This window comes from Schistocerca gregaria, chromosome 3 (assembly GCF_023897955.1).
Source record: "Schistocerca gregaria isolate iqSchGreg1 chromosome 3, iqSchGreg1.2, whole genome shotgun sequence".
Taxonomy (NCBI): domain Eukaryota; kingdom Metazoa; phylum Arthropoda; class Insecta; order Orthoptera; family Acrididae; genus Schistocerca; species Schistocerca gregaria.
Window position 1 is genome coordinate 640,281,505 of NC_064922.1, and position 72,089 is coordinate 640,353,593.

The 72,089-nt window shown below is 42.0% G+C and overlaps 1 protein-coding gene across 4 annotated transcripts; it reads left to right on the forward strand.

The window, feature by feature from the left end:
* Window positions 1-10,435: 10,435 nt before the first annotated feature.
* LOC126355745 (uncharacterized) lies at window positions 10,436-39,707 on the forward strand. Of its 4 annotated transcripts, none has more exons than XM_050006128.1 (7): window positions 10,436-10,539; window positions 21,697-21,854; window positions 26,510-26,881; window positions 31,145-31,286; window positions 34,367-34,646; window positions 36,440-36,636; window positions 39,424-39,707. In XM_050006128.1, exons 2-6 carry the CDS (start codon window positions 21,705-21,707, stop codon window positions 36,627-36,629), a joined length of 1,134 nt encoding a protein of 377 aa, XP_049862085.1. In that variant the 5' UTR covers window positions 10,436-10,539; window positions 21,697-21,704; the 3' UTR covers window positions 36,630-36,636; window positions 39,424-39,707. The 4 variants fall into 4 exon arrangements, with proteins under 4 accessions (XP_049862085.1, XP_049862087.1, XP_049862086.1 ...); XM_050006130.1 differs by having other exon boundaries at window positions 26,552-26,881; XM_050006129.1 differs by lacking the exon at window positions 10,436-10,539 and adding an exon at window positions 18,042-18,190 and having other exon boundaries at window positions 26,552-26,881.
* Window positions 39,708-72,089: the final 32,382 nt, after the last annotated feature.

The window sequence follows — 72,089 nt, forward strand, 5'->3', positions numbered from 1 at the left end:
TCTTTTCGGGAAGATTTCACACAGAGTTAGTATGAATTTAGTATACCAGATTATGGTAATTTCATGACGGACGGAATTGCGCTACGAATGTAACTTCTTTGGATGAAAATTGAATTGGTTGATTGTGGTTAATTTCCTATTGCATATGTTTCAACCTTCTTCGTGTGTTATTTTATGAATGCATTGTTGTATGCAGTCACCCAATCTTGGCTCCACATTTAATGTGTTCCGTAAGATTACAAACTCATTTTCACAACCCTAAATAAGGCATCAGTTTAGTTATGAATCAAGTTTAATATGCTGAAATTTTAACGCAACAATGATCAATGTTAAAATAAATGTCCAAATATAAACTTATTTATTTATATTTAAATTCTCTTTATATATATATATATATATATATATATATATATATATATATATATATATATATATATATATATATATCACTGGTTGTCGTAACATGACTATTAAAAGATTATAATTAATGTTACTCTGGTTGGGAATTTGGTAAGCTAGACTGGATACCTGGTGAAACAGTTGCTGAGTAATGCAAGGTTAACTTCCCCAGATAGCTCACAGCTTTTAATTCGCTTTTATTGTCTTGAATATCAGCACCGCTTTCAGAACAATTTAATGCACCATCATTGCACTTTATACCGAAGTATTATGTCTCATTGTCATAGGCAGCACAAAGAGTTTCTTTTCTCCCTGCAATACATCCCAGTACAGCTTCTGGTTGCTACTAACTTAGTGGAGTGTACATGTCACAAAGTACTTGTTACCGACCGTATGGAGCTCTGTAGGACAGATCTTAACTACAGTACTTTGCATAGGGACGAAATGACTTTTTCTGACCCCATGTAAGACTGCATACATTCACAGATCAGCGGCATTGCACGTCAGTTCCAGGCTTCAGCACTAAAAAATCACGATTCTTCTGCGCAGGTCAGGAGGTGTTACGATGGCAGTGTAATCGTAGCTGTCATATTAAGCGCAGACTTAAGTGTGGTTGATTCAAGAGAAAACATCGCATTTTAGCGATAATGCCTTATTCTTCACAACGGGGATTAACAAAAAATAAAAAAAATATTTCGTATGTAAAATAATAGTTTCTCTTGCAACATTTCTGCCTTCGTCAAAAATTCACTTACTGTAGCTAAAACAGGTCTCTGTCACAAAGCACATGAGTGAAGGGTAGGTCCACACATAACGCAGGCATTAATATGTCTTCAGGGAAGAAATAGCATCCACACTGCTCCCTGGAATGAGATTTCACATAGGTGAGCATTGTTAGGAGCTCTCACAGTCACACGGTATTCGGATGCTGCTTTCAGAAGATATGATAGAGATTTAATACCAGCTGCAAACTTTGCAGAGATTTTTGGATCTCCCTTCTGACAAATGTTCTCCACAAAATCTGTACCCCTCGCAAGGACCAGAAACAAGCACTCGGAAAAACAGAGCTAGTTCAAACCATGGGTTATCGTCCCATCCCAATATTTCAACCCTCCACCACAATGGAAACACACGGTTTTGTCACCGTCACTGATATAAAGGAATCCGGTTTCACTTGGTTTGTCAGGATGTTGCTTGATGTGGGAATATCTCCGTTATGGACAGGCTACAAGTATCATACAAAACAAACAATGAGAGATGGCCATAGTAATAAAATCAGCTGTGTTACCGAATTTATAAAGTAACACACAGTAGTATCCTGATATTTACAACTCGCCTGTGCTGATGTTTGACTAAGAGACTTGGTAGGTGACGAGGTAAAGGGAATATCAAAGCGAAGGGCTACCCTTGACGGAGGTTTAGCATGCTCTCAGCATTCTGTCATGAGCCAAAAATGAGTTAAATATTCTAGTCCTGTGATGCAAGTATTAAGCTGATGTGAACGGATCTTTTTATTGAATAAGAGAATATTTAGAGGAAATGTAGCCTATGCCATGCTGCTGTACAGGATTTTCACAAGTAACTGTACTAAAGCGATGTGAAAATGCGTGTATGCTGCAATTTCTTCAGTCTACGAAAATAATGTGTATGAAAGGGAGGTATCAGTGTGAGAAATTCGTGGTGAATGAACAACAAGATCCCTGTTCAGGATTTGGTAAAGTGGGTTTTTTAAACTGGGGAGTGTATGTCAGATTGGCAATTGGAACTTCATGCCCAAGCCATGGCTCATTGTTTCATAGTGTGCTAAGGGTTAGCGACATCCGTCAAGGCCAGCGGCAGGTGTGATCATGAGACTGTGGGCGACCAGAAGCTGCAGCTTTGCCTCTCGTAACTGGCAGGTATAAAGAATGGCTCTGAGCTTTCAGCTCTTCAGACACACAGTACACTCGGTAGATGGCGCTGGACTAGACTGGACGAGACCTGCCAGTTTTTCGTCCTGAGATGCTGTGTTCAAGTAAGATAGTGTGCACTATGCTCGTAATTTCCCACGTTTCCGTTGGGTGACTCGTAAATGGGTGTAAGTGTATTTCATTCCCCAATGCTATTGCTATAGGACTCATGTACGTAGGGGGCATGGATTGATAGCAGCATTGAGAAAAGGGTCGTTGTCCTAATATTATTACCCATCCTTATGTCCCTCTCAGCAGCTATTCATTTGTCGATCCACAGGTGGCTACAGTCATGCACTTAAGTGGTTGTATGCTATCCTGAGACTGGCTGGAGCTACTTGCTAGTGCTCAACCAATCGCAACTACTCCTCCCCATTGCCCATGCTTCACAGCCAGAGGAAAATCCCTGAATTTTCCCACTGATTGTTTAATTTCCCACCAATTTTTGAATTTCCCGCAGATGGGAGGAGAGGACTTAGACTGCTCCAGTTTTTTGGATCGGCCATCTTGGATTGTGACATAATCGATTGCACCAGTATTCGAAAGTTGTTGAAATAAAGAGAGTATCCTTCATCCTTCCACACTAGCATCATATACAAATTGAATTTTTATAAATAAAGAATATATTATTATTAATTGATATTATGTTCTCTGCAGTACAGTGCAATTAGCATTTTAATTTACCAAAAAATTCATATTTACCACGAAAATTTGAATTTCCTGTCGATTTTTAAATTTGCTGCTAATAACAGGTGGCGAGGGGAGGGGTGGGGACTTCGCAGAGTGCAGGAGGTAACTAATTCGTTTATTTAATAAATTAGGCAATTGATTTGCTATCAAAATTGGTGTGTGATAGGGAGTGGTGGGGAGGGGGGGGTTAGGGGTTTGCCAGAAGGGGATATAGAGGAAGCCGCTGATGGGCTTATTTGTCATCGACAACATTATGTTGTCGGAGCTCTAACGATATGCGAGAGGCGGATTGCCGACAGAATCTTAACCTCCAACGTTTGTTGACATTACTGCATCAGGTACAAGTACAGAGTGCTTTCGCTACTAAATAATGCTTTTTTGTAAATAAGACAATGCAGCAGCTCACAAACCTGTAATTTAATGCTCTGGTCACTGTTGGTTCACCAGCTGTAAAGAGAGAGAAAAAGAACGAAAATAAGCCACCATTCGTGCACCCAGGTTCGTCGTTGAGTACACCATCGCAGGCGCTCCTGTCTGTGATGCAGCGCCAAGGGAAACAGCAGCCATGGTCTCCGAGGTGATAGTCCATGCTGCTGCAAACGTCGTCGAACTGTTCGTGCAGATGGTTGTTGTCTTTCAAACATCCCCATCTGTTGACTGAGGGATCGAGACGTGGCTGCAGAATCCGTTACAGCCATGCGGATAAGATGCCTATCATCTCGACTGCTAGTAATACGAGGCCGTTGGGATCCAGCACGGCGTTCCGTATTACCCTCCTGAACCCACCGATTCCATATTCTGCTACCAGTCATTGGATCTCGACCAACGCGAGCAGCAATGTCGCGATACGATAAACCGCAATCACGTTAGGCTACAATCCGACCTTTATCAAAGTCGGAAACGTGATGGTACGCATTTCTCCTCCTTACAAGAGGCATCACAACAACGTTTCATCAGGCAACGCCGGTCAACTGGTGTTTGTATATGAGAAATCGGTTGGAAGCTTTCCGCATGTCAGCATGTTGTAGGTGTTTGCCACCGGCGCCAACCTTGTGTGAATGCTCTGAAAAGCTAATCATTTGCATATCACAGCATCTTCTTCCTGTCCGTTAAATTTCGCGTCTGTAGCACGTCATCTTCGTGGTGTAGCAATTTTAATGGCCAGTAGTGTATGTAAATTACAATTGCGTTCAATTAATGTGAACAGTCGAAGAATTGGATTGGCCTGCGCCTTCTGTGACGAGCAGGAGGATTTGAGTGCTTCGATGAGGTCGAGAGCTGTGCCGGCGGTAGCTAGCCGGAGTGGTCTCGACTGAGAAGCCAGAAGTGTGTCCCACACTAAGGGCATGGTGGACTCCGTAGGCTAGGACGTCAACCTCTCTAGGGAAGCTAACCCCGAAATGACAGGCCGGTCCTCCAGGTTGGGGTGTTGAGCGCAGGTTTGACTCCCTTCCCTCGTGAAAGATCTATTATTGCGAATAACTCTACAAGGAATGTCGGACCGGCCATAGCAAGACAACCTGTGCTAGGAAACAGGAATATGCATTTATCGGTGGTTAAATTTGGAACACGGAACGTGCGTACGCTGTTGCAAACAGGAGCGATGATTGAGTTGCAGAAGAGGTGCTAAGGTATGGAATGGGAGTTGCTGCACGGCAGGAAATCAAGTGGAAGGAAAGAGAAGAGATTTATAAGTAGAAATTCTCCCTGTAATATTCGGGAAAATACGAAAGATAAGGGGGTATAGAGTTGAGTTTATAGTCACCAAGGATATGCGTGGATCTGTTATTGCTTTCACTCTACATAATGACAGAATATGTACGCTGTTCTAAACAGTCATGGTGGTGTCTGTTTGCTCTATATCGTGTCTCCCTACCACTTTCGCGCAACGACGCTCTGAGCGTGTTTTTTAGGGAATTGACTAGTTTGAACCTGGGACCTGTTGCTGGTAAGAAGACGCCAGACCACACATGACATGTAGAATTCAGAAGAGTTCAGTGAGACTAGCGATGATATAACCAAATACTAAATGATCTCCGCCTACAAAAATTCTGTCTATCCAATGAAAAACGTTATACTTTTCGTGGTGGGGCAATGTTTTTAAAGTTTGCAACGTAAAAGAGACGCTAAAAAGTCTCACGCTAAAACCTGCAGCTGGTGTGGTCCTTTTAGCGTTATCGTAAGATCTATACTGTTCTTCTCGAGGGCTCTATCTTTTAACATGGGCTGGGGTATGGTCCTAATGTAACAGACACGCGAAAAGGCTCACGCTAAAACTTGCGGGTGGTAGTGGCCCTTTTTGTGTTATCGTAAGATCTATACTGTTTTTCTGGAGGGCTCTAGCTTTTAACATGGACTTGGGGGTGGTCCTTGACGTAACAGAGATGCGAAAAAGTCTCACACTAAAACGTGCGGGTGGTAATCTTAGAGGTAGGCTGCCGACGTGGGTGTCCAGTCTGTCCCTTATCGTAGGGCCTTCTAGCTTAACACGGTTCTGCTCTCGGCTTCGGTTCTCGTTTCTCCCCTCGGAACTGTGTCGGTCTCACGGTGGGAAGGTGCGACATGCATTTAGGCATTCTTGTGTTAGTCTGTGGTATTCCATTTGCTCACTCGTTACTCGTATTACTTCGGTTAATTTAATGTCACGATATATTCGGAGCTATGTGACATACCACTGGATTTGCTTATCATGCCAGGGTTTTCATGGAAGGTGTTGGATTTGCCTGACACCTTACACTGTGTATGAAAGACAAATTTCACAATGAGATCTTTTTAAATGTATGTGCACCAACGGAAGAATCAGATGAAGATACTGTGGACATCTTCTACGGTCAACTACAGGAGGTTTGTGATAGGATACCCAGACATGATTCCAATATAGCTCTTGGCGACAATAATGCAAAACTGGGAAAGGAAGAAGCGTTCAGAAGCGTGTCTGGTAGGGAAAGTCTGCATGATGAAACTAATAATAAGGGTATGAGGGTTGGCCAGATTGCTTCTGCAAACAAGTTGAAGACAGAACTACCTGATTTTCAAGGAAAAATATCTGTAAAGGGACGTGGAAAATACCAAGAACAAATGAAGCAAACCAAATAGACCATATATTGATATCAAAGAGGCGAGCATCCGATAAGGAAAATATGCCCACTTTCCGAGGAGCTCATTCTGATTCTGATCATTACATAGCAGGAGCCAAAATCAGACAGAAACTTGCCATGGCTGCCACAGGAAGTAGAACCAGAGTAAAGAAATGGAATATAGAACAAATGAAAGATAGGTCTATTGCTCGGGAGTGACAGCAGAGATTGAGACAGGATTTACAAACAAAATATGGTGGAGATGATATAGAAAAAGAATGGAACTCTATTCAAGATACCATTAGGACAACAGCACATGAAGTACTGGGGGAAACAAGGAGACTTCGGAATGAAGACTAGTATGATGACGAATGTAGACAGGCACTGGAACAGAAAAAGGAAGCAATTCAGAAAAGCTTGCAGCGGAATACTAGATCAAATCAGGCATTATATAACGAAAGGAGGATAGAGGCACCAAGGAAACATAGAAGGAAAAAAGGAGAAGCCATGGAGAGAAAGACAGAGGAGATGGAAGAGCACTATCAACGGAACGAAAGCAGAAAATTCTAAAAGATAATTATACGAGGAACTCAAGAATATAGGCCGAAAATAACAGCTTGTAAAGACAAAGGGAAATTTGCTGACAGATAAACCATATCTTTTGGATAGATGGAGAAAATACTTCAAGGGAATTCAGGTGGGCAATCCTACGAGGAATGAGCAGCCACTCCATTATATTGCAGACCCAGAAATAGAGAATTGAACATCAGAGGAAGTACAGAAAGTCGTGTATTGTCTAAAAAATTAAAAAGCGAAATGAACTGGTGTTATAATTGCAGAGCTGCTAAAAGATGGGAGAACTGATCTTCATAAGCGTATCCACCAATTTGTTAAGTTGACATGGAATCAGGAAGAGATCCCAGGAGAAAGGACTTTAGGTGTAATTCAGACAATACACAAGAAATGAGACAAGACGTGCTGTTAAAACTACCGCGGAATTACGCTGCTGAATGTAACCTATAACATCTTCTCTAGTATTATCTACAAAAGGTTAGCACCATATGCAGAAGAGATTCTGGGGGAGTATCAATGTGGATTTCAGCCTGATAGGTGAACAACAGACCAGATATGTGAGTGCGAGCTTTCTCGGCGAATTTCATATATGAAGTCTTCACGGGTTGTCAGCCGAGTAGCGTCGTCGTCTCGTAGCAACGTTTCGATGGAATACGTCACCATCATCTTCAAGCGAAGAATGAAGATGATGGAGACGCACTCCATCGAAACATTGCTACGAGACGACGACGCTACTCGGCATATGCGTACATTTTTTGAGTTATTAGTGTTGAGGTAAATATATGAAAAGGTATATGAGTATAACATTGAGCTTCTTAATCTCTACGTAGACTTAAAGCAGGCCTTTGATAGTCCCGATAGAGACAAATGCTAAATGATTTGCTGCTACTTGGTATACCATTGAGGTACGTCTCACTTACTCAAGCAACATTGGCTGGTTCCAAGGCTGCAGTGGGAGTGGATGGAGAACTGAGCAATTAGTTTAGCGTTAGTTAAGGACTCAGACAAGGAGACGCACTCTCTACAATGCTTTTCAATCTGACTCTTGAAGCAGGCACGCGGAAGCGTCAGATTTCTGGTTACGTAGTCACAAAGTCGACTCAGATGTAAGCATATGCTGATGATGTAGGTATTATTTATAGAAGAAGGGTATCACTAGAGAGGACAACATGTGACCCGAAAGAAGTCACAGAAATTAGGAAGGAAAATAAAAAATTGGATAGACTGTCAGCAGACGGTTTCAATTTTGAATGTGTGCAGAACTTTGACTATTTGGACTCTCATATTAACAGCACAAATTTCATGTCAAGTGAAATAAAACTGCGCAATCTAAGTGGTAATAAATGCTTCGACACATTTAAGAAATTGTTGGCCTATAGTTTATTACACAGGCAGCTGAAGCTGCAGCTATTTAAAGTCATGATCAGGCCAGTTGTAGCCTACGGATGCGAAACGTGGACGCTAACGAGTGTTGACGAGCAGAAGCTCAGTATATTTGAACGTAGAGTGCTGCGCCAGATCTATGGGGCAGTTCAGGAGGAGATGTAGGACGAATAATGAGCTGGACCGGCTCATACAAGGAGCTAACATCGTAAGAATTATAAAAAGTAGAAGACGAGCCTGGCTTGGACATGTCTTTAGGATAAATACTAGAACAACTAAAAAGATTTTTGAATCGAAGTCAACCGGAAGAAGACAGAGAAGAAGGCCATGAGTATGGTGGATTGATGACGTGGAAGAAGATATAAAATCTAAAATCTCACAGTGTCCAAGGATGACTCAGAACCGCGATGGAGAGGGCAGAATGGAGGAAAGGTTTCGACGAGGCTAAAACCGACACAGGGTTGTAAGGCCGCGAGTAGAAGAAATTATATATATAGTACCGACATTTTCACAATATATATATATATATATATATATATATATATATATATATATATATATATATATATATATATATACCAGGTGATCAAAAAGTCAGTATAAATTTGAGAACTGAATAAATCACGGAATAATGTAGATAGAGAGGTACAAATTGACACACATGCTTGGAATGACATGAGGTTTTATTAGAACCAAAAAAAATACAAACGTTCAAAAAATGTCGATGGCGCTTCATCTGATCAGAATAGCAATAATTAGCATAACAAAGTAAGACAAATCCAAGATGGAGTTCTTTACAGGAAATGCTCAATATGTCCACCATCATTCCTCAACAATAGCTGTAGTCGAGGAATAATGTTGTGAACAGCACTGTAAAGCATGTCGGGGGTTATGGTGAGGCATTGACTTCGTATGTTGTCTCTCAGCATCCCTAGAGATGTCAGTCGATCACGATACACTTGCGACTTCAGGTAACCCCAAAGCCAATAATCGCACTGACTGAGGTCTGGGGACCTGGAAGGCCAAGCATGACGGAAGTTGCTGCTGAGCACACGATCATCACCAAACGACACGCACAAGAGATCTTTCACGCCTCTAGAAATACTTTTTTTGGTTCTAATAAAACCCCATGTCGTTCCAAGCATGTGTGTCAATTTTTACCTCTCTGTCTACATTATTCGGTGGTTTATTACGTTTTCAAATTTATACTGACTTTTTGATATTATATGGTGTTACAAAAAGGTACGGCCAAATTTTCAGGAAACATTCCTCACACAAAAATAAAGAAAAGTTATGTGGACATGTGTCCAGAAACGCTTATTTTCCATGTTAGAGCTCATTTTAGTTTCGTCAGTATGTTCTTCCACCTACGCTTAATGGAGCACGTTATCATGATTTCATACAGGATACTGTACCTGTGCTGCTAGATCATGTGCCTTTACAAGTACGACACAACATGTGGTTGATGCACTATGGAGCTCCTGCACAAGTGTGCGTACGCTTCTCAACAACAGATTCGGTGACCGATGGACTGGTAGGTTCGGACCAATTCCATGGCCTCCACGCTCTCCTGACCTCAACCCTTTTGACTTTCATTTATGGGGGCATTTGAAAGCTCTTGTCTACGCAACCCCGGTACCAAATGTAGAGACTCTTCGTGCTCGTATTGTGGACGGCTGTGATACAATACGCCATTCTCCAGGGCTGCATCAGCGCATCAGGGATTCCATGCGACGGAGGGTGGATGCGTGTATCCTCGCTAACGGAGGACATTTTGAACATTTCCTGTAACAAAGTGTTTGAAGTCACGCTGGTACGTTCTGTTGCTGTGTGTTTCCATTCCATGATTAATGTGATTTGAAGAGAAGTAATAAAATGAACTGTAACATGGAAAGTAAGCGTTTCCGGACACATGTCCACATTATATATATATATATATATATATATATATATATATATATATATATGTGTGTGTGTGTGTGTGTGTGTGTGTGTGTGTGAAAATGTCAGTATTATGTTGAACAATTGTTCGATTACTGTTAATAAATGACTTTTTTCTCTTTAAAGACGGCACTATCTCGGCCACTGTGGGAGTATCCCGGTCTAGCGTGGGACGGAAGCACAAAGCGCCCCGGTGCTCGGTACTCGGCGTCACTTTCTACTTCCTTCGAAGAAGGAGCTGGCCGCGTCCGTGTGCACGCCCCACCCGACGCCCGACACCCGCCCGGAGTGGGAGTGGAAGGCGCCTCTTGCTCTGCGGACTCTTGCTTTCTCGGTCGTTGAACATCCGAATAGGGAAAGTCCTTTCACCTTCAGTGGTTGGTAACCCCCCAAGCCGCGGTGACCTCACCTGCCGAGCCCACGCCACGTATAAATACACTCGGGGGCGTTGCTGGGCACCACAGACAGCGTGAGGGAGCACCGCAGCTGCGACCCGTACACCACGAGAAGCCGCCGACCGAGAGGCGGTGAGTACTGCGGTGGCATCTGCCTACCCAATCTATCTGCTGTGGGCTGTTTCGGCCTACACCGTGCCATTATGTCAACAAATACCAGTTTGTGTTTTATTACTACAGTTCTGCGTGCTATTATTATCACCAAACGCGGCAGATGTATCCGGAAGTGGAAGTTGTGACAGGCCGGGTATTATCATTTCCAGTGCCGCAATACTGCGGGAGGTACCTGAACGTACTTCCTACTGCATACCTTGTTCGTTCACAATTTCTAAGACAATCGTGTGTTGGATTACGTGTTTTATGAATTGTGTTACAATCAACAAAAGCATCGACGCGACAGTTTCATTATTCGTATACAAACTATTCTTCAGTTGCACATAATCCACTACGGTCAGTCGTGTGTTAGATCGTGTGTTTTATGAGCTGTGATACAATCGACAGCCGGCCGAAGTGGCCGTGCGGTTCTAGGCGCTGCAGTCTGGAACCGCGAGACCGCTATGGTCGCAGGTTCGAATCCTGCCTCGGGCATGGATGTGTGTGATGTCCTTAGGTTAGTTAGGTTTAACTGGTTCTAAGTTCAAGGGACTAATGACCTCAGAAGTTGAGTTCCATAGTGCTCAGAGCCATTTGAACCATTTGATACAATCAGCAAATACATCAAGCTGAAAGTTAAATAATTTTATGAAATGTACTCGCATACTGGATTACGGTAATGCGACAGCTATATTGAAACGGCCCCTTTAGAAAAATTTTAAATGACTGTGCTTAAACTGACACACAACATTTTTAGCGCAACGCAATCTGACTTTTAAAAATCCGTACAAAAGAATGGCTCTGACTAACAACTGACAGTATCTTTCATGAATCACTTACCTCACAAAAATCTTCGTTACTCGAACTACTGCAATACAGCGAGCGCCACTACTGCCAGTTAAATAAAAGATTCAAATTACTGAAGGCACTAAGTACTGATAGGCATAGTAAGCAAATGAAAGATTTTGATACAGAACAAACAATGTCTTTACCGTAATAGTGTTCAAAAGTCATAACATATGTATCAGTTCATGACATCCAGTCCTACAATTTTACTCTCTCTGATGCACACACGTCCAGATCATCCGCTCTCATAACTGCGCCATCTCTCTCCCCACATCCACCACTGCTGGCGGCTCACCTCCAACTGCGCAACGCTACGCGCTGTTAACATCCAGCTGCCCAGCACTACAATAGCGACTATTCCAACAATGCCGCCCATCCACAGACTGCACACAGCACAGTCAGTGATTTTCATACAGAGCGCTACATGGCGTTACCAATATAAAAACCTATACAGCCTACTTACAATATGATTTACTACAAACATACCAAAATTTGTGCCGGCTCGGGCCTCGAACCCAGACAAAGGAGACGACTAACACAGGTAGCGTCACATTCTTTGGATACAATTTTTTGTGACACTAGAATAGTTCTAAAGCGTCCCCTCGCACAGCCTCTTCACCTCTGTGAGTTACTCATCCCAAATAGCCAAGTTTTTATCTGCAGTCAGATGCTCTTCGGTATTTCACCAGCTCTCCCATCTATGATGGGCCCTGCGTCATTTTGTTAGGTCAATCTTCCACGACTCTTACTGGTGAATGTACACTATTCACGATGTCACAAATGTTATTTGCTTTCGGTTAAACATTTGGAAGACCATGGATCATGATAATCGGATAGTATTTCTTGGTTTCTGAAAATTATTTAACTCAGGACCTCGTCAAAGCTCATTAACGAAAGTACGGTCAGACGAAACTTGCGACTGGATTAAGGATTTCTTGGTGAGGAGAACACAGAATGTTATCTTGGATGAAGAGTCATCTACAGCTGGAAAGGGAACTGCGGGCATGCCAGGTGAACGCGTGTTGCGATCCTCTCTGTTCAAGTTGTATACTAATGACCTTGCAGGAAACCCTATACCTGTTGCAGGTGGTGAATTAATTAAGAATTGTCGGAAAAAAACCGTACAATAATTCAGACAGACACTAATAATATTTAATACTGGCGCAAAGATTCACAGTCCACCTTAAATCAGAAACATATAATTCCGCAATTCACCAAAGAGAATTGTTATATTGTCTGCCTGAAAATATCAGTGAGCCACAGTTGGAATGCGTAAACTCATAAAAAAATGTTCAAATGTGCGTGAAATCTTATGGGACTTAACTGCTAAGGTCATCAGTCCCTAAGCTTACACACTACTTAACGTAAATTATTCTAAGGACAAACACACACACACCCATGCCCGAGGGAAAACTCGAACCTCCGCCGGGAGCAGCCGCACAGTCCATGACTGCAGCGCCCATAGACCACTCGGCTAATCCCGCGCGGCAAAAACTCATAAAAATACCTGGAAGTAACAGTTTGTGGGGATATGAAATGGGATAATGTCATAGGCTCAATCATGGGTAAAGCATGCGGTAGACGTCGGTTCATTGGTAGGATACTGCGAAGATGCCGTGAGTCTACGAAGCAAGTGCGTGGGACTAATACCACAGTGATCTAACAGGAGGTACTGAAGATATACAAATAAGGCCAACGCAAATGGTCACAGGTATCAATGACCCTTGGAAGGACGTCTTGGAAATCCCGAAAAACCTGAACTGGCAGTCGCTTGAAGATAGACACCAGCTATCTCGCGAAGACCTACGTATAGACAGTGGAATCTAAGGATATACTACTGGCTAACTCATATCGCTCCCACAGGGGACGTACAGACAAGTTAACACTAATAACCGGCCGGCGACATATAGGTAATCGTTCTTCCCGCGCTCCATACGGGAATGAAACGGCAATAAACCTAATACGAGGTACAATAGGAATTACGCTCCACCATGCACTTCACAGTGGTTTGAGGAGTGTGGATGTAGATGTAGGCTACGGATCTCATCAGAATAATCGGGGTGCTATTTCGTAAATTTTACGAAAAAGACGTCCAAAGAAATGGAACAAGGGAAGGAAGTAACGAACTTAACAAGACATTTAGCAAGTCTGAGATGGAGTGCAAATAATAAGTTCAAATGGTTCAAATGGCTCTGAGCACTATGGGACTTAACTTCTGAGGTCATCAGTCCCCTAGAAGTACTACTTAAACCTAACTAACCTAAGGACGTCACACACATCCATGCCCGAGGCAGGATTCGAACCTGCTACCGTAGAGGTCGCGCGGTTCCAGACCGCCTAGAACCGCTCGGCCACTCCGGCCGGCGCAAACAATAAGTGTCTCAAGTACATCGCATTACATGAGGCAGTGGAAGGCGCAGATAGCACAATACTTTGGAAACGTTAGAATTATGAAGTACAAAAGAGGTGGAAAGGGCACTAAAAAAAAAGGAAGAAGAAAAAAGAAACCAGCGCTCGGGAAGACTCAAAATACTTTTCTATAAACGACAAGCGATTTAAATGCTTCCGAAAATACGCGGATGATATCACAGCGACCTAGTACTGGATGTCTAGTTACATCACTGCCAAAGCGGAAGCGTTTGTCACTCCGGACTTTCTTCCCACATGCTAAGAGCGGCAGCCAAGTAGGGCAGGGCTCCTCTTGCGTGTGGAACCATTTTAACGCTCTCATTATTCGCTTCCTGTGTGATAAAACAACTGATCTGTTTCTGAGTGATTTGGTGACATCCAGCATGCCCTGTTTCACAGCACTGAGTTGTCCAGTAACTTTATTATTGCATGTGGTGTATAGCACGATTATATGAACAAAAGTTTCGTGTCACTGCGCGTGTCACTGTTTGCTCAACAAGACGGAACACAAATTTGTGAGCGTTGCACAACCATTAGACATGCCATATAGATGCTCCTTTGGGAATTAGACCAACTGGAAAGTCAGTGACGACTAAGGGCAGCAGGCAGAGATATATAGGCTGTCCGGGCTAGAGGTATGCACAAACAAATGCTTATAACAAATGAACTAGCCTTAATGTTGTTGGGTAAATACGCAGTCCATAGAGACACTTTCCAAGATGCGATCCTCAAAATTTCATGAAGAGCGCTAAGTCGTATGATGCATGCGCACAAATGTTTGCCGTGCAGCGGGCAGACGTACTCCTGGCAGTCAACATGTGGATGCCACAATGAAAGATGTAGTGAGCAGAGTTAAAACGTGTGGGTGTGTCAATTCCTAAGGGACCAAATTGATGAGGCCATCTATCCCTAGACTTACACACTACTTAAACTAACTTGTGTTAACAGTAACACACACACCCATGCCCAAGGGAGGAGTCGAACCTCCGGCGGGAGAGGCCGCTCAATCCGTAACATGGCGCCTCTAACTTAAAATCTGTGTTCAGCGGCATGCACGAAGAGAACGGAACGTGGATCCTCCTACACGTAAATCCATTTATCAGTGGGACAGAACTCTTCGAGAAACCGGAGATTTGTTTTCCGATGCTGAAAACCATCCTAAAACGTATGTAAATGAACGGACCGTGGAAGGTCTGCGCGAAGCATTCGATAGAAGTCCACGCAGATCCATTAGACAAGCCAGTAGGGAACCAGCCATTCGGCGGTGCACGACATCGTGCACAGGCGTCTCCGGTTGAGCGCTTTTAAGCTCCTGGGATGTCTCCCGAAGCCATTTTCCAGGACGATGGTGCTTCATCCCACTATTATGGACTCCCACATACCGCCATCAGACGTTTCCTGAGCGCTAGATCGGAAGGTGGGTCCCGTTGCCTTGTCACCTCGATCTCCCGATCTAACTTCGATCGATTTCAGTGCATGGGAGCGTATCAAGAACATTGTTTACAGAACAAGGGTACGAGATCTGGTAGATTTGATACAACAGATATAAGCCGCTGTAGGAGCCATAACACCTGTCATACTTATGAACATGCTAGAAGTGGAATTCAGTTTCGATATCTGTAGAGCTACAAACGATGCCAGTACTTAACTGTACCAACATACGTAAAAATGTTTGTGCTCTTGTGTAAAATGATGGGCATATAAAGTTATGAACCGTAATAGGTACCGAAATGTTAAAAAAAAATGTTTTTGTGTAGTTCTAGCCCTATATTTAGCGTGGTCTTCTGCCCGTCAGTATGCTTCTCCAGCAACGACGCCAAGCCGACAAAATGTAAATAGAATGCGTTGCGCGGGGTTGGAGATTTGTAGTGTTTAAAAGAAACGGCGTCGATCATAATAGTCGCTGTTCTTATTTCGTAATGTAAATCATCGATTAAAGACGTACTCGCGAATACGTCTGACTTTTCCCTCTCCCACCACACAAAGTGAAACGGGAAAATAGGGTTATGGCACCATGCCGATGCCTGGGAACGACTCCAGTCAATTGTGTCTGTTATCACAGAGGGCTCTAAAAGACGCTACCTTAGTTCAACGCAACTTAGATGGGCCAATTTCGCTATCTCTAATTCGGCACTTGTTTTTATTAAAAAAGAAAACTGATTATTTAATAAATAGTGTCATGTTACTCAGTGGACAGTGGTCATAGGATTTTCTGGCAATTAATCTGACTCTCAGCTGGCCAACTTCGCTAACTCTAACTCGGCATTTGTTTTTATTAAAAACGAAAAATGATAATTTAAGAAATAGTGTCATGTTACTCAGTGAACAGTGTTCATTGGATTTTCTGGCAATTAATCTGACCTTCAGCTTTGAAAAAGTTTTCTGAGACTAGGGCAATATAAAGTTGCGTTGTGGTTAGGATTCCGTGTTGAATTATGAAGCGCCTGAGTGACACAGGGACATATGGGCTGACAAGTATTGAACTATATGAAATAAAATCGTCATAACTTCTGAACGGTTTGCTTAGGACGTTCAAACGAAGCGGGTGGCCGAGGGGGGCGATGGGAGATAGCATGCGTATGGCACGCGAAGCCCTTTTTCATTTGGATGACTTTGTCAATAAGCAAAATTATTTGGGGGACTGAGAATCCGCATTTCGCGATCGAGAAGTCTCTTCACCCTCAACGGTTGACTGTTGGTTGTGCAATGTCCAGTCACGGAATAATTGGTGCGATATTCCTTGACGGCACAGTACATGAAGGTTTTGGAAGATGATTTCATCCTCATTATCCAAAGTGACCCTGATTTCGACAAGATGTGGTTCAAGCATGACGGAGTCTAACCCCATCGAAGGAGGAGAGCGCAGGCCTCGGTGGCCGAGCGGTTCTAGGAGCTTCAGTCCGGAACCGCGCGACTGCTACGGTCGCAGGTTCGAATCCTGCGTCGGGCATGGATGTGTGTGATGTCCTTAGGTTAGTTAGGTTTAAATAGTTCTAAGTTCTAGGGGACTAATGACCTCAGAAGTTGAGTACCATAGTGCTCTGAGCCATTTGAACAATTTTTTTGAAGCAGGAAAGCGTTTGATGTCTTGGAGCAGCAATTTGGGGACCGAATTCCGGCATTGGGGTACCCAGAAGCCAGTGTCATGGGCCTCAATTGGCAGCCATTTTTCCCGGGTCTGAATACCGGTACTCCTTTTTGTAGAGCTGTATTAAAGACAAGGCGTACAGCAATAACCCCAAAACCATTGCTGAGCTGAAAAAAATCGTTCAGATCATCGACAGCATCAATGTTCCCACACATCAGCGGGTCATGCAGTATTTCGGTATTCGTCTGCGCCATATCATCGCCAATGACGGCAGGCACATCGTACCTGTCAGAGCCTAAATCCGATTATCCGTAGTGATGTCTACATGTTGAATAAAGTGTGTGCACGTCGTAGTTTGTAACTAAAAAGGTTTTTTTTTCGTCTAATTGTCACCCTGTACCACCTGCAACAGGATCATGCCCAGTAAAGTTCTATCAATTTTTAGCCAACCTCAGGCGTTAAGAGCGTTAATTTTTCAAGGCTATTATCAATCTGTAACACTAAAACTACTATGGTGTACAGGGAAGACCATTACCATAGCCCAGCCATTTCGTCACTGTGAAAAAGATCGCTGCAAAGATGGACAAAACTTCCGTTTTTCCGCACGGGGTGTATCATCAAAGCTTTAATATCACTTAGTATGCTGCTCGGGACAGCGATTTTGTCTTTTTAGCAGGGAACACCTCAACAAACATACCTAATACCAGTGCTGTGGGGTGTCGAAGTTTGAGAACGCTGGCGTCTTAAGTTTCTCCCAGCTCTATTTGGTGGCCTAATGAGTTATGCAACCCATTCTGCATTAGTGTAAAGTGGATGCACGGACTAATATAAGTTAAGCAGGACGGGTAAACACGCGGAAAAACATTACGATGCAGCTACCTTTTCAGCTATGTGTTGCGATAACGAGGTTGGAACACTAAATACGATGAATACACTAATGGTTCTACGGAGGTAGAAAACGAACGGAAATGGCCCCCTTGCACGGTATTTAAAACAAATTATAGCCTAGCGTGTACCGTAGCCCACAGAAGTAAAGGCATGTTTTAAGCACGGCAGCAGCATGGTGCGGTACGGCTGCACTGCAGAGCTAACGGTACAGGGTGGAGCCAGCGCCGTGCTGCGGCGGCGCCCGTAGTCATTCTGACAAGCTTAGTGTCGCTTGGTGCGTGCGTACACCATTACCACGTGGACCGCGTCTGACACGACGCCATGGTCCCATTCCTTCCTACCGGCACACTTACGGTATCAACGCAGAAGTTACTTCTTGCATCGCATTCATAATGGAACGTAAGTTTTTGACACGTATATCTTTTACTATTACCGAGCTGTGGGCACTTCTTTTGCTGAAAAACTGCTCGTCGCGCTCAGTTGAGAGATGCGTTATCAACTGTCATTCAGTACTCGCTGTCGTATAAGAGTGTGCGATCGTGAAAATATGAAACAGTTGAGTTAGAAATATTGTGAGGATATTAAAAACAACGGAACAACAGCTCATGTTTTCTTTTTTATTTATTTGGCATGCGTATTCCATAGATCCGTACATGCGAGTGATACGCTTGGATGTGGAACGTGTCAATGTAGTTGTACAAATACAATTATATAGATATTAATAAGTATTACTTTGTCTCATTTACAAGCTGTCATTTAACTAGTATAGCAATTCACACTATAACATTAACACTATAACATTAACATAATATTGTATCATCCATCTATTAACTAAGAGATTAAGTACATCTATTATTAAGGGAGTGCATTATTTCTGGAAAAGAATTCATCTAAGGAGTACGGTGGATGGTCAAGCCGGTATTTTTTAACGTACCTTTGAACAGCGTTTCATTTTCTCTTGTACATTTAATGTAATTAGACAATGTATTAAAAGTCTTTATAGCAGCATACTTTACTCCCTTCTGTACAAGTGGTAATTTTTTTAGTTCGACATGTAGATCATCTTTACATCTAGTATTGTAGTTGTGGTATGGCAGTACTCTTTGTGATGAATGTGAGGTCTGTGTCATGCTGTGAGGTTCCAAAAAACGACGTTGACAATATTTATTACTTTCGTCACAAACATTTGGCGAAGTCTCTCCCTGGACTTTTTGCGGTACATTTTCAGTCACACAATTTAAGTAGAAATTCCTAAGGACTAAGGTTAATATATGTATTCTTTTATTTCACTACCTGTTGGTGTCAATACTGTCTATATTAGTGAGTAGAGATTAATATATCTAAGCGCAAATGTAGTGCAAAGATTAAAGTGAACATACCAAGGAAATTCATTCTTATTCATTCATCCACGAAGGAAAGCACAGTAATTACTTGACTCTCGAAAGCAAAAATTTAAAGTAAAATCTATTGAAATGAAAATGACGAAATCAATAGCAGTGAAACACTTTGTCGTATATATTTGGTTATACAGCCAAAATTAATTTTGGAGATTAGCATTAATTTATCAGTCGGAGGAGAGACTTTTGTCGAACATGTTGAACATCGTGAATGCCCCATTGATGGATGAAGTATAAAGCTACACGAGATGTGTAATAGCACACTGACTAGTGTCTATAATGCTAAGGGACGAAAGAAAAGTTTTCTATTATAACGCCGGTTCTGGGCCTCAAATTCTGCATACTGACTCATCACACAATACGTGTCTTACTCTTCCATTTCCAGCCTTATGCTGGGAAACGACAGGTGACTTATACAGGGTGGTCAGAAAATGTCTGAAACGCTTGTCGTGATGCTGTAGTGCAGATTGTACTGAGACATAAATGTTAAGAAAAAATGCGATACGTTGCGCCGTTTCCGAGTTATTTGGCACTGAAGTCAGCCAATCAGGTCATTGCGCGCGCAAGTTAAGGTTACAGCTAACCAAAGCACGCGTTGGGCGACACCGCCCCCTGCCAGGCCGCTTGAGTGTGAGCGCGCGACGACCCTATTGGCTAAATTCTACGCTAAATAACTTGGAAACGGAGCAACGTATCGAATTTTTTTCTTAACATTTATGTCTCAGTACAACCTGCCCTATAACATCCCTACAGGCATTTCACACATTATCTGACCATCCTGTATATCGTCATTGATGCAACACACTACATACATAGGTGTATCCGTACGTGTGGATGTTGGTTTCCCATGCATATGTCAAATCGCAACTACAAAGATTCGATGTACAGATCCTCGTTCTTATAATGTTTTTTTCTGCCCCTCAACATTACTTACGCGTGTGTTATTCCCGAAACTATTTCTTAATTGCACCGAGCGAGGTGGCGCAGTGGTTAGACACTGGACTCGCATTCGGGAGCACGACGGTTCAATCCCGCGTCCGGCCATCCTGATTTAGGTTTTCCGTGGCTTCTCTAAATCGCTCCAGGCAAATGCCGGGATGGTTCCTTTCAATGGGCACGGCCGACTTCATTCCCCGTCCTTCTCTAATCCGATGAGACCGATGACCTTGCTGTCTGGTCTCCTTCCCCATAACAACCAACCATTTCTAATTTGAGAAGCTGTAGTAGCGAAAGCCATCGTTCTCCTGTAGTAAGCTTATATGAATATTATCCAACAAAACATGGGCCAATGTATGTTATTTGAAATGCAGAAGCCGGCCAGAGTGGCCGTGCGGTTCTAGGCGCTACAGTCTGGAGCTGAGCGACCGCTACGGTCGCAGGTTCGAATCCTGCCTCCGGCATGGATGTGTGTGATGTCCTTAGGTTAGTTAGGTTTAAGTAGTTCTAAGTTGTAGGCGACTGATGACCTCAGAAGTTAAGTCGCATAGTGCGCAGAACCATTTGAAATTCTTTGCACATTGTCAATTAATAATGTGTCGAATGGAAAAATTAGCACTGGGTGGGTGTTAGCGAGCTGTAAATCTTGATGAAAAGGTGTCTGATTTTATGTTTAGGCTCTTACATTGAATCTCAATGTAGACAAGTGTAATGTGATGCGGATACACAGAAATAAAGATCCCTTATCATTTAGCTACACTATACCAGGCCAGCAACTGGAAGCAGTTAATTTCATAAATTATCTGGGAGTACGCATTACAAGTGATTTAAAATGGAATGATCATATAAAGTTTATCGTCGGTAAAGCAGATGCCAGACTGAGATTCATTGGAAGAATCCTAAGGAAATGCAATCCGAAAACAAAGGAAGTAGGTTACAGTACGCTTGTTCGCCCACTGCTTGAATACTGTTCAGCAGTGTGTGATCCGTACCAGATAGGGTTGGTAGAAGTGATAGCGAAGATCCAGCGGAGAGCAGCGCGCTTCGTTACAGAATCATTTAGTAATTGCGAAAGCGTTACGGAGATCACAGATAAACTCCGGTGGAAGACTCTGCAGGAGAGACGCTCAGTAGCTCGGTACGGGCTTTTGGTTAAGTTTCGAGAACATACCTCCACCGAAGAGTCAAGCAGTAATTTGCTCCCTCCTACGTATATCTCGCGAAGAGACCATGAGGATAAAATCAGAAAGATTAGAGCCCACACTGAGGCATACCGACAATCCTTCTTTCCACGAACAATACGAGACTGGAATAGAAGGGAGAATCGATAGAGGTACTCAAGGTACCCTCCGCCACACACCGTCAGGTGGCTTGCGGAGTGTGGATGTAGATGTACAGCACCTCGCTGCAATTTGGACTCGCATCACAATATCTCGTAGCTATAATAGTCGAGTAAAACATTTGTAGTTCTTTGTCTCTGCTCTAGTCAACGCAGCTTCACTTTTCGATTTTCTAAAAGTTGCGCCGTTCCACTGATGTTGACTGGCTCTAACGTGCACTTCGCTTTTTCAGCTATAGCGATGTCGGCCCTGAGGATCGCGGCACTGCTGGTGCTGCTGTGCGCTGCTGCGCCGCCGTCGGAAGTGCTCGGAGGAGCCTCCAACTCCAGCGTGGTTTTCCCCGGCGCTGCGCCCGCGCCCGCGCTCGCGCCCGACGAGGCCGCCGCCCAGGTAATCACGCGCCACTCCTCTCTGGCTCGCACGTCGTTCAAAGTTAACGCAGATTCCGTCAAATCCGTGCTATGATACCAGCTATACCACAACGAGTGTGGCTGCGGTCATTTCTAATAACCTTTATTCATCATCACAGTCGCTGTGGTCCACATCCATAATACAGGTTGATCAAAAAGCCAGTATAAATTTGAAAACTTAATAAACGACGGAATAATGTAGATAGAGGGGTAAACATTGACACACATGCTTGGAATGACATGGGGTTTTATTAGTAAAAAAAAAAAACAAAGTTCACAAAATGTCCGACAGATGGCGCCGGGCACCAAAAACTGGTACCGTGACAGGTGAGAGGTACGCCGATATGTTACAGAATCTCATCATCCCCGGCCTGGCTGACAAACACCTGCTGGAACGTACGATGTTTATGCAGGATGGTGTTCCACCCCATATTGTTAGACGTGTGAAAGATCTCTTGCGCGCATCGTTTGGTGATGATCGTGTGCTCAGCCGCCACTTTCGTCATGCTTGGTCTCCCAGATCCCCAGACCTCAGTCCGTTCGATTATTGGCTTTGGGGTTACCTGAAGCCGCAAGTGTATCGTGATCAACCGACATCTCTAGGGATGCTGAAAGACAACATCCGACGCCAATGCCTCCGGACATGCTTTCAGTGCTATTCACTACATATTCCTCGACTACAGCTATTGTTGAGGAATGATGGTGGGCATATTGAGCATTTCCTGTAAAAAACATCATCTTTGTTTTGTCTTAGTTCGTTATGCTAATTATTGCTATTCTGATCAGATGAAGCGCTATCTGTCGGACATTTTTTGAACGTTTGTATTTTTTTTTTGCTCTAATAAAACCGCATGTCATTCCAAGCATGTGTGTCAATTTGTACCTCTCTATCTACATTATTCCGTTATTTATTCAGTTTTCAAATTTATACTGACTTTTTGATCACTCGATAGATTACAGCTTAACTTCTGGAATAATTGATGCGACAGCCATTTCAGTCTTCTTTCTGAAGTCGGGTACGTTAGCCGATGGCAGTGGAACAAAAGTACTCTCTCTCTCTCTCACACACACACACACACACACACACACACACACACGCACGCACGCACACCATTTCGTACATGGACTGTCACCTAAAACTTCCATCATTTTTATTTTCGTGAATGGTCCAAGATATCGAAACGAAGTTTTGGGCAAATGATAGCAGACAGAAGAGCACGTAATTCTTAACTCTAGTATATATCTAGATATTGAAGTAAGTAAGCTATTTTAATGGCAATGGCCTTGCCGCAGCGGATACACCGGTTCCCGTGAGATCACCGAAGTTAAGCGTTGTTGGATGTGGCCGGCACTTGGATCGTTGACCATCCAGTCCGCCATGCGCTGTTGCCATTTTCCGGGGTGCACTCAGCCTCGTGATGCCAATTGAGAAGCTACTCGACCGAGTAGTAGCGGCTTCGGTCAAGATTACCATCATAACGACGGGGAGAGCGGTGTGCTGACCGCACGCCTCTCCTATCCGCATCCTCCCTGAGGATGACACGGCGGTCGGATGGTCCCGGTAGGCCACTCGTAGGTTGAAGGCGGAGTGCTTTTTTTTATTTTAAGCTATTTTAATGGAATGACATATTTTTTAATGCATACAAGAGCTCTTGAGAAGACTCATACAGTGATATAAAGCTCGTTAATGTTGGTGTTGAAACTTTTCACTCAAGTATGCGCGAAATGTGCTACTGTTGGAAGATAAGGCGACCAGAATCGGGTATTGCGGTGTAAACACCGCAGAGTAGGCCTGCCATGCCAAGTACCGTCGTTACACTCAAAATGAAGGTATGACACTAGCGAACTCTGCAATGATTCGCAGTTGCTATGTATATACTGGAACTGGATACACTTTCTAATAACGCATTATCCCTGAGAACTGCCTCAGTACGGAAATTTCGAGTCATCGCTGTGCGACTTTGCCCACTTTTTTCAAGGAATGGAACTCGATAGTATAATAAATCTTCTACATCTGTACTAGCACTAAAACTGTAAAAGAGTTGTGTCTTAACACACTAATCTCTTAAAATACTGGATGAATTTACACGACGTTTCAGAGGCAACTTGAAAGAAGTTTGGGGTCAGCGTATAAGCTTTCTTTCATCAAAATCGGATCACAGAAAAAAGGACATCGTGATTTAAACTTTTGTCTGAAACCATCGTGTCTGCCTGTCTGTTTGAACATGTAAGTCTCCAAAAATATTGACGAATTTTCGTGGGGTTTTCACAGATGGCTTGAGCGTAGTTTTAGGCAACGTACACGCTTCATTTCATCAATATCAGATCACGAGAAAAAAAAGATATCGTGATTTAAACTTTCAGCTAAAATCGTGTGCTGTGCTTAGCAGTTCGGATGGCGCCGTTAGTTTATGCAGTACACCAAAGACCCAAGAGATGGCGCTGTTAGTATTTTTAACTCAAAGAGAGATGTACTTCTAGAAGTTTATGTCAGTGACAGAATTAAACACTGAAATCTTATCTTTTCGAACTATATTCGTATTCAGTTTAGTTGGCTAGGACATACGGATTCTTTTTATCTCTAGCTAGGAAAAACGAATCTATGAAGTATGCTTTGTGATTTTGTTGCTTAGTAATTACATTTTCATCCTGTATTGTTTGGCTCAAGAGTATTAATCTCAAAAAGCCGATGAAGACCGTGAAGCGGGACTTGCTGCAACTTGAGAACATCAGCATTTAAATCGCTCTTTGGGAACTCCTCCTGAAGGCAAGTTGCCATGTAACACTGGTCTAGAACGTCGTTTATATTTTCATTCCTCAGAACCCTAAACTCTCGCAGACTTAACAGTTACTTCTCTTCGGTGTACCATCATAGAAACGCAATTTTTGACGGGAAGTTGTACAGAATTGCGTAGGAGTGCGAGTATGTTTATCTGGAATCCCGCTTATTCCTTAGAACTTACAATTTCGCTTCAAATATGCACTTTTCCCAGTGTGATTATACTGTGCAATGTTCATAATCAAAGCACACAGCCAGACGCTGCGTGTTGCAGGCGTGAACTTTAACGATTAGTCGCTCTCTCTTGTCATCCCATTGACATTACAATCGCTTGAGATTTTACACAATAATCAGTTCGTTAAACAATTGTGTGCCATGCATATTTGTGCCCAGTGCGTTTCTCAGCGTTCATCTTGAACTGTCAAAGACCGTGCTATGCACAAATAAGCCAGGCACACGATTGTGTTGCCTACTCATAATCGTTGTCCATATCGGTCCTACAGTTGCACCTGAAACAAGACAGCGTCTGAAACTAGTAGTACAAATAAAGTAATTTTGAAACACAGCCTGGTGAAAACATGACATTTTTCAAATTTATTGAGGCTGTGGGGCGCATCTAGAAAAAGAATTGTGCTGGTAGTTTTATGCACTGAAGAGCCGAAGAAACTGGTACACATGCTTAATATCGTGTAGGGCCCTCACGAACACGTAAAAGTGCCGCAATACGACGTGGCGTGGAATCCACTAAGATCTAAAGTAGTGCTGGAGGGAACTGATAGCATGAATACTGCAGGGCTGTCCATAAATCCGTATGAGTACGAGGAGGTGGAGATCTCTTCTGAACAGCAAGTTGCAAAGCATCACAGATATGCTCAATGACGTTCATGTCTGGTGAGTTTGGTGGCCAGAAGAAGTGTTTAAGCTCAGAAGAGTGTTCCTTGGAGTTATTCTGTAGCAATTCTGGACGTGTGGGGTGTTGCATTGTCCTGCTGGAATCGCCCAAGTCCGTCGGAGCGCACAATGAACATGAATGGATGCAGGTGATCAGAAAGTCTGCTTAAGTACGTGTCACGTGACAGAGTCGTATTTAGAGGTCGCAGGGGTCCCATATCACTCCAACTGCACACGCCTCACACCATTACGGAGCCTCCACCAGCTTGAACAGGTCCCAACTGACAGGCAGGGTCCACGGATTCATGAGGCTGTCTCCATACCCGTACACGTCCATCCATTCGATACAATCTGAAACGAGTCTCGTTCGATCAGGCAACATGATTTCAGCCATCAACAGTGTAATGTCAGTGTCGACGGGCCCAGGCGAGGCTTAAAGCTTTGTGTCGTTTAGTCATCAAGAGTACACGAGTGGGCCTTCGGCTCCGATAGCGTATACTGATGATGTTTCGTGGAATGGTTCGCATTCTGACAGCTGTTGATGGCCACCAGTGAAATCTGCAGCAATTTGCGGAAGGGTTGCACTTCTGTCATTCTGAACGATTCTCTTCAGTCGTCGTTGGTCCCATTCTTGCAGGATCTTTTTTCCGGCCGCAGCGATGTCGGAGTTTTGATGTTTTAGCGGATTCCTTATATACATGGTACACTCGTAAAATGGTCGTACAGGTCCCATTTCATCGCTATCTGGGAGATGCTGTGTCCAATCGCTCGTGCGCCGGCTGTAACACCATATTGAAACTCACTTAAACCTCGATAACCTGCCACTGTAGCACCAGATACTTGTCTTATATAGGCGTTGCCGACCGCAGCGCCGTATTCTGCCTGTTTACATATATCTGTATTTGAATACGCATGTCTATACCAGTCTCTGTGTCGCTTCAGTGTATCTAAGGTACGTTTTACAGCTCGCCATCCACAAACAACACAGCGCCTCACCCGTGTTGCAGGCCGAGGGGCGCAGCCTGGGCGTGGCGGAGGGCAAGAACGTGCTGCTGGACTGGATCGGACTGGGCACGGGCCCCGAGACGGACCCCTACCTGGCGCGCGCCAACGCCGCCTGCCTCAACGGCGACCTGGCCGAGTGCTTCAAGTCGCGCGCCCTCAACTCGCTCGACTTCCTCGAACTGCCCGCCTACCCGCTCACCGAGAACGCGCGCATCGTGCGCATGGCCGACACGCACCTGCGCAGCCTGCAGCACGAGCCCTACGAGTTCTCTTCCGCCCCCAGGGCAGACGAGTCCGAGTGGGACCAGCTCGTCAAGTTCGCCCTGCGCAAGGTAGGCCAGCAACTCAACGACACCTGCCGACCTCTCACAAGACCTTTCCCTTCTTTCCGTACCAGTTATCGTTCTTTCGACTGGTTTCATCTCTTCCTAAGTAGTGTTACAAGGTTCCCCATTATCTATTTCGCATGTTTGAGTATTCGCCTGGTTCTTCAAGTTCTCCTCTAGTCTATGGCATATGAAAAACATCAGCTGACGTCATGTTAAGAAATGCTGTAATTTCTACTACACATTACATTCACAGAACAACCCGCCAGGATAGCCGAGAGCGCTAACGCGCTGCTTCCTGGACACGGGTAGGCGCGCCGGTCCCGGATCGAATCCGCAGGGCGGATTGACGACGTCGGCCATGTGGTTTTTAGGCGGTTTTCCACATCCTACTAGGTGAATACCGGGCTGGTCCAAACGTTCCGCCTCAGTTACACGACTCGCAGACATTTGAAACTCATTCACGCTATTTCACCGTTTTCACTAGACGCAGGCAGCTAATTCCGTCCCGGGGGGTATGGGATGGCGGCAGGAAGGGCATCCGGCCACCCCTTCACTTAACCATGCCAAATCCGTACTTAACCCTGCCGACCCTACGCACAATTCGGGAAAAAGGCAGTAGCAAAAGAAAGAAAAGAAAGAAAGAAAGAATTACATTCATTGAACACTCTTAGCTCACAGGTATCTAGGACAATACGAAATGCTATTGTAATGGAGCACTGATTACGAGAGAAAGTGATTATATAAATAAATGTTTTAGCAAAGTTCTTGCAGAATGCAAATACCTTAGGATTAAAGGAGACCATTTGCAGAAAAGCACAAGCGCTGAGTCGTAGACAGACGCACACAAAACAAGGATAACTTGCTAGCCGGCCGCTGTGGACGATCGTTTCTAGGTGCTTCAGTCCGGAACAGCGCTGCTGCTGCAGTAGCAGGCTCGAATCCTGTCTCGGGCATGGATGTATGTGATGTCCTGAGGTTAGTTAGGTTTAAGTAGTGATGACCTCAGATTTGAAGTCGCATAGTGATTAGAGTAATATGAGCCATTTTTGACAACTTGCTAGCTTTTGGAGTTATCCTTTAACAAGCTAGTCGGCACCAAGTAGGGGTATAGACTTGTGTATGTGTGTGTGCGTATGTTTGTTTCTGTTTGCGTACTCTAGCTCGTCAAAGAATAATTCCGAAAGCTAGCAAGGTTTCCTTCTTTTGTGTTTGTCTATCAACAACACAACGGTTCTGCAATTCGGTGAGTTATCTCATTTAATCCTACAGTATTTGCAAGAGTATACGAACAATATTGTATGAGATAATAACCCACAGCCGTCAGGTACCTCTTCAACAAAATGAGCATTTTACATCGGCTTCCCAAATCTTTCCTAAGATCGGCAGGCCCATTTTCTACGGTTTTTCGTACGAAAACTTCGTTTGTGCAATGTGTAGACGGTGTCTTTCCAAACAAATACTGCTCATTCGTCTTTCATACGACGCCCATTGGCAACGGAAAGCGTCATGTTTTCCGTTACAAACAAAATGATCTTTAAAGCGATCTTTTATGTGCCCATTCGATAGATGAGCCCCAAATTAGTCTAGCGTAGTATTTATTTTACTGATATGCATTAGCAGAAACATTAGAACATGATAAATAGCCAGTACCCTAGCAGCAACTGACGTTTACCCTGCCCCATACTGGCTGCTGTCACGATGCAGCAACTGTGTTCAGTTACTGTTCGACTAATGGTTATTTGTCGTGTTTCAAAGTTCCTGTAAATACTGGGTGGCGCAGCAACTTGCATAGGTCCAGTGAGGGCTGTAACTATCGTATGGGAGCGAAACTTGATAGACATGCTAATGCATTAATGTGACACTGATTTCAGCTGGAAAAACTTAGTTCCAATTTTGGCCACCAGGTGCAAATCTGGCGTTGTACAGCATCTCATGGACATCTCCGGTGCTCGTATTGAACAAATTGTATGCGCGGTAAAGAAAATAAAATCAATATTATGCCTCTCTTACTTGTTTCACCTTCTCTGTCCACATCCCGTTGCTAATCCATTACATATGGAAACATTTCTATATGTCTTTCTTGCATTCAAAGCGCCAGGTGTGCACCTGGTTGTCAAAATGAAACTAGTTTTTCTTCAGCGTACATTAGTTCCACAAATACCTCACTAGACTAATGTGGACTGCTCTATCGAATGGAAACGCAAAATCTCGCTTGAAAACATCACTTTTTCGTTATACGAAACTAATCGATGCTTTCCGGCGACACTGGGCGACGCACGCAAGACCTGATGACCAATATTTGTTGTAGAAATGAAGAAGACTCTTCGGACTCCATGTATACACATTGTTTCAATCTGGCTGTGATAGATCATGCCATGGGGAACAACTCGTGTTGGAGACAAAATGTTCGCCACGCTTTCCGACGACGCTAGGCACCCTTTAGTGTGCATCGACCACGGGGCGTCGAGACTTCACCAAACTAGGAGGGTCTACTAACCAGATGTACTGGTCTACTTACTGCCAACCCCAGTAAATTGATGTAGTGATTTTAATCTGAGAGAAAACAGCCAACAACTAATGTAGACAACAGCAAATTAATATAAACATGAACAGCCGTCTGATGATTAATCTGTCGGTTCGAAAGCGGTAACAATATCTGCTCGCTATCTTCTTCTTTGTAAGAATCGTAAAAACTTTCCTATTGGTACTTAGAACCAGTTTCCTGGTATGGCACCCAGAACGTTCTTAATTAAGTATTCATTTGCTAATTTGTCTCGTTTTCTGTGGTTATGCTATCAGCAGAATACGTCTGTGGTACCAAAATACCTTCTAAGTTTTTTGGATACAAATCAGCTATTTACAAATAGAGATACACTTCTTTTTCTTTCTCCTGACGATTGACAAATTTGGCACTTCAAACGTTTTCCGCGTGCTACTGAACCTTTTTTCCTTGAATGCGAAAGCTCTCCTCGATATCCTGGGCACCTGCCACGTATGAATGTCCAGTGAACATAACTAGTGCGGAAATTAAAAGCATTTCTTAACAGCAACTGAGGTGATCTTTTACGTAAACCTCTAATTATTAACAGCTCTGGCATCACAGCACACAACGTGCATAAAATTATTCCACTGTACTCTACCTTTCAGCATCAGCAAGTAGATGGCAAGCAAACCAATTGCCCCTTAGAGAGGCTTTCGATTGACTGCTGTCCTCACTTGTTCTTTCTTGTACATCTTCATTTTGTACTTTATCTTTACACTTATTTTTCAGTATCATGCCTTAACTGTTTGTTGAATTATCTCTTAAGTATATTATAACTTCTATTAAACTTGTACTGGCTAATTCTTGTGTTCAATCAAACTGATCACGTTTTCCGTGAATATCGGCGTTGATAATTGTTGCCTCCCACTTTTTTCCCTCTGAAATTTTCTTTCGGTTGCTTTATTATTTCTCCTACTACAAGCTCAACAACACTCGCAGCTGCAATAGTGACAGCTCCAAATCTAGCTTGCATTGACTTTCTTAATTTTTTATTTCATTTACTTGTACATTTGGTATACCTTTTATGCAGTTTTCGTCTCACGTTATCAGCCAGTGACAACTTCGTTATTTTCGAAAGGACTTAGTTTCTTACTCCTTATGGGAGGAGCTTGCTGATAAACTGAGAACGTAAGGCAGTGAAATATTACGGGACAGCTTGAATTCAAATACTGCTACATTTTATCGACTCTTATTTGTTATTCGTTGAGAATGAAAAGACAAATCAGCTGTAAACGACGATAAACACATATATTAATTTTTGAAGATAAATCTTAGATCACGGCAATTTTCTCATATCAAATTATAAGTTTACAGCACATAGGGAAGTACTGCGCTGTTTTAGGCCATTCTGCTTGAAACGGTAGCTCATCATATCTCCCTCGTTGATTTCATTGTTTTATATTGCTGAAAATAGAAGTTGTTTTCCTGGTTAGGAACAGCTATTCTGATGATTCTGGTTTTATTGTAAGTATTAGATTTAAGGATGGTATTAGTAAACAATATTTATGTATCTTTATATATGACATTAGGACCTTCCTAACAATACGATAGGCACTACAGTAGATATGCTGGTAATTACGGAGGTATTCAATCATTTTTAAGTAGAATCACAGTAGATTTTTGCTATTATTTTGATTTATTATTGTTATGATTTTGTTTTTTCAGCTCTGACAGTAAATAACTGTGTGATGACGGCCCACATAATGTAAATTCTCTTTTCACAGGTGGAAAAATTTCTGAAATCGACTGCCATCGAAGTGCAGTTTCCGAACGAAGTGACCGAAAATGGTCGCTATTCGCCTCGCTTTATCGACGAGATTGCTTCAGAGCTCGACATAATCGAGGACAAGAAGCGCACGCCTTTCTGTGAGTGTATTTATAAGAATATAGTACATACTTATCCGCAAGGGAAGGCACTAATAATACCTGCAAGATTTAGGACAAACATCAAAATATGGTATTTGCTTCATAATGATATTTTCATAAAAAGTGTCAGAGATAACTATTTAACGGTTCTTTCGTTTTCCTTAAAATATATAGTTAAATCTTTGACAGATATTTCGAGAATTCCTTAGTTACGTCAGCAGTATCCCTTCCTTCAATTAATAGCCTAGTTATGTGGGTTTGGAGCATTTTATTTCCAATGTCAGTCTTAAGATCTGAGAAACAAAAAACACCGCATGTTGAACTACTATATTCTGCTGTCCTCTACATTTATCTACGCTACCCATGGAGAAAACTGAAAGTAAGTGACTTTTCTCCATCATTGTTTGTGTGTCTTTCATAAAAACGTCTTTTCTGTGACGCAGGTACAAGTATATCTTCAAATTTTGATATTTACATCAGCTTTTTATATAATTACATACTCAAATATTTAAAACTCAGAATTCTAACAGGTGTTACCACATTACCGATCCGATCTTATTAGCCATCAGTAAACTGAACAAGTAAACTTTTCACAATTCTGGCTGGTCCTCCAATCATTCATGGTGTAGCATTACAGCTCACAATATTTGATATTTAGCTTTCTACTGACGGAACCAAGTATTATGAACCTCTTCACAAATAAATAACAAATTTTTCGATTATCAAATTCGTTGATACCTCGATATCTGTCCTACCAACCCCCTCATTTTGCTCAAATTTTGCCACAAATTTCATTTATCCTCAATTAGCCTCTATATCCCCTCCCCCTCAACCCCAACCGCAATTAGTTATTCAGAGTTCTTCTGCACGGCAACAATTCAGAAGCTTCTCGTACTGCCTGAACTGCTTGTCGACTACTTTTCACTTCCGTAAGAGGCTACACTCCAGATAAATACCTTCATAAAAGTTATTATATTTATACCTTCATACCTTCATAAAAGTTATTATATTTATACTCGCTTTTAACAAATTCATGTTATATCCTATCTGCTTCGACCATCGTTAGTTATTTTGCTGCGCAAATAGCAGAACTGGTCTATTACTTTCAATGTCTCATTTCCTAATCGAACTCTCTCATCATCTCCTAAGTTATTTCGACTACATTACTTTGATTTACTTTTGCTGATGTTTGTCTTATAAACTTTTGTGAAGACTTTATTCATTCCGTTCAACCATCCAGTCTAGTCTTTTGCAGCCTCTCAGAAAAGTACGTCGTTAGAAAACCCAAAACCTTTTATTTCTTCTCCTTGAACCTTAATGCCCTACTTAATTCCTTCGTCAATGCTTGCTCAATGTACAGATTGTATTTAGGAAAATCTAATTATGTGCTATGAGATCGCCGACTCAATCTAGCACCTTGCAAATGCAAATCAGTATTTTAACCACTTCGCCACTTCACTCGATTTATCGCAGTTAAAAAAAAATGTACCAAAGTTCCTAGCCAAAACATTGAAATTTATTGCCCTAATTCTGAATTTCTAGTGACAAAGATTGTCAGGTCACTTTCACTTGTCAGTCATTTTCATTTAATAAAGAAAATCTGGATCAGTTTTCATAGTGTTCACCAGAATTACCTGATCACAGTTAGGATATAAACGAAGTATACGAGAAAAGTAATGAGGGTGATTTTTTTGTGTCATTTTTTTAACAACAACATTCTCCCCTTCAAAGCAGTTCCCTTCGGTAGCTATACACCGGCAGAGTCGTTGTTTCCAGTCTTGGGGGCAGCGCTAAAAGGCTTCAACTGCTAGGGCCTTTAAAATGTCGGTCACACTCTTTTGAATGTTCTCCAGAGTCCCAAAATGTCTTTTTAAGACATTTTTCAGTTTCTGTAAACTAAAAAAGTCACAAGGGCTGAGATCAGGTGAATAGGGGAGCCGTGTAACGACATTAATGCCTTTTTGAGGTGAAAAATTCCATGCTGGAAGTGGCGGTGTCACATGAGACGTTGTCATGAAGTAGCACCCATTTGTCTGCTAGGTACGGCCTCACTGGATTGATCCTTTTCTTGAGCCTTTCAAGAACATCTGTGTAAAACACTTGGTTGACAGTTTGTTCCGGAGGAACAAATTCCTTATCCACGAAACCTCTAGTGTCAAAAAACTCTTTGGTTTTTCGATTCGAGCATTTTTCGGCCGAGGACGTGACAGCGTGCCACTCCTCACTTCACCGCTTTGTCTCGGCATCGTACTCAAAAATCCAGGACTCGTCGCCTGTGATGCCGCGACTGAATCATTCGTAGTCACTGGCGCCCTCTAGAGTAAATCAATACAGAAGAGTCTTCGGCTGTCCTTTTGCTCATTTGTGAGATATTTCGGCAGCATTTTGGCATATATCTTTTGCATGCGCAAAACATCGGTTAAAATTTGATGTGCGGTGAAAGTGTTCAAGTTAAACGTCCGTCCGATCTCACAAGAGCACGTACACATCACTGGGCAAGGTTCATCTCCAACGTATTATCGGCCTGCCAAAAATGGTTTGTGCGAGTGGAAAACTTGTGGTCTTAATGAAGAATGTTCACCATAGGCCTGTTACATTCGCGGATTCATCAAGTTGAATTTAAAACTTGATGGTATAACGTTGCTGTAAATTCTGCAGTTTCATTTTCGTAATACACAACAAAAACGTAACTTGATTGATGGCGCTCTATAAAATCACGTGATGGGTGCACGGAGCTGAAACTCGGCCTGAGCGTCTGTAAGGGGAGAACACACCGGTATACACAAGTAGCACAAACAGCGTTGCCAGATCGCTTGCAATATTGTCAGTCTCATTACTTTTCCAGCCTAATGCATATCACATCTAAATCGTATTGTGATATAATATAACCGTTAGTGACACTGAAAAACGGATGGCACCTAGTCAGCTGAAAAGCAGGGTATGAGGTACAAAGTAGATAACCATAGGTGGTCGAATCATAAACATATTTTGCAAGTAAGAGTGATGTAACCAGCAGAGCCAAACCACAACTGGATGCTGCTGCTCTTATTCTTAACTGACGGCACCACCTCTGTTCGCAGCCCGCAAGCGTCTGAAGAAGCTGTTCATCCCGCTGCTGATCATCCTGAAGCTGTTCAAGCTGAAGCTGCTGCTCTTCCTGCCGCTCATCCTGGGCCTGGCGTCCTTCAAGAAGCTGCTCGGCTTCCTGGCCATCGTCATCCCGGGCCTCATCGGGTTCTTCAAGTTCTGCAAGCCCAACCTGACCCAGGGTTTCGGGGGCGGCTACGGCCAGAGCCCCTACTACCAGACGCGGCCGCATCCCTACGTGCCGCACCCCTCGCCACCTCTGCATCACAGCGGGTAAGATATCCGCGCAAAGTTGAGTGTAATGCTCCGCTCCACTTTCAGAACCTAGAAGTCAGTGCTTCAGAAGCAGTTTCCAGTGTTAATGTTTGTCTGTAGCAGCGTGAGAGACTTGCCATTCGTTATCCTAACTCTCGTGTTTATATCCGTGAAAACTTTAAAACATTATTGCAACTTTAATTACCTTAATGTGGAAATTGATAGCGGCGTACAGATCAAAGTAAACGGGTTGACGTAGCGAGCAATGATAAAGCATCTACTAAAAAGAAACACGGAAAGTTACCCCTTAAAAATTTGGTAAGCCTGTTGCTGTCCCAACAATGCCTTACGACAGTCATTGCTCGTTAGACACAAATCTACATACAAGTTTTCAAAAGATAGTGATAAAATGATTAACAGCTGTGACATAGTCGCGTATACGAACATTGATCCAATACTGTCAAACGTTTTTTATTCCAGTCTTCGATCACAGTATCAATTCTTTTGACCATCCTCAGATCTACAATACACAAATATATACACCTAGTCAGCAGTATGCCTTTCAACACAGTACAGCAACACATATTTATACCTAGCCTCCCTTGATGATTTATGTCGAGAACAGTAGGCATTTGCCTTACTTCACTACATTAGTCGCTCTAATCCTCTATGTCCTACCCATTCCTGGAATGTATGGCCAGACTATATAATTTTATTTATTGACTGTTAATATGTTCTTCAAACGTTTTTTATGAGAGCCTATCATGATGTATTGTAAAGCCCTCTAGCGGCCAAGTTCTTACGATCGGTGCGCGCCTACGTAACATCCCAGCGGCCGACCCAACAGAGGGCGCTGATCATTGATCTGTCTTTTTTGAGCTGTCATTTAGACATTTATCTTTCATAGGTAATTTATAGCTTGCTACAGGCAATGTATTACGTGTATTAATTTTTGACCATAAATTCACTATAAAAGGGTCGGACCTATTGTCTTCATATATCTCCTTTTAATAATTTTATTTGCGTAACTGTATTCGCTTTTACTGTATCACAATTGGTTTCTATGATAGTTATCAATGTTTAAAAGTCAGCTATATGTATTTTACCTAATTTGTTTTTATCAGATTATATTTTTTGCGTAAATGATGAGTACATCTGAGCCCACAGTAGCGACATCTAGGTAGGATGCAGGCAAACAGATTTCTGGTAGCTACTGTACTTCAGTAGCCAGTAGCAACAATGACTGTGTGGACGATGTGGCCAGTTCTACACCTTAATTTAGAAAGTAAGACGATGCTGTACTGACTATATTTATATGTTTTGATGATGCCATTATGGCCTTATCACTTTAGGACATGTTGTAGAAAAGGTGAGTTTCACTGTATTTTATCTGTATGTTGTATGATAGTACATTGTGATACGTGTTGCTGTATTGTGTTGAAAGAAACACTGCTCACTACGTGTATATATTTGTATATTGTAGATCTGAGGATGGTCATCACAGACTGAAACAGGTCATCGTCAAAAGAATTCATATTGTGATCAAAGACTGGAATAAAAAAAAACATTTAATCAGAAATATTGTCCTCAGATTATCACCTCTTTTAATCAGCACACAAAAAGAAAAAAAAGAATAGAGAAGGTGCACCAGACACGTTGATAGGGTAATCCACCAAATAATTCCAATCAGACTAAAAACAAAGTAAAATAAAATAAAACTGGAAACAAGACACTGACAAGCAAAGGAAAAGAGTTTGAGCAGCAGTGGTTTGTGGTCATGGTAAACACAGGGTGGCTTCCGGCTGTTGCAGGGGCGACTCTTACTACGGCGTGCCGTACTCGCGAGACTCTGAGCCGCAGACCAGCTCTTCCGTGTCCTTCCACGAACACGAGCCGAGCTCCGGCTACAGCAGCGCTCACGACCTCGCTTACCAGGGCTACAGCCACTACAGGAACGCTGGTGGCGCCAGCGACGAAGACGTAAATTCTGCCAGTTCGTGATCCACAGGTGAGAATATTCTTTGCTTGTCTCCAGTAGGCCAATACAGTGACTTGGGAAGGTTGTAGCTTTCTGCTGGGTTCCGGGGCATGTCGGCATTGCTGGGAATGAAAGGGCAGATCTCGCAGCCAAGGAGGCGTGTCTCGCCCCACAAGTATCTCAGTATGCTGTCCCCTTGCACGCACTCACCTCGCTGTTGAGCTCACGGGTTATGCGTCGGTGGGAGGATGAGTGGCTGGAAGTGACTGACAATAAGCTCCGTATAGTCAAGCCCACAACGCGTGTGTGGTGTACTTCCTTTTAGCCCCATCGACGGGACGAAGTTCTCCTCACTCGGCTCCGAATAGGCCACAGCCCTATGACGCATGGCTGCCTGCTCCGGCGAGAGGACGCTCCAATGTGTGGTGCTTGCGGCGTCCAGGTCACTGTGCGCCACGTTTTATTGGATTGCGTTTCATTTTCTGACCAGCGGGCCGCAGCTGACTTGCCAGCGGACCTGCCATCTCTTTTAGGCAACACTCGGACGAATGTGGCTAAAGTTTTAAAGTTGTGTGACATGTCAAATGTTTTTACAAAGATTTTAGGGAGAGGATTTTAATTTGCTCACTGTGTGACAAGCTAGCCCATATTTTATGTAAGTGGGCAGCCAATAACAATTTCCTGTGACATTCTTGGTGCGATGTTTCCCCTTCCCTTAGGTTTTACTTTCTTATGTAACATTTTCCTTCTTTTCCTGCTTTCTTTGAGTGTGTGCTTTAGTTTTCTTAGGTCTGTCCACGTTCGTTCCTTTTAATGTGTGTCAGGGCGCTGATGACCTCGATGTTGAGCGCCCATAAGCCCCAACACACCACCACATCCAGTAGGCCAAGCAGTTAACGGCACACTGTTAGCATATAAAAAACAAGTTTTTTGTGTCTGAAATGTCTTTCATAATCTTGGTTTGTGCGCTTTCAAAAATACGCAACATACATCACAAATGAGATTTTTAATCGTCCATGGATTAAAATTCCTCTATTCATGTCTGTTTTTACGGAAAAGAAAATGTTGTTCTCAAACTCTTGTTTTTAAACCTGTTACTAATGAACACGGAAAATTTCTTGCGATAGTCTGTGGAAAACCTTACTAGCCACAGCTCATTCATTGTTCCTGATAATTTTTTCGTGTCAGTGAAATGCCTTCTCGCAATACCATGAGAAAGGAGAGCATCTATTGTGAAATGAGAACAAAACTACATAACTTCTCTGAGTTAGATTCTATTTCATACGAATTTGGACAGTTTATTTTACGAATTACACAAGTGCAAAATTGTTCACGTTACATGAGTTCAAAAAAATAATGACAAAAGTCGGTGGTAGTGCGTGAAGCTACTCACTCAAGCAAAGTAGATGAATTGATACGCCAGTGTAGTGTACAATTTGTGAATTCTACATCTACATCTCTTTTCATACTGAGCAAACAACTGTAAATTGCTTTGTAGAGTATTTCAGACTTACCACACATTAAGTTTTCTCATCTTTCCTTTCACGTATGGAGCGCTAGGAGCATTACCGTTCAAATACTTCTGTGGGAGCTGTAATACACTAACCTTGGCTTCACGTTCCTTACGGAAGCGTCACGTTATAGCCTCTTCGTAATTCCTCTCTTAACTCTGATTACTGAACTTTTGTAAGTAGATATGAAGATAGTAACTGTAAGAACAGATACCATTGATGACTGTGGACCTTCTCTAGAATAAATGATAATTGATTGAAACTCTCAGGTGCCGACAGGTGTTGTTGATATACCTCGATGGTGACAGCTGAAAATGTGTGCCCCGACCGGGACTCGGGACTCGAACACTGGATCTCCTGATTACATGGCAGACGCTCTGTCCATCTGAGCTACCGAGGACACAGATGAATAGCGCGACTGCAGGGACTTACCCCTTGCACGCTTACCGTGAGATCCACATTACCAACTGTCCACAATTTACACATGTAATGTTTCTAATAAATCATCAACTATCTTCATATATAGTTAAATGGCTACCCGGCCATTGACCTTCGTCTGTGCTAATGGGCACAGGTTGCCCAAACTCTTCTGGGAATTGTCACTTTAGTGGGCGCGATTAATGAGTGGATGGGCAAATATTTATCAGGAACATTACATATGTATATTGTGGACTGTTGGGAATGTGGGTCTCACGGTAAGCGTGCAAGGGGTAAGTCCCTGCAGTCACGCTATTCATCTGTGTCCTCGGAGGCTCATATGGACAGAGCGTCTGCTCTGCAAGCAGAAGATTCCGGGTTCGAGTCCCGGTCGGCGCACACATTTTCAGCTGTCTCCATCGAGGTATGTCAACAACACCTGTCGGCAGCTGATAGTTTCAATTAATTATTATGCAAGTAGGGTTCGCTGGGTAGTGTGCATCTGCAGTACTTTCAAGTATCGGGTCGTTATTAAAGTGCAGCTACTCCCAGAGGTACGATGTGGGGCTGTAACTATTGTATGACAGGCCAACGCGGTAGATATTCTAGTGCGCTAATGCGCAACTGATTTACGCTGGAAAAAACATTAGTTCCAATTTTGGCCACCAGTTGCAAATCTGACACTGTACATTGTTAGTATGGTAGTATGACATCCACGCCAACGGCATCCAGCAAATTCAAGTTCTCCAGGATTTTTGCCATGCCCTCCGCGAAATCATACAAGCGTTGCCTTTTGTCTGTACACGTCGAAATTCACTGCTAGCCCTACTTTTTATACATACATTAAATGTTAGCGATCATCATAAACTCAATGTTTCTGGTGTTTCAGATGGCCTGAAGAGGATCGTGCGGTCATCACTACGATGTGTCCCGTTTCCAAGGAATGAATTCGCCACTGAAACACTTTCGATTAGTGGTGCTTGTCCGTTAGTAGCAACCATGTTGCGATGACAAAGCAGGGCGCTGCTTGTGTAAATATACATATTCATTCATCATTTAATCATTAATCGCTTTACCATCATCAACATTCATTCATATTTCTTTGATTTAATTTAATTTAATGTATTCATAAATGTTTGTATGTTATGTGTAAAATAAAACGAATTTTTTATACTGCTTATTTCTCATTTGCCGATGGCAATGTCTTCCATACTACATTCTTTTATATCAAAACAACACAGATTATTATTTATTGAGATACACAGTTTTTATTAGAAAACATGAATTTTAATATTGGAGGTGATGGAGATGAGTTATATAAACCACATTTGTTGTGTTTCTTAGTAGGTCGAGAGTGGGGAAAACTAATATTGGAGCTAAAGTCGATCAATCTTAGAAATAATATTGGAACAGAATGCTTAGCTTGTGTAGATGACCCAGCGCTTCTGTATCAAGATATTAAAATAAACTAAAGACAAAAATCTTAAAGGTACGCCACAAAGAGTAGGCCTCGAGTTCTCATTTAAAACAAAAAGCATACATCCAACAACACTCCAGCAGCCAAAAGTGTGGAAATGTAATTCGGAAAAATCGCGGGACTTTATTTGTTCTTATATTCAATATAAATTGTTCAGAAAATGGATCAGCTTACAATTGACATAAAATTATTCTTAGGACTGGAGAGTTGGCTGAAACCCGAAATGGAAAGCTATGAAATATTTAGTGAGTCGTGGAACGTATATCAAAAAGACAGATTAGAGGCCATAGGAGGGCGAGTGTTCATTGCAGTGAACAAAAGTATTATCTCTATTGAGGTCGAAGTTGAGTGTGACAGTGAAGTCATCTGGTCGCGTGTAACAGATGTAGATGAAACCAAGTAAATTGTAGGATGTTTTCACCGACCACCCGATTCCGCTGTGACAGTTCGAGAGTCAGTCAAAGAAAGTTTACGGTCAATAGCATGCAAATACCCAGATCATGTGATACTAGTTGGAGGTGATTTTTATCCTGCCAAGTATAGACTGGGATGTCTATGGACACATTGCGGGGGTACAGACAGACATTCATGAGAAAAGCTTTTGAATATGTTTTCTGAAGACTGTCTAGAGCAGCTATCTCAGAGCTCACACGCAATGGAAATATCTTACACCCTGAACTACAAATAGGCCGGGCCTTATCCACAATGTCAGTATAGAAAAGGGAATTAGTGATCTTTTTGTCATTATAGCAGCTACGACTACAAAAGTTAGTAAATCAGTCAACAAGGCTAGGAGAGTGTTTCTGCTAGATAGAGCAGATAAGCAGTTATTAACATCTCACTTAAACAGTGAATTGGCATCACTTAGTTCCAGTAAGATGATGTAGAGGAGTTATGGGCAAAGTTTAAGTAGATTGCGAATCGTGGTCTGCAGAGTTAGGTGCCTAGCAAGTGGATAAAGGATGGAAGAAACCCAGCATTGTTTAATAACGAAATTCGGCGGGTTCTGAGGAAACAGGCTGTTGCACACTGTTCAAAAGGGGACGCACAAAAGACGACAAGGAAAAGTTAGTAGAGATTAGTCTGTCTGTAAAAAGATCTATGTGCACAACGACTACCACTGTCACACCTTAGTAAAAGATCTGTCACTGAACCTGAGAAAATCTGGTCTTATGTAAAATCGCTAAACTGGTCTAAGGCTTCCATTCAGTCCATTGTTGGCCAGTCTGGTGTGATAGTTGAAGATAGCAAAACGAAATTCGAAGTTTTAAATTTCATGTTCGAGGAATCGTTCACAGAGGAGATGATCATCGGACAGATTCCCGTATAGACGACATAGAAATAAGCATACCTGGCGCAAAGAAACATAAAGATTTTGAAAACAAATAAATCACAACGTCCGGATTGAACCTCAGTTGGATTTTACAAAGAGTTCTCTGCGTCAGCGGCCCCTTGCCTAGCCTGCATTTATCGTGAATCTTTCCCCAGCACAAATACCCAAGCGACTGGAAAAAAGCGCAGGTGACTCCAGTATATAAGAAAGGTAAAAGAACGGACCCGCAAAATTACAGACCAGTATCCCTAACTTCTGTCTGTTACAGAATCCTTGAACATATTCTCAGTTCGAATACAATAAACTTCCTTGACGCTAAGAAGTTATCTCCACGAATCAGCATGGTTTTATAACGCATCGCTCGTGCGAAACTCAGCTTGCCCTTCTCTCACATGATATATTGAGAACTATGGGTAAATGATCAACATCCAGATTTTACATTTCTAGATTTCCAGAAAGCATTTGACACCGTGCCACATTGCTGGCTGGTAACGAAGCAACGAGCATATGGAATAAGTTCGCAGACTCGTGAGTGGCTAGAAACCTCTAATAACAGAACCCAGTGCACGCATCTCGTGGTCGTGCGCTAGCGTCTTGCTTCCCACGCCCGGGTTCCCGGGTTCGATTCCCGGCGGGGTCAGGGATTTTCTCTGCCTTGTGATGGCTGGGTGTTGTGTGCTGTCCTTATGTTAGTTAGGTTTAAGTAGTTCTAAGTTCTAGGGGACTGATGACCATAGATGTTAAATCCCATAGTGCTCAGAGCCATTTTTTGAACAGTATGTTGTCCTGGACGGCGAGTGTTTATCAGAGACAAGGGTATTGTCAGGAGTGCCCCAGGGAAGTGTGAATAGGACCACTGTTGTACCCTAAATACATAAATGATTTGGCAGACAGGTTGGTGAATGGCAGCTAGCCATAAATGTGGAAAAATGTAAGTTAATGCCGATGGATAGGAAGGTCAAACCTGTAATATTCGGATGCAGTACTCTTAGTGCCCTACTTGACACAGTCAAGTCATTTAAATATCTGGGCGTAACGTTGCAAAGCGATATGAGGTGGAAAGAGCACGTGAAAACTGTGGCAGCAAAGGCAAATGGTGGACTTCATTTTATTGGGAGAATTTTAGGAAAGATTGGTTCACCTGTAAAGGAAACCACATATAGGACGCTTGTGCGACCTACTCTTGAGTAGTGCTCGAGAGTTTGCGATCCGTACCAGATCGGATTCAAGGAAGACGTCGAAGCAATTCAGAATCGGGCTGCAAGATTTGGTACCGGTAGGTTCGAACAACATGTAAGTGCTACTGAGGTGCCGCAGGAACTCAAATGGAAATCCCTGGAGAGAAGGTGACGTTCATTTCGAGAAAGGCTATTGAGAAAATTTAGAGAAATGGCATTTGAAGCTGACTGCCGAATTATTCTACTGCCGCCAACATGCAACGCGCGTAAGGACCACGAAGATAAGATACGAGAAATTAGGTCTGATACGGATGCGTACGGACGATCGTTTTTCCGTCGTTCTGTTTACGAGTGGAACAGGAGAGGAAATGACAAGTAGTGGTACAGGGTATCCTCCGCCACGCACTATACGGTGGATCGCGGAGTATCTACGTAGATGTAGATGTAGTATTCGTTACCAGAAAATAGAGGCAGTCTTCCGACTTACAAGAGACAGTTTCAACCAAAAACAGCGAAATGTACGCAAGACTGACACTTGACAATACAGTCATAAACCCAGATTTTAAGGGGCGGGGGGATGAGTAATACACAACGAAAATACTCAGGAAACTTCGAAGTTCACAACACAACGAAGCAGACTAAGAGTAGGTATTGAAATTAAAAAGTGTATCAAATTGTATTCGGATATAAAGCACTGCGGCCGCGCGGGGTAGCCGCGTGGTTTAACTAGGCGCCCCGTGCAAAGCAATAGCAGTAGCAGTAAAAGTGAAAGTACTTGTATTAGAATTTCCTTAATTGTCATCATTCATCTGACTAATATCATACGGCCCGCCACTAGTGCCTCTCCTGTTACATCCCCTTCATCGCAGGTTAACATTTAACTCAACGTTATCGATTATTTGTTCGATATATTCCAGTCTCTCTGTCACACTACACGTTTTGTCCGCCACGGCCCCATCTGATCAAATTAGATTAGATTCAGTTTTCGTCTCATAGGCCCAAAAATAACATGTTTCTCGTGAGTGTGGAACAAGTCAGGAAGCATATCATAGGAAACATAAAACATTTGAATATAGTACTTACTACCTGATCATTTGTCAGGAGATTGTCAAAATAAGTATACAAATTACAGTAAACTGGAACTGTTGATATTTAAAGAATTAATACATTGTCGTAATAAAACGTAGTTATACTCTTTTAATAAATTTATCAGACACAAAATATCTAATCTTGACTGTAGGAACCAAGTGCCGTCAATAGTTAAATCTATAGACATTTTTACTTAAGCTGGACTAACAGTTCCGTTAAGATATTCATCTATAGAGTAGAAGAAGTTGCCTATCAAAAAGTCTTTCAAACTCAGTTTAACCTGTGCATAACCTGAAATCAATTTTTAATGGGTGCTGACAATTTAGCAGTTTATTGAAAACAAGAGTTCCTGAATATTGGACCCTTTTCTTGGACCGAGGTAAGTGATTTTAAGTTTTTATGTAGATTTTCTTATTCGTAGTATTGATATTATATATTGAGCTATTGATGTGAAACAGCGATACATTACTTGCAACAAATTTAATTAAGGAATAAATAAACAGAGAAGCAGTGGTTAGCATACAAGTTTCCTTGAACAAGTTTCTACATGATGTAATTGAATTTAAACCACAAATGAGTTACATTACTTGCTTTTGAACACTAAAAACTTTTCCTCTGTTTGATGAGATGCGTCAGAATATGATCCTGTATGACATAATGGAATGAAAGTGAGCATAGTATACAATTTGTTTAAATATTTATGTCTCCTAGCTCTGACATCATTCTCACTACAAATACCGAGTTGTTTAGGCACTTCAGCAATTCTGTGGTATGCCTTTCAAGCTGAATTTGTTATTGAGTTGTAATCCCAGAAATTTAACCCTGTCAACGTCTTTGATCTGCATGTCTTCATATGTTATACACATGCCAGAAGAAAATCTCTTACAGATTCTGCACTGCATGTAGTGCATCTTTTCAAAGTTTAATGACAGTGAATTAGCTTCAAACCATTTGATAATGTCAGTGCAAATTTGATTAGTATCTTTTTCTAAATCTGTACTTGACTTGCTACTTATTGCCATGTTTGTATCGCCAGCGAAAAAAAAAAACTTAGCATTTGGCAATGTAACAGACGAGAGGTCATTAATGTATACAAGAAAAAACAAAAAGGAAGATGGAACCTTGAGGAACGCCACATATAATTAATCCCCAATCATATAAGGACTGACTGCTTACTGCATAGGTTTCTTGCAACAACATCCTTTGTTTCCTGTTGCTTAAGTCAGACTCGAACCATTTCAAAGCAATGCTGGTGACACCATAATGTTCTAATTTACTGGCCGTGAGTCACAATTCAAAGTCTTTTGACATGTCACAGAAAATGCCAGTAGCCTCTAATTTGTTACGTAATGAATTAAGTACATTCTCATTGTGCTTGTAAATATCTTTCTCTGTATCTTTATCCGCCTTCTTATAAGGAGGCTTACCTTCAGCATATCTTAGCCAGTTTGGAAATTTTCTGTTGATAAGAGACTGATTACACAAATAACATAAGACAGAACTCAACTGACATGAGCACTCTTTGATTAGCTTCATCGATATGTTATCATAACCACTACAGTACTTAGATTTGAAAGATATTATGATGGGTAGAACTTCTTTGGGAGATGTATCGTTTCCATTTACTGAAGTTATTTGTAAAGACTGGTCTCAGATACTCCACTGCACTGTTTACCAAACCTAATAACCCCAAGCTGTCACAGAAACAAAGTAGTTGCTTAACAGGTTTACAGCACTACATGTACTTGTCACCAATGTCTCATTTATTATTAGAGCTATCTATTCCTCTTACGTTTTGGCCCAGCCTGGCCTGTCATCACTATATTACATGCCGTTTTTGTTTTGTTGCTTGATGTGCTTAGATTTCTGGATTACTTGCTGCTTCAATATTTTGCAGTATTCTTTGTAATGCATTAAATGCTAACATCAGAGCTGCTCCTAGATAGTACATACAGTCTCCTTTATGTCAAATATGATGTCTTTATTGCTTGTGTACTTCATGGCTTATTTTTAGACTTCTGTTCTTTGATTTAAGTTACCTTTAGAGGAAAACAATTTTCAGAAGAGGAATTAACTTTATTTATGAATGTTGTGTAGTTTCAATTTGAGTCAGAAGTACTGTAAACATCTATCCAGTTCATGTCTTTGAGCAATCTTCTAAAATTATCAATTTTTGACTGATTTATTACCCTCCAGTACTCAGATTTAATAGATATTTTGTCCTGACAAGTTTCAACATTTAACACAAGATGCTACATGTCATGGTTAGATAGCCCATATGCTATTTTTTGTCATATGACTTTTTTTCATAAATTTGTCTGCAAAGATTACCAATAGTACTCTCAGATCATTTACATACCGCAGTTGTGAAGTTCACAGTAGGAATTAAATTGAATGACTGTGTTACTGATTTCAATAACTGTTCACCAATGGAGCTCTTTGATAAAACAACATTAAAATCACCAGCAACCACTATTATTTTGTTTTTTACTGTGAGGTAGGAGAACAGAGCTTCCAGATTTTTAATGAAGAGATTAATGTTTCCTGAAGCTGCTCTGTATATACTTACTATTATAAAGAACTTGTTATGAAATATTACTTCTGTTGCACAGGCTTGTAAGTGTTGCTCTGACTAAAATTTGTTAATGCAAATATTCTTGAAATCAAACCAGTTTCTGACACATGTGGCAACTCCTCCTTTGTTCATATTTTCTCTACAGATGTAAGAAGCTAACTTGAATCCTGTAACATTTAACACATCTATACCAGTGGTCACATGATGTTCAGACAAACATATTATATCAACCAGTTTGCTAAACTCTAATTCTTCAACATAAATGAAGAACTCAATAAGATTGCCCCTTAGTAATCCGATATGCTGGTGCAATAAGAATAACTGATTTTGTACACTGTCTGAATTACAACGTGATGAACCTAATTTTTCTTTAATTTTGAATGTCTCCAGTTTCAATGAGGGGTGTTTGCATGAACTGTTTACATTAAAATTTCGATTCTGGCTGCCTTTTTATCAGTGTGAATGTCATTTTTAGCCTGTCTCTGAACATCTTATGTTTCTGCCCTCCCTACCATAAAAAGTGCTTTTCTGTCACTTGTAACCACTGATACTTTACCACTCTTGATAGTCCCCCCCCCCCCCCCCGTCCCCACTGATATAAGACCCCATACATGATCCAAGCAGCAGTTCCATGTCTAAATTAGCTCTTAGAACAGAAGGGTTTATGTGAGGCCGGTCATGGCTCAACGGCAGTCTGTTTCGTCGCTGACGCTATCTTTGCAAAGTCACCGTCAGTTGAATAATTAGGTTCCCTGTCTATTCTATTGCCCCCACCCCCTCCCACTATTACTGTGGTGTCATCCTTTGTGAAGTCTTTGCAGAGTGAAACCCTCTACCACCTGACCCAGACTTGAACTAGGTTAAAAAAAAAAACTTGTGACCTGGTAATCTGGCCCTAGTTCTTCCTGCAGCAGTCGGCTAACACCTGTACCACGTGAACTAGCTAACAACAAAATTTTCTTCTTCTTCACAACTTTTTCTGACGTATTACTTATCAGACACTTTTTGAAAGTTTGTTGTTCCCTATCTACTGCTACACCTACTTGTGGCTCATCAGTTCCAACTGTGACAACTGATCGAACATGTTTTCCACATGACAACAAAACTGTCTGAGAAAATCCTATTCCTGTTTCTTCTATAACCTGTTGTCACTTCCCACCTCTCTTTTCCCTTTTCCTTTAACCATTCCAGATCTTGTTTTGCTTTATCTAGTTCCGCCTGAAGGGTAGCAGTCTTCTCCTCCTGTTCCACTATCTTCTTATCTCTACAGAAAATCCGACACGTCCAATGAGCCTTGTTTATTTCCCCAATTCCGATGCCGTTGTAGTCACCCACATGAAAGAAACTGCAATAACCCTCGTGCCACTCCATGAAACTAGCAATCCTACCTCAAGTCATACACTTCTCACTCATGGAAAACTAATTTTAGCTTTATTCTCAATTAAGCAAGAACTTCCTAGACTACTAAATCAATAAATTACATTTCTTTGCAAGTTAAGGCATAAAGTTTGGATACTAATTTAAAATTTCTGAAGAACTAGAAATAATTAAATCTGTAATGTTTATGTGACGAAAATTGTGGTCTGTGTTACTCTGCTTCTTTATCCTTCTTGCTTCGAGGGTCTTGCATTACATTCTTTCAAAAGAGCAGAAATCCATTTCTTTGACCAAGTGGCCCTAATTTTGATGTTAAGTTCATTGCTAATCTCTTGTCTGCTGCTCCTAGTATCTTTGTCTTTATTTGCTTTACTGTTAGTGGATCTTCTGTGCTCGTCAGATTGTTTATTCGGTTCAAAAGATGCTTTAATTCTGTCTCACTTTGATTAAAGACAACAATGTTATCCAGTACACGATGTCGAACGCTGTTTCTAAGATAGGCCAATCCTATGAAAATATTTTAATTTTTTTAATTTCTTGCTCTATTATCAAGAACTGCAATCTCAGAACTCCCTCCAGAACATTCACTAAAGTCAATGTGATCGTCATATTAAGCTCTCTCCTTTTTTTAACCATTCTGCTCTGTAAATATTTTTGTCAGTAGCGGACGAATGAGTCGTTAAGATGATGTATCGCATCAACAAAAGTGGAAAGAAGCAGAGAAAACAAAGGTAGATCCATTTCTGCACAGAAATCCTCGACTGGACTGAAAGCCAGAAAAACTGAAGAATACCAACACCACTTTACCTGAGGATAGGGAAACAGCCTATTCTGAAACAATTAATGTGCATGTCCACAGGCCCATGTCGGCATGTGACTGTGGTAGAAAACCGTGTTCTACCAAGACTGTTGTTTACCCACGATAATGCCGCTCACGTTAGTAGGGATCAAAGACCATTGTTGAAACGTCCCCTTAGAAAAAATTATACAAGACTGTGCTTAAACTGACACACAATAGTTTTTTTTAGCGCAACGCAATCTGACTTCCAAAAATCCCTACCAAAGAATGGCCCTGACTAACATTAACCTATACGTTTCACAAATCACTTACCTCACAAAAATCTTCGTTACTCAAGCTACTGCAATACAGCGAGCGCCGCTACCGCCAGCTAAATAAAAGATTCAAACTACGGAAGGCACTAACTACTGATAGGTATAGTTAGCAAATGAAAGATTTTAATAGAGAACAAACAATGTATTTACCTCACTAGTCATAATATATATAGCAGTTCATGACACCAATTCTTACAAATTTCAAAACTCCGCCATCTCTCTCCCCACGTCCACCACTGCTGGCGGCTCACCTCCAACTGCCCAACGCTACGCGCTTTTAGCATCCAGCTGCCGCTGCTCAACACTACAATGGCAGACAACAATGCAAACTAAACACAGACCATGCACAGCACAGCCAGTGATTTTTCACACCGAGCGCTAAGTGGCGTTACCAATAAGAAAACCTAAACAGCCTACTTACATAGCCCCCATGCTCCCCACAAAAAATTTTTACAAATTGTTTTGGGCAGTGGCCAATAATGATTTGATAAAAATTTTCATAATTACTATAACAAAGATATCAAATGCACACACTTATTGATACAATGTTGGTCAGAAGCTAAAATTCTCTCACAGTCCATAAAGACAGTCCTGATCGTTCACCACAGCAAAATTGCAGTGTTTTTTTCAAAGTCTGAGCAATAAAAGAAATTGCACTTGGAAGTAGTGGATTTCTAAGCAGTCTTGAAGAAGTAGTGTTGTCCTTCCAACGAAAGACTGTGCTGACTCTTGACATGCAGACAGGTAATGGGCCACAGCAGAGTCAGTCGACGTTGAAGACTATCGGTAGGTAGGTCATCACAGAGCAGACACACTGTAGTCCTGGTAGAGATTACTATTGGTGGGCCACCAGAGGTGCAGACCCACTGCAGTCCTTGTAGAAATAATGGTACTGGTGGGTCACCAAAGGTGTAGACCCACTGTAGTCCTTGTAGAGATGGGCAACAGCCATCTGTTTGACTGTGCAGGCGCACATTCACCATTGAAGAGTCTTGCGGATAATATAGCAAGTCCATAACCACCACTTGTGCACTCACAAACATTGTTTTTGAAATGTCCTTACAACCAGCAATGCTGTTATCCAGTCCCTTACTAAATTATTAACACATGTGCAAACAGTATCAGTCCCTACTTCTCACATATTGTCCATATACTCTGACCAACAGAAACGTCTGCAGTGAAATGTAACTTACAAGTTACTTAATTTGATGAACTGGTGTCAATTACAATTTTATAACATAAGAATACAATAACAAAGGTACAAAATACGTCTTTAAAGAACATAACAATACAGATAACATTTGCAGTAGTACAGGCTTTACAAAAGAATCGAAATAGCAAATACATCAGTGTTACAAAAATTATAAGTACATACATGAAAGATCAGAATAACTTTTGAAACATCAACTTCACACATGAGTATTAGAACAAAACAGAATAAATAATGTGTAAACATCTTTACAAAGTAAATAACACATTATTGATGCAAATTATATTTGAGGATAACAGTATTCCTCATCATAGTGAATGTAGCTGAATATTAGAAAATTTTACAACATAAGTCTTATCAGATGAACATATAAAGACAGGAAGAACATAAATACACAAGGGTACACAAACACATAGTGGGATAACACAAAGAAAGGACAGGGTTTGTTTTACTGCAGTATTTTGCAAACAAAACTTTCTTTGAAACTTGTAGAGATGGCCAACAGCCATCTGTTTGACTGTGCAGGCGCACAATCACCATTGAAAACTTTCTTTACTTCTCAGAGATCTCCCTTCATTCTTCATTATTTCCAAAAAGTCATATCGAAGCCTGCTTTCTGTATTATGCTCACATCCTCTTTCAAAAACAGTTTTTCTCCACTATACACTACTTTTTTTGGCCAAACCATTTTCTTATAGCTTCTCAATGCATTTCTTCCAATTCATCATAGTTATTTTCTTATATAGTCTACCCCCTCTTAAGCTAACTTAAAATCTACTGAGCTCAGATGCTAAACTAAGGGACAAGGCAATGCAGCAGCACAAATAAATTAACACAAACAGCAATGACCCAAAAAAATGCAGATTTGCAAAGCAAGCAGCAGTAAATGTAATAACTTATATCTAAACATGACAAACCCACATGCAGAAAAAATAGTATGCTAAAGACAACAACACAGATAAGGGAAATGTATATTCACATCTTAATGTCTACATAATTAAAGTGGTGCACCACAAAAAAACTAAATTTACAAAAGATATTACCAAGTAGTTGAAACGAAAATTAAGTATGCATTAACTGTTATTAATCCCTTCTTATTGTTTTTTCCTTTCCAAGTGCTCCTTTTCCAAAGAACATGGATGATAATATGATTATTTAATAGATCTGTTGACAGAAAGTTTTCACATTAGTGGATGCATTTAATTTTATTTTATAAAACCAATGCTGTAACACAGCTGGAAAACAGATATCAAATGAAATAAGCAATTATGCAAAGTAAAGAACAAAAACATCATTCAACAGCTATGTGGCATTTCATAAGTCAGTAGAAGTTCTCTCAACTCTCGCAGAAAGACACTTGTCATAATCTGGTGTGCAGATGTACACTCCTGGAAATTGAAATAAGAACACCGTGAATTCATTGTCCCAGGAAGGGGCAACTTTATTGACACATTCCTGGGGTCAGATACATCACATGATCACACTGACAGAACCACAGGCACATACACACAGGCAACAGAGCATGAACAATGTCGGCACTAGTACAGTGTATATCCACCTTTCGGAGCAATGCAGGCTGCTATTCTCCCATGGAGACGATCGTAAAGATGCTGGATGTAGTCCTGTGGAATGGCTTGCCATGCCATTTCCACCTGGCGCCTCAGTTGGACCAGCGTTCGTGCTGGACGTGCAGACCGCATGAGACGACGCTTCATCCAGTCCCAAACATACTCAATGGGGGACAGATCCGGAGATCTTGCTGGCCAGGGTAGTTGACTTACACCTTCTAGAGCACGTTGGGTGGCACGGGATACATGCGAACGTGCATTGTCCTGTTGGAACAGCAAGTTCCCTTGCCGGTCTAGGAATGGTAGAACGATGGGATCGATGACGGTTTGGATGTACCGTGCACTATTCAGTGTCCCCTCGACGATCACCAGAGGTGTACGGCCAGTGTAGGAGATCGCTCCCCACACCATGATGCCGGGTGTTCGCCCTGTGTGCCTCGGTCGTATGCAGTCCTGATTGTGGCGCTCACCTGCACTGCGCCAAACACGCATATGACCATCATTGGCACCAAGGCAGAAGCGACTCTCATCGCTGAAGACGACACGTCTCCAATCGTCCCTCCATACACGCCTGTCGCGACACCACTGGAGGCGGGCTGCACGATGTTGGGGCGTGAGCGGAAGACGGCCTAACGGTGTGCGGGACCGTAGCCCAGCTTCATGGAGACGGTTGCGAATGGTCCTTGCCGATACCCCAGGAGCAACAGTGTCCCTAATTTGCTGGGAAGTGGCGGTGCGGTCCCCTACGGCACTGCGTAGGATCTTACGGTCTTGGCGTGCATCCGTGCGTCGCTGCGGTCCGGTCCCAGGTCGACGGGCACGTGCACCTTCCGCCGACCACTGGCGACAACATCTATGTACTGTGGAGACCTCACGCCCCACGTGTTGAGCAATTCGGCGGTACGTCCACCCGGCCTCCCGCATGCCCACTATACGCCCTCGCTCAAAGTCCGTCAACTGCACATACTGTTCACGTCCACGCTGTCGCGGCATGCTACCAGTGTTAAAGACTGTGATGGAGCTCCGTATGCCACGGCAAACTGGCTGGCACTGACGGCGGCGGTGCACAAATGCTGCGCAGCTAGCGCCATTCGACGGCCAACACCACGGTTCCTGGTGTGTGTGATCATTGCTTTTACAGCCCTCTCGCAGTGTCCGGAGCAAGTATGGTGGGTGGGACACACCGGTGTCAATGTGTTCTTTTTTCCATTTCCAGGAGTGTAAGAATGTTTCCAAGTAATAAGCGTGTCGTATTTGCGGTGCTTTCTACAAAGGAATGTCAATAGAGAGGATAAGGCCCTCTTTTTTTTTCTCCACCTGTGCCTCTGACTGGCACACACTAATGGCTTTTTTCAAGGCGTCTGTCGCGCAGCTGGGTGCCCACGACGCATTACGTGCAGGTGGTCACTTACCTTTCTTACTGAAAAATTTACGACAGCAGTTTCCGCTACAGTGACAGTCTCATATAAAAATATTTTCACAGTTTGAAAATTTGCGTTAGAAATCTGTCGAAAACTTTTCACCAGCATAGTGATACTTTCACGCATATACACACATTTCATAACACTTAAAGTATGATTCTCGGTTTCCAACATCCTTTTTCACAAACCAGAGTCCCTAACCACTACTCGTTATTCCTTACCTTTATTACATATACACATATTCGTAGACACTTCTTCAATTTTTCATCATAACAGATACGTAGCATAATCAAATAGCATCAGTTTATTTATCATAAACATACTGCAAAAGCATAACAAACATCGTCGTCGTAATAATATCATAACATCTCAGTCAATTCTCAAAAACGTTGTAGCTTCCTCCACTAATTTCAAAACCTAAAAAAAATTCTCTGCTCATTTCAGTAGTGTCATCTACCTCAAACGTACTTTAAAAATCATGATCTCATACCAAATACATCATTCAAAGCTCTAATAGTATCACAATGGTTCTGAAAAATATGAAGGGTTCACACAGTACAGACAAAATACAATTTCATAAGTGTGAAGTTATCCAGCTGTGTAATTGCGTAAACATCTGTCACTGACGTAGTAAAAAAAAAATGTTTGTCTCTCTCAGTTAAGTGATCAGATAGCTGTGTAATTTATGTGTTAGAGAAATATGGTACCGATGTGTAAAGTTGTATAAGTAAATACCATATTAGCTAGGGCTCCTTGTGTTTGCCAGACACATGGTACACAAAGTAAGCGTGTACCCCCTGAGGATTAATGTAATTATACCCTCAGGTGTTACAGATTACAGCAATGGAATGAAATGTAACACAAAAAACTTTCTTTTTAATTCAACAATATTGATAAATAAATGGTTTAAGTACCAAATTAATCACTGAAATGCGTGCCCTGTAGTGCTAAATGTGCGTTTTGCTGTAAGATAATTCTGTGGAACTGTCGTAGTTATCGTCCTCTGTAAGCAAAGTTCTGCTGAAGTCAATGTACTTACCTCATCATTAACGAAGGTGAAATGCTTTCCGTATAGATATCGTAGTTATTACGTTCCTTACCGTGATCAAGAAAGTACTATAATGTAACGTATTGTTGTGCTACGATAAAGGCTGTCTCATTGTAGCTATACCACAAAAGTTACTACTAAAACATGTTTTACTTTCTAGAATAATACAGAAAAACTGTGCAGATATAAAACATATACACCGCAAAAGCAACAATGCAAATCGTGTCACATATTAGTAGCGTCGTGATATAATCGTGTAGCTATTAGAGAAACCAAATGCTAAGTCATCTTTAATCTCACCGAATGAACTTCAAATAAAGAATGTGTTTTCAAGTAAACCAAAATGTTGCATTCAAATCTCATTAGCAGTACTGGTAAATGTTCTAAGTATGTAAGCCTTATAGTCGTTACGTAATCGTGCAACTAACATGCAAGAATGTACACACACAATAACACTGTGACGTCTGTTCACTATAACAATGCACTCGTAAATAATGTCTAAATAAGTTCTCTAAGTTCTAGACTGGATAGTTAACTTCAAAACATTGTTGCATGTTAACAGATTCTTAGTGTGACAAAGTATACTAGTGACGTGATGTGAACAGCTTTATGGCAAAGACAAAGTTAAAAAGCAGATTATCTTTCAATAAATGGTTTTACATGTGAAATGTGGTGTAAACCTTTACTCTTCCTAGTACGCAGACTGTCAACTGAAAAGCAATTATCATGTGATTACGTCGGTAAGGAACACTGGAATTCTGCTCAAGGTTAACTTATGTTATTTTTCTCTGAGCCAGCCGGCGCACGCGGCTGCCTGCGGTGCGAGTCATTGTCTGTTTCTTTGTCGGCGCGCGTCGTTATTGGGATTAGGAGACCTAACTTCTACAAATTCACCTTGCCGAGAGGGCCCCGCCCTGTTTGAATTCCGCCAGTTCTGATGCAATTCAGGTCTGTCGTTACGATCATATCGTCTGTCATCATGTCGGTAGATTCCATAGTTTCTTTCTTGTCGGTCACGTGGTGGTGAATTTCTCCCTGAATCGTCACTGCGCGCTGGACCGTTGCGTCTAAAGTTATTCTGTCTCCCTTGATAATAATTATTTTGGTTCCCATATTGTCTGTGTCTCTGATTGTCTCTGTGATAGTCATTACCACGGAGAGACGACCTTTCCCTGTAATTATTACTACTCTGCCAACGGTTGTCATACGGGTGGTGTCTGTTTTGGTCACGATTTACTTTGTAAGAATACCCTTGTCGTGTCCAGTTATGTCTTTCATCGCGGAATTGCGACGGATATGACCTGTAATTGTTGTGCTTCTGTTTTCGCGTTCCGCAATTGTCAGTGTCAATTTCCAGTTCTTGTAAGAGTCGCTGAAAAGCTTCAGTGTCGTCTTTGCAACGTCCTACCAAAATAATATGCCGTAAATGTTCCGGTAATTTGATTAAGCAAATGCGGATGAGTTCTGAGGCGCTGTATGGGTTTGAAAGATACTGATTCTTACGTAGCATGTCTTCAAAATATTTGACAAGACTGGAAAATTCAGATTGTTCGAAATGTTTCATCATTATGATGCTTTGTTTTACTCGGTCTTGTGTAGCTTGAGACCAATATGCTGAGAGGAAGGCATGATAAAATTCTCCTTCACTGTGACAATCGTGAATGACCGATCGCATTCTTACAGCTGGTTCATTCTCTAAGTAGCCACACATAAATTCTAACGTGTCCTCCAATGACCAGTTGGGAGGAAAACAATGAGAGAATTGATGGAGCCATGCTTGTGGATGAATGTCGTTGCCAGAATTCTTAAATGTTTTGAATTTACGTGTAGTAATGAACAGCTTATAGTCAAAATCATTGTGTCGGCGGGTCGCATGTCGGTCATTGTTACGTCGTTTCGGTGGTTCCATCTCAAAATTCGGTGTACTTTGCCAATTTCTTTCATAATCTCCAAAGTGCCCTGTGTTATTATTTTGTGGCAGTTCCGTATTTTTATGTCCCTCTTCCCGTGTTGGAGCGCGAGTGTCCTCTGAAATACGTAATTCTTGTATTACCTGTGTCAGCTGATCTTGCACTTCCCGGATTTCTCTTTGGTGTTGTGTATTAATTTGATTCTGATTTTGTTTGAACTTACTAATTTGTTCGAACTCTTCTGTGTCATTAAAGACTACCGGTTTTGTGTCATTCAGATTATCATCTACCTTCGTAGATAAATTAGTGAACTGATCCGAAAGTTCGGCTACTTTCTCCGATAGTGAACACATTTCCTCAGTGTGTTTTTCTGAACCAATTTTCAGAGTATCTAGTGTGTCTTTTAAGTTCCCTTGAGTTTTTGTAAGTTGCGTAACCAAATCGGTAGATGCAACTGAGTCAATTTTAGCTTGCAAGGTCTCATGATTTTCATGAACAATAGTTTGCAGTTCTTTTATGGCTGCTTCATGATTCTGTAATGCATTTTCATGCCGCGAAAAAATAGGTTGGAAATGCTCACAAATTTGTGTTTTTACGTCATTACAGACTTTTTGACATTTCGATTCGATGTTATGTAGCTCATTAGTTAAATTTTCACGTGTTTGTTCAAGTGTGGTGTCTAACTTTTGAAGCTTTTGTTCCACTGTGTCTAACTTTTGAAGATTTTGTTCCATTGTGTCTAACTGTTGCTGTGTTTGTCTCTGATTTTGTTTCATTTGCTGCATTAATTGCAATATTAGTGTCTAGAATCTGTTCCTCTATGCTTTTCGGCAGTGCATTTGCACCGGCAACAATCACATTATGACAAGCAGAAAATGTGTCTTGACTTATTTGAGGAAACTATGAGGACGCAAAACCTGAATGTACAGTATTTCCTAGATTGTGTCCTGTCGTTTCGGATTCCTGACGCGAGCTGTTGCTGACCGATCGATCGATAATGCTTTCCTGTTCACTAATTGTTTCACTGTCTACACCATTATTTGCAGCCCGCTCCATTTCCCTATCCGCTATTACCAAATTACTACTTTGAACGTTAGTGAATTCATTACATGGTGACGCTAACACACTGCTTTCGTCTTCACTGTCATTTCTCAGTTTACTTTGGAGCCTAGTGTTACGTTCTTCACACGCCATTATTGTCACTATTTTTCACACGACAACACAGAAAAACACAATTTGAAGAACAAAAATAAGAGAACACATTAACATAGTACTGTAAATAATATCTAGTTAATTGCAAGCGCAGCTGCGAAATACTTCGTGCAAAACTACATGCATGCCACAACTATTTTACTGTACAACAATGAAAGACTGCAACTACAAAGGAAATTCTCTCTATGATTACGCGCTAGCAATAAACAAAAGCTACACTAATTACACAAACTACAAGGAAGAAATCAGAAGATTCCAGTGAGGTATCCTTGGCTAAGGGTCGACATACTTACCTCACAAAAATCTTCGTTACTCAAGCTACTGCAATACAGCGAGTGCCACTACTGCCAGCTAAATAAAAGATTCAAACTACGGAAGGCACTAACTACTGATAGGTATAGTTAGCAAATGAAAGATTTTAATAGAGAACAAACAATGTATTTACCTCACTAGTCATAATATATATAGCAGTTCATGACACCAATTCTTACAAATTTCAAAACTCCGCCATCTCTCTCCCCACGTCCACCACTGCTGGCGGGTCACCTCCAACTGCCCAACGCTACGAGCTGTTAGCGTCCGGCTGCCGCTGCTCAACACTACAATGGCAGACAACAATGCAAACTAAACACAGACTGCGCACAGCACAGCCAGTGATTTTTCATACCGAGCGCTAAGCGGCGTTACCAATAAGAAAACCTAAACAGCCTACTTACATTGTGTGAATCCACGCATATTACAAAAAATGGATGTATATATTAAACAACTGGACTGGACAGTCGTTGTGGGGGTAAGTACCACCTGCTCACCATAATTCAGGAGATATGACGTTATGAACAATGAGATGGGTGAAAAACTACCGCATTATGCGTGTCGTTTAAATTTATTACTTCTTTACTACTAAATCTATTCGCAACACACTTTGTAGACAGTATCCATATATGCCGCTGAATGTACCTTCACAAATATATCATTGTACGACACGTAAGTCTAGAGATATAACGTCATAAACGCACATATATGTGAAAAATTTTCGAATCATGTATGACGTTCTAATTTATCACTTCTTTGCTACTAATTCTATTTCGCACGCAGTATCGAAACATGCCACTGAATATAACTGCAGAATCATATCACATAATTCAAGAGACATGACGTCATAAACAGTGCCATACGTTAAAAAATACCGCGTTATGCATGAGGTTTTAATGTGTTTATTCTTTACTACTAAGATATTCCCGTCGAGTCAACTTAAGGAAGTCCACCTGGCAGCGCTTTTGATAACTTTCATCTGCGAAGCGCAAACAGCTGTAATCTAAAACAGTAGTCGTCTTTAGGGCTACGAAGAGGCATTGCCACAGACAAGTATAAAGCAGCTGCAGCCAGTGTACAGAAACTTTTCGGGATGCTGTACGTATTCATTTCCACATTATGCTTATTTCTTTGTACAGTTATTTGATAATTTCAAGGGGTCAAGGATGGAGATGAATTTTTTCCGATATTACGCAACGAAAACAGTTCATTTTTTTGTTTCCGTTTATAATAGAAAGCTGACAAAATGAATGCCAGGGCAATGTCGGGATTGTCAGCTAGCACGGAAAATAAGGGCCATAACGTCATGCAGGATCTCAGTAGTCCTCACTCCTCCCCTAGACCAGCGGCAAAACAGACAGACCTCTTGTTCGCTCGGCCGTGCAGAGTTTTGCATCGACGTTAAGCACCTTAGTCAGGAAATGGGCTTGTTCGTAAGAAGACAATTATCCAAGTACTTGAATAATGATACCAAAACCAACTGCATTTGAATCCAACGACGTTTCTTTCTTTTAAAACACGCTACAAATTTCGACACCAAGTGGAGTCATTTTCAGGACCCAAGCATAATCTGCAATCCACAACCGTTTTCATCCCCAATGAACCGAATCGTATGCAGCGGAACAAAATTAACTGAATTCTGTACCTTCCGTGGCAATAACAAACCCAACCAGAGACTCAAGTGTCCAAAGTGGACTTTGCGGCGACCTCTGGAGACCGACGGATTGTCAGCACAGCGACCATTGTTGGGGCTTCCCCCGGTGCGACAGTGACATCAGAGAGAGGTGCGCCGAGGCGTTATTGTTGCTCCCAGCGGCACATGTGTGGCACCTCTTCGACAACAGACGAGTTCAGGTCCTGCACACAGCCTTGTGTGAAGGCCAAGGCGAGAACGATTCTATTAACAGATTTCATTTGTCGTCACAATACTGCCCCATCACCTGGCGGGGTGCTACAGGGTGCAAATTGGCACACATCTCTGTAACTGATAAAACCGCAACAACCAGATATTTATTTCTTAATCATTCAATCACAAGTAGTTTCGCAATGATAAAGACATATCTTCAGGTGAAAAACTGGTGAACCTTTAAGAATGTACAAAGGTTATGCTTAGAACTAACCTTAGGTTGATTATATCAAAGGGATGAAGGTTCAGTTACCAGATTAGGACTACGGACCTTAAATTGTGATTAGATTTCCATGCGGGTAAATAACAGACACCCCCTATCGAACTATTTACAAGCAGCGTATGAAATGTGCACCCGTAATCCATAAAATGACAGAGGGCACGAGACAAGACGAAAACCCTGGAGAGAAAATGATGGCAAGAATCGATTCCAGAGATATGGCCAAAACCTCCGAGGAGATGCGCCTTACCAGTAAGTGGTGTGAGCAAACCACAGGAGAAAGGGCCAGGAGATAAGCACTAAATGTACCGAGTGTACAGGTCATGTCCACGCAGAGTTTGGTGAAGCTGACATCAGACTTTCGAAAAATATGCATTCTTTCAAAGTTCTTGATAGATTTTTTGTAGTTCTAGAGTACAGAATTTTGGGAAAAAATACAGAAAACTCTAATAACAATATTTGTGCAGATAATGATTCATGAGACGATTGAAATAACGAGGGACACATTTTCACAACAAGAAAACAAATTCGTACAACAGTTGTGATCACAGTTCTAGATTGCATCTCAAGAGTTCTACCGAAGATGGTCAGTTAAACCCTTACTGGAACTCAGAAGCAGGACGGTTCAACCCCCAAATGATTAGTCATCTGTACAAGATTACGTAATGTTTCGTTGTCTAATTTAGTTTAGCCATTTAAAGTAATGTTGTGGTAGAGGTAGATTCTGCTGCGTTTTTAATGACCGCGGTACAGTACATTTAACTTGCAGTGTGAAATGTTCTAGAATCTGAAGTAATATGGACATCCTGTGCTAAGAATCCGCGTTGCTCTTTTAATTTATTTACTGGAGGCACCGGAAACTTGTTTCCAAGTCTGAAAGACGATCATGATCACACACAAATTCCAGCATATTTATTAACCAGTAAATGCCAAGCGATTCTGTTAAAAGAGAAGGTGGAGATTTGGACGACATGTCTATAAAGCCTATTCGTAAAGAAATACATGCCAGTCAGACAACAAAGAACATGTTAACTTAGAAGGAAATCACGTATGTGTTGCCAAAATGCAAGTTTTTATACAACTGCTGATCTTAGCTCTACATCTTGCTGGTCAAAAGACAACAAACAGACTGAACACGGGTATAACAGTATGAACGTATCGGGTACATAGGTTCCATGTGTGTCGCGCAGGCGCCGATGATCGCTACTTGCTTTTATCTGTAGTCCTTACGTTGACCATTTATAAAGACGTTGCCACTTTCAGCAGTTTAACGACACAGTGAATATGTTCCAGCTGTTCTATCTTTTGTTTCTTGTTTTTAATTATCCAATGTTGCCGAAATGTAAGTAGGAATGACATGTAAAGCTCCTAGTGTATTTCATGGCTACTGTACTATCCGTGTCTTTAACAATGTTGTGAGGTGACTGCGCTGTGTGCAATCTGTGGTTGGTTGGACTCATTGTTGGAATATCAGCTTATGTAGTTTTAGGCAGTTGGATGTGAACAGCGCCTACCGTTGGGCAGTTGAGGTGAGCCGCCAGCAGTGGTTGATGTGGAGAGAGAGATGCCAGAGTTTTGAGAGGTCTGGACGTGTGTCCGCCAGAAAAAGGAAATTTGTAAAGATGGATGTCATGAATTACATTATTTGTTCTCTATCAAAATCTTTCATTTGCTAACTATGCCTATCAGTAATTAGTGCCTTCAGTAGTTAGAATCTTTTATTTGGCTGCCGGTAGTGGCGCTCGCTGTATTACAGTAGTTCGAGTAACGAAGACTTTTGTGAGGTAAGTGATTCATGAAAGGTATAAGTTATTGTTAGTCAGGGCCATTCTTTGGTAGGGATTTTTGAAAGTCAGATTGCGTTGCGCTAAAAATATTGTGTGTCAGTTTAGTGATGATCAGAATAAGTAAAGAGAGAACTGTCTGAGTACGTTGAGTTTGCTCAGCTGTTTGAAAATCGAATAACGTAAGTGTCTTTCCAGCACTGTCATTCATAGTTTTTTTCTAAGGGGACGTTTCACAGTATAGAGATCGTTATACATGAACGTTTTGAAAGCACTCACATCACCTTTTACAGTTCTTTAAGCAATATTCTTTAAATACTGTAATTAAAACTCTGATACATCAACGTTTTTTACTGATTGTTGTATGATGATCACGTAATAAAATTACTTTCGTAATACAAAAATATTATACATCGTAGCCGCCAAGCGCAAAGTGCCGTCTTGCGGTCTTCATTGCTTACAGCTTCGTGAGTGCATTCTCATCAGTTTGCACTTGCACGTCGTGATATTAAGGATGACGAAATACTCTGTTATACATAAAATACTGTGTTTCATTTTATCTAAGTGTTAAGTCTCATTCACTAATCATGGTATGATTACTGTTTTAGATGTTATTACATATGTCTCAGTGATCCCATTTTATCGTAGATCCTTTGAAAATGGCGAAACGAAGGCGCCGAACTCAATAAAATACTGCGGTGAAGACAAACAGCGTTGTTATAAGGATGCGAGGAGTATAGCAGCAATACTACTCACGCTCGTTTGAACAGTATGGTTAAGTTCGTTCAGAGGTGGGTTGTTCACGAACGACCGAGTCCAAACGAAAGGTTCATTGAAGTGAACAGCACCAAGGAACGGCTTCTAAGGTACTGCTGTTCACGATTCATTTTGGTCGCGGGTGGTCTCGTTCTCGGATCGGTCTCGTTCTTTTTGGGGTTGTCTCTCGTTCCACGTTGCATTTCCACTCTTTTATAATTATGTAACTTCCACAAAAATTAAGTTAGATGTATTATACACATTTTTTTCAGGCAGCAGATGAATAAATCTACTTATCTCTTCTTCGTTTTGATCAGCTGTAGAATACATACTTAGCGCAAGGCAAGTTTTTTTCTTTTCTCTCCAGATTTTTTAGGTTTCTTCTGTTTAATTTAACGAGTGGTTTTTGAACTAAATTTTAATCATTTTTTATTGTAGTGTCGCAAAGTTTACATAAATCTTGGGATTTTCGCATTTCTTCCAGAACTAAAACATAGCACTTAAGGAGTCAATTTTCAAGTTTGGTTAATTTCTTGCGCTATAGCCTAATTTGGTTTCCTTGCACAAAAAATGGGTTGTTCGTGTTTTCATCTGAATAGGAAAGGAGGAAAGGATGCCTCTTCATTCGAAAAATTGTAGAATGGGATAAAATCGTATTTACTTTTTATGGTTCAAATGGCTCTGAGCGCTATGGGACTTAACATCTGTGGTCATCAGTCCCCTAGAACTTAGAACTACTTAAACCTAACTAATCTAAGGACATCACACACATCCATGCCCGAGGCAGGATACGAACCTGCGACCGTAGCAGTCCCGCGGTTCCGGACTGAGCGCCTGAGCCGCTAGACCACCGCGGCCGGCTTACTTTTTATCTCAAAATATAATAATCAGAAGTATCTCTTTAGCGGAAAATTTTATTGCTTTTAAATTAATAATTAATGCTATTTTGCTACATTAACATTAATAGTACAACGAATGACCCTACTATTTGCTATACTTGTAAGGTAAATATTACGAAAAAATCACATTTTCTTTTAAATACACTTATTCTTCGATAGCTTTTATTTTTCCTGAAACCCTTTAGGGATTCTCAGACATAACCTGAAGTACCTCCTGTTCCTGTTTTTGATTAATTGTTTATTACGTGTTACCTAAATTTGATGATTAACTCAATCAGATAATTTACATACAACGTTTAGTATACTAACAAGGTGTAGAGCGTTGACATCTTGATTTATAGACCACTATGAAGAGTCTGTCTTAAGCAACTTGTCACTCAGATCAAACTGTTAATTTTATTATTATTTTTTTTTTAGAAACGAGCAGTTCAATCTTTTTAGTCGGAATTTTGGGATTTGATCGATTAATACTTGAATCCTTAAGTATGTTCGTCTGTTGGTTCTTCAATTCACTGTAGTAGGTGTTTTAATATTTGATTCTGAAGATGAGAGCGAGAAAAAAAGAGACAGGAACCACAAAAGATATTTCGGATTTTGAAAGCCGGACACGAGATATCACTGTCGACAATCATATTTACATATGAAGTTTTGAAATAACTTCTCAAGCGGTACAGGATCATGCTTACACATACATAGCGCTAAGGAAAATACGAACAGAACAAATTGCAATCTGTTCTTGAGGTCGCAATTCAAATTCACCACCGAACATAAACTTTTTCAATATATAAATGGCTTTCGCCATTCACTTTACTTTTCAGCACGGAAAGATACTCCAGGAAATGCTCTTCAAGAGAACTAGCAATTAATTCAAAAACTTCTAACATAATTGTCTCATGTATCTTATGTGTGCAAGACAGTTTCGACATTGTTTTCAATCATAATACATCCACCTCCACCAATAAATGTGGCTGTATTTTATGCCGTTGTGATAGAAAGGCCATAGAGTTCGAGTTCATGCACAACTTTTTCATGCCCTTTTCTGTAGTAACTTAAACTACCGAAATAAACGTAAAATTATCCACACTGAACCAGTAGTGGATCTTTCTTTTCTTTTATTTTCAAATACAATAGTGTGTAAAATTTACCCTCTAAGTACATTAATACATAATTAACTGATTTATTGATTTTTATATTCGTTTCGATTTCGGTTGTTAATGGCTGACTATACTCACTCAGAAGTTATCTTTCTCAGGTAACTGATGGTTGATTCCATGCATGCACCTTGGGCCTCTTTTCATCTGGTGGCTGATTATAAACTGGTTATCGTTTTTGATTGTAAAAACTTCAAAGCAATGATTTGTGCTATGTTGTGAAAGTTTTGAAAAAAAAAGGTGTTCTTTTTTTTCACTTGTTGAGTTTCGACGATCTCCCAGCGTATTTATGTGGTTGCCGCCGTTGCTGATACAAATCTTCGAACTTTAGTAGACTATCCAGTTTCTTGCGTTCACGGCTAGCCAGGCGGTCTAACGCGCTGCTTCCCGAGAGGGAAAGCGTGCCAGTCCTCGCACGAATACGCCCAACGTATTAGAGTCGCGGTCAGATGTGCTGGCCAGCTTGTGGAAGGTTTTAAGGCGGTTTTGCATCTGCCTCGGCGAATGCGGGTTGGTTCCCCTTATTCCGCCTCAGTTACACCATGTCGGCGATTGCTGCGCACACACTGTCTGCACGTACGCCTACACCATAATTACTTTACCACACAAACATTTGTGGGTTTCACTCGTCTGGTATGAGACGTCCCCGGGAGGGGGAGTCCAGTCAACTGTGGGACGAACCGAACCGCACAATAAACCTGGGTTTGGTGGGTGGACTGCTGTGACCTGTTGTGGGGTTGTGAACCACTGAGGGCTACGGCGGGCGAAGCCTCTCCGTCGTTTCTATGTCACCAGTTCAATACTCTGCTGAGTTGCTCAACGTAGCACAGAGAGCTCCAGATCTGTTGTGTTCCTATCAATTATTCAGAAAAAAGGCGTTTTTGTCGAAATTTGGGTACCGACGTCAGAGCTATTCAGATATTCACAATTGTGATCATAATTTTTTCTCAAAATTCTAAAGAACTATCCAAATATTGTAGAGAGTGCTTTATTACTGTAGCATATCTGCCGAAACTCTGAAAAAAATGTATATTCTCGACAGTTGGGCTTAAACTTCACTAGTGGTGAAAGTGGGTTCCTCACTATTGAAATTACCTCATAAAATATTATCTTAAAAAAAAGTCTACAGGGTTTCCTGAAGAACTCTTGGCAAGCTGTTTAGAAATTTTTTCTAATTTTGATCGCAAATTGGCAAATAAATCTTTACAAGATAAAAATTTTTCCGAGTACTGTCGCTGTCTTTGTAAAATTCTGCAGAACGATTCAAATTTTGTACAGAGAACTCTGTAACTATAGCGTGTTTACCAGGAACTCTAAAACATGTATATTTATCGAAAGTCGGGTGTCAGTTTCACGATTCCACGCTAGACGGCTTAGGCGCCGATGCGCGCAAACGGAGAGTCAATATAGCAAACAGGTGGCCACAAACATACCTCAGGAAAAGTTGAAACAAACCCAAGCAAGAAATTAACTGCATGACAGGACAAGAAGGTGGAGGAACATTCATACAGAATCAACATCCGGAATCATCGATATGAAAAACAGTGTAACTGACAAACAGTGTGAAGTAGCTGGACACATTGGGGGTGTCATACGTAATTATGTTTCAGTCTGGACTAAAACATCACATTTGTGCAAGCAAGCAAAAAGCAAAATACAAGAACGAACTAATTGGAAATATCAGTAAAAGATCTACAGCTTCAAAAAGGGACATATGTGTTCATCACGGAATCACGTCCTAAAACCTAAGAAAACCGGAGCGGCCGGTTTAAAGTGTGTAAAAATTAACGAAAATTTGAAAAACCACAACACCGTCCTTGCAAGCAGCATATTATAATGCCGTGTGAAATCATACACACCAGCTCTGCACAGAGTTAAAAATAGTTTGCGAACCAAAAACGAAAACTAAAGCGACCAATTTACCAATACAAAAAACCGAGGCTGAAGGACAGCCACTTTAAGAAACAGATACGACCTATACACTAAAACGGAATACAGTCTTTCTTTTTAGTCGTGAGTTTTCTGGCTGGTTTGATGCGGTCCATCAAGAATTCCTCTCCTGCGCTAGTCTTCTCACCTCAGACTAGCACACGCTCTCTACGTCCTCAATTATTCGATAGACACATTTTTAGACACATCAGTGCAACAACAATAGGAACTATCGAGGGAAGCAATCGCCGGGAACGACCAAGGGTGTTACACATGCAGCGATGGTGAGTGATGTAGGGAGCGCTACGTATGCTGAAATGGATACGAAGGCAGACAGAAGAATGGAATGGCGGGCTGCTGTATACCAGCCTCAGGCATGAGCGCTATAGAAGTAGTATCATTGTGCCAGCTTAGTTACCTGTATTTACAGTGGAGTAGCAATTTCGAAGAAACAGCTTCTTCAAGGAGCATTATGCCGACATCCGCAGCTCACACGCATTGTCGGAAACTGAGAACTTTTTGTCGCATGTTAACGACTGAGACTGAGTGTTGGGATGCATGTTTCACGATACAGCAGTCTTCTTTGTCATTTACCCATAAAGTATGAAAGTCTTTTGATATCGAAGTTATCTGAGTGCGGTACCTCGTGTAATTGTACATAGGAAGAAACCAACATTTAGACCATGGTTACAGCAGCTTCGTTCCAGTTCTACCAGTAGGACTCTGGCCACGGAAACGTACGCAGTTATATGGAAGTACTGCACCTGCATGAAAGAGACAAACATGATCACATTGGATCTGTTACGCTACTGGCCATTAAAATTGCTGCACCACGAAGATGACGTGCAACAAACGCGAAATTTAACTGACAGGAAGAAGATGCTGTGATATGCAAATGATAAGCTTTTCAGAGCATTCACACAAGGTTGGCGCCAGTGGCGACACCTACAACGTGCTAACATGAGGAAAGTTTCCAACTGATTTCTCATACACAAACACCAGTTGACCGGCGTTGCCTGGTGAAACGTTGTTGTGGTGCCTCGTGTAAGGAGCAGAAATGGGTACTATGACGTTTCCGACTTTGATAAAGGTCGGATTGTAGCCTATCACGATTGAGATTTATCGAACCGCGACATCGCAGCTCGCGTTGGTCGAGATCCAATGACTGTTAGCAGAATATGGAATCGGAGGGTTCAGGAGGGTAATACGGAACGCCGTGCTGGACCCCAACGGCCTCGTATCACTAGCAGTCAAGATGACAGGCATCTTATCCGCATGGCTGTGAAGGATCGTGCAGCCACGTCTCGATCCCTCAGTCAACAGATGGGGACGTTTGCAAGACATCAACATCTGCACGAACAGTTCGACGACGTTTGCAGCAGCATGGACTATGAGCTCGGAACCATGGCTGCGGTTACCCTTGACGCTTCACCACAGACAGGAGCGCCTGCGATGGTGTACTCAACGATGAACTTCGGTGCAGGAATGGCAAAACGTCATTTTTTCGGATGAATCCAGGTTCTGTTAACAGGATCATGATGGTCGCATCCGTGTTTGGCGACATCGCGGTGAACGCATTTTGGAAGCGTGTATTCCTCATGGCCATACTGGTGTATATCCCAGCGTGGTGGTATGGGGTGCCATTGGTTACACGTCTCGGTCACCTCTTGTTCGCATTGACGGCACTTTGAACAGTGGACGTTACATTTAAGATGTGTTACGACCCGTGGCTCTACCCTTCATTCGATCCCTGTGAAACCCTACATTTCAGCAGGATAACGCACGACCGCATGTTACAGGTTCTGTACGGGCCTTTCTGGATACAGAAAATGTTCGTCTGCTGCCCTGGCCAGCACTTTCTCCAGATCTCTCACCAACTGAAAATGTCTGGTCAATGGTGACCGAGCAACTGGCTCGTCACAATACGCCAGGCACTACTCTTCATGAACTGTGGTATCGTGTTGAAGCTGCATGGGCAGCTGTACCTGTACACGCCATCCAAGCTCTGTTTGACTCAATGCCCAGGCGTATCAAGGGCGTTATTACGGTCAGAGGTGGTTGTCCTGCGTACTGATTTCTCAGGATCTATGCACCCAAATTGCGTGAAAATGTACTCACATGTCAGTTCTAGTATAATATATTTGTCCAATGAATACCCGTTTATCATCTTAATTTATTCTTGGTGTAGCAATTTTAATGGCCAGTAGTGTATGAGTAGCTTGCAAAAAGTAATGCAACACGATTTCTTCTCGAAAGGCTTTGTTCAGGATTTCAATACACTATATTATTTCCTGTTCTTTCGGCTGCAAAACCCTATTTCTCAACATAATCTCCGTTCAATGCGACGACCTTATGCCACTTTATTGGGAAGGCCTCTAAGTCCGTACAGCGCCATTCTTTTGGCTGACGTCGCAACCAACATCTTACTGCATCACTAACACCCTGTTTCCCGCAGAATGCATTCTTCATTGGGCCAAGCAGATGGAAGTTGGAAGGTGCGAGATTCGTGTTATAGGGCGGATGAGGAAGAACAGTCCAATTAAGCTTTGTGAGCTCCTCTCGGGTGCACAGACTTGTGTGACCCCTTGCGTTGTCATGGAGAAAGAGAAGTTCGTTTATATCGTTGTCGAACACACTGAAGTCGTTTCTTCGCTTTCCTAAGGGTAGTACATTACACTTCAGGGCTGATCTTCGCACCATGAGGAAGGGCATCAGAATGACACCTTCAGAGTCCCGAAAGCCCGTCGCCATGACTTTATCGGCTGTGGGTACGGCTTTGAACGTTTTCTTCCAAGGAAGATCGTGTGGCGCCACTCCATGGACTTCCGTTTTGTTTCCAGTTCGGAGTGATGAACCCGCGTTTCATCGCCTGTGATGATGTTCGTTAAAAATTTGTCTCTACCAGCCTCGTAACACGCAATAAATTCCGCACAGATGGTCCTCCGTTGCTCTTTTTAGTGTTCTGTTAGTCGGCGAGGGACCCAGCGGGTACCCAGCTTCTCGTAAGCAAACTGGTGGACGACTGTGTCATCTCCACCAACAGAGAAGTCCAGAAGCACAACGAGGTGTTTGTTATGATCCGTCGGTCACCTCGAGTGAGAGTGTCCACACGTTTCAATATTGCAGGAGTCACCGCCGTGTGCGGTCGGCTGGCATGCGGGAGATCGAACAGGTTTGCGCGACCTTGTTGCGATGATAAGACATCTCCCTCAACGACTCATCGCGCTTTTGTTCACTGCCAGGTTTCTGCAGATATTCTGCAAGCGCCTTTCAATATCTGCGATGCTCTGGTTTTCCGCCAAAGGCAGCTCTTTGCTTGGAACGTATGTCTGTCACAGGTGCCATTTTGAAGGCTGAAGCGGGAATGTTTACGATATCCCGCAACGGACTTCGCATTTTTTAACTGAAAGTGACCGAGAAAAAAGTCTTGCATTACTTACTGAACACCATTCGTAGATCAGTACAATGGAATTGGAATACTTAATGGGAGTGATCTTCGACCTCCGCTTCGGGTTTGTTCTTCTTGCTGCGTTTGCGATATAATTTGCATCACCTCTCCTGTGCTTTGCTTGTGTTTCTAATTGCACCTTTAAAGTGCTTGTGGATCTATAAGACTCCAGGACGACTACAACTCAGGACTCCCTCTAAAGTTACAAGGAAAATTTTCTCGGAAGATCAGTTTTGACGGCGGGGTGACATTGTGATAGCTGTGCAGCAGAGAGATTCGTTGCGAGTGGAATGCTCCCGAGATGGTGAAATTTCTGTCTTGGCATATCATGCTCTATTTCGTCTATGGTTATCGTTGAGGCCTGAATATTATCCAGTGTCGTTATACCAGGCGCAGTCAACACATCCCTGCTACATGATTTGATACGTGTGCCATCACTAGCAAGGGCTGATCCGGTCAGACCGGGTGCTCACTGGAGATCAGAAACAGGACTAGTACTCTGAACAGCTACTAGTTGGCCTTTGTATCGGAAAAAAGGTTAAACAGACATCGGTAACCGTCTCTGCGCAGGTGGAAGTGGCCTGCAGATGTTTCTCACTCCCACTGTTCGGAAGTTTGGATGCTCTTCATGAGGGATTGAATTTATGTCACCGCGCACGTGGATGTTCTGTTGCGCCACACCCGGCGGGGTCAGGGATTTTCTCTGCCTCGTGATGGCTGGGTGTTGTGTGATGCCCTTAGGTTAGTTAGGTTTAAGTAGTTCTAAGTTCTAGGGGACTGATGACCATAGATGTTAAGTCCCATAGTGCTCAGAGCCATTTGAACAATTTTTTTGTTGCGCCACATGTCGCACACGTGTATGACTGACTACCATACACTGTAATTATGAGGTCTCTTTTTACCGTTCATGTTGAGGTTTGATTGTACAGACTCGCCAGGATAGCCGAGAGCGCTAACGCGCTGCTTCCTGGACTTGAGTGTGCGCGCCGGCCGCAGATCGAATCCGCCCAGCGGATTAACGACGACGACCGGTGTGCCGGCTAGCCTGTATGTGGTTTTTAGGCAGTTTTCCACATCCTGTTAGGTGAATACCGGGCTGGTCCCCACGTCCCGCCTCAGTTACCCGACTCGCAGACATCTGAAACACATTCACGCTATTTCACGATATGCAATAGACGCAGATAGCTGGGGTACACTAATGCCGTCAGGCGGGGGGGGGGGGGGGGGGGGGGGTATGGGGTGGCAGCAGAAAGGGCATCCGGCCACCCCTTAAAATTAACTGTGCAAACTCCGTACTTAACCCTGCCGATCCTGCGCGGTATGCGGTATAACGACAGTAGCAAAAGAAAGAAAGAAAGTTGAGGTATGATTGTACAAGCGAGAAACGCATGCTTGAGCATAAATGAAAGTACTAGCCAAGCCTGGAAATTGTGCGGTTGTATTTGACCTCGAGCGGTACCTGTAAAATGCTGTCAATAGGTTGCAAGTGTCAGTCAGTATCAAAACAGTGTTCTGCGTAGCTGTGAGCGCATTGTATCGGAGCTAATTTAGCTTGAACTTGGGCAGATTGTTGGTGCTCATATTGTACCTTCTTCTGTAACCAAGGTAGACGAGGTGTTTTAGTGTTTCAAGAGATATCGTATCGAAGATTTATGCTGCATACAGGGGAAGCGCAAAAAAATCATCCGCTAAGTCACAATGCGGACGAAAGTGTGTGTTGCGTGATCGTGACAGACAGTAATGGAGTGTGACGAAAAATAAGAGCACGACAGCTGCAAATGTTGCTGTAGAACTTAATGTCGCACTCGCGTATTGTATCAACATCAACACAACACGAAGGAAGCTCCATAACGAGAGAATTATAGGGCGAGCTGGAATTCCGAAACCACTCACCAGTGTTGCAAATCCCAGTAAGAGGAAAATGTGGTGGTGGTATCCATAAAACCTGGAAAATGGCACAATTAAAGAAAGTAATTTGCTCGGATGTGTCTTGTTTCACATTGTTCACGAGTTTACGTCCCAAGAGTGAAACATGGATTTCGTTGATGATATGGACGGACATATCATGGCATTCCATGGGCCCCACGGGTACGCTGCAAACGCATTACTGCCTGTCACTGATCAGATCCATGCCATGGTACAATGCTTTTTCCTCACTGGTGATGTTGAGTTCCAGGACAAAAGGGCCCTGTTCGCACAACTCGCATCGTCCAGGACTGAGCACGAGGATGAATTATCGCATCTCCGCTGTCCATCACAGTCACGAGATCTCAATGCTATCGAGCCTTTATGGTCACTTCGGAGAAAAGGGTGAGTAATCGCTATTCACATTCATCGTTACCTGACCTGGCCACTATTTTGCTGGAAGAGTGATATGATTCCTTTGCAAACGATACGGGACCCGTGTTTATCCATTCCGAGAAGAGTGGGAGCAGTTTCGAATGCCACCGTACTAGGCATGCTAATGTTTTGTGTTTTTGTTGTTCCATGTTTTTGTCCAACTGCTGTATACTTTCAAAATATGTACTCTATTGTCCGTATTGAAGTAGCTGTTATTACCCTTCTTTGCCTTCTGTACTTGAAAAGCTGTGCCATAAGCTGTTGCGTCGCTTCATTCGCTGCTTCAGGAGCTGTTTTAT

Bases quoted from the DNA above. Each gene is read 5' to 3' on its own strand.
- LOC126355745 (XM_050006127.1), top strand. The intron at 31,287-34,366 runs GTGAGTGTATTT...CTCTGTTCGCAG, and splicing joins CAAGAAGCGCACGCCTTTCT to CCCGCAAGCGTCTGAAGAAG. The intron at 34,647-36,439 runs GTAAGATATCCG...CGGCTGTTGCAG, and splicing joins CCACCTCTGCATCACAGCGG to GGGCGACTCTTACTACGGCG.